This window comes from Engystomops pustulosus, chromosome 6, assembly GCF_040894005.1.
Source record: "Engystomops pustulosus chromosome 6, aEngPut4.maternal, whole genome shotgun sequence".
Classification (NCBI taxonomy): Eukaryota; Metazoa; Chordata; class Amphibia; order Anura; family Leptodactylidae; genus Engystomops; species Engystomops pustulosus.
In genome coordinates, this window is record NC_092416.1 from 115,801,397 (window position 1) to 115,873,485 (window position 72,089).

At 42.3% G+C, this 72,089-nt stretch overlaps 1 protein-coding gene and 1 long non-coding RNA gene across 2 annotated transcripts; one reads left to right on the forward strand and one right to left on the reverse strand.

The window, feature by feature from the left end:
* Nucleotides 1-6,942: 6,942 nt before the first annotated feature.
* ZFP64 (ZFP64 zinc finger protein) lies at nucleotides 6,943-25,789 on the reverse strand. Its single transcript, XM_072110646.1, has 6 exons — nucleotides 25,617-25,789; nucleotides 22,130-22,363; nucleotides 19,587-19,739; nucleotides 18,394-18,456; nucleotides 16,251-16,502; nucleotides 6,943-11,088 (listed from the first exon to the last, which is right to left on the reverse strand). Exons 1-6 carry the CDS (start codon nucleotides 25,657-25,659, stop codon nucleotides 9,854-9,856), a joined length of 1,980 nt encoding a protein of 659 aa, XP_071966747.1. The 5' UTR covers nucleotides 25,660-25,789; the 3' UTR covers nucleotides 6,943-9,853.
* On the forward strand, nucleotides 24,572-45,210 carry LOC140064106 (uncharacterized). The gene is made up of 4 exons (XR_011847705.1): nucleotides 24,572-25,177; nucleotides 25,260-25,396; nucleotides 44,010-44,108; nucleotides 44,691-45,210. It is a non-coding gene; the product is annotated as an uncharacterized lncRNA (long non-coding RNA).
* The last annotated feature ends 26,879 nt before the right edge of the window (nucleotides 45,211-72,089 follow it).

The window sequence follows — 72,089 nt, forward strand, 5'->3', positions numbered from 1 at the left end:
ATGATTGGTGGTGTTAACTGCAGGTGTTTGCTGCCCTCTCCATATGCCCCTTGCCGCCCCCCGGATGTACTATTAAGGCAGTTTGTAGCAATGCGTTAAGCTGATTTACAGCAAACAAAGAGAATGTGTCATGGCTACATATGTTCCAATATTAACTCTTATGATTAATGACATATAGGACATATTTGTATAAATATTCTGATGTGAATGGACTCCAGAGATGTGCACAATAATAGATGCTTCTTTCAGGGATTTGACACGTGTGAAGAATATAGAGTGGACACAAGTTGTCTTTTTGCTGTGCACCTGCAGGTTCGGGTGTCATTGCACACTCCTGAAATAAGACGCTTATGCACACGCTCACAAACAGTGGCGAGCTTCAGCACCCCCAAGTCTGTTCATAGAAGCAGGTCAGAAGGGGTTTCAGCATAAATTAGCTAATCTGACCACTAATCCTTTAAACCTATCACCATCATTAGCTCAGTAACATAGCAGGACTCAGCTGTGCACTCACTGGAACAGATTTATCAATATGTTGCAGCTTTAAGACTAATACAAGAGAGGTCTAATAACTGATGATCAACATATTTATTCTCCTGTCTCCTGCTACTATGACTAGTGGCTGCAGCTTAGCTGTATTGTGCACTGGTGTCTCAACTCCATAATGTCTCATCACTTTAAGCTGTTGTTTCTGACTTCTATTCTTTACACTGCTGCTATGCTTGTTGAAATGGACTACTGTGTAGAAACAAACTGAGAGAAATAGAGATGGCCCTGGTTTTTCAAAAACTGAAATACATGGCAACAGATTTATATATTTATAAAGAAAAAAAAAGTAAATAATAAACATTGCTTAATGATTGGGAATGTATAAATTAATTAAAAACATGTTTTTAATATTTTGGTAGCAAAGTAGGTAACACTGTCCCTTCTGTGCACACAGCGATAGTTTGAAATGAGTTGATCATTCTTGGTCTCTTGCGCCACCTGCCTGCTACATTACTAACAGCAGTCTCTTACATTGAGCTATGGTTCATAGACTTCTTATAGATAATGGATATATATTGTGAACTTGTCAACATGTACCCTGCCGCACAAAACGTAGGAGTCAAAGTGTCAGGATTGCTGAACAGTGTTGGAAGAAATCTCTCTCCAAGGAATGTGCACTCACATCTGCTAAACAGGATTACTTCATTAACCCCTTAACGAATTGGCCATTTTGCACCTGACATGGCCCTTTTATGTTAAATCTGAGATATGTCACTATGAGTGGTTCTATTTTTGGAACGTTTTAACACATCCAATCGATTTTTAAGATTGTACATCATGTTCGTTGAAAAATTTAAGCAATATATGTTTAGTATTTATTTATGAAGAAAACAGAAATTTGGCACAAAATTTTAAAAGAATATTTTCCAAATTCAAAATTTGCAACTTTTTTGAAAGTTAGTCATATCACTAAAATAACTTGATAACAAGAACTTTCCATACAGCTGCTTTAACTTGGCATCATTTTTCATACATCCTTTTCTTTTCACAAGGGTGAAAAATAAATGGAAGTGAAATTACAGAATGCAATATATAACTATATATTCATTGAACACTTAAATTTTACCTTCACAATGGATTAAAAAGGAAATGCATTTTACAATGTTTAGTGTGATTCCTCCTGCGTATGCCAATACCCATTTTGTCACTGTACCCTGCTGTACAGGCACAGGAAGGCACTTGGAAGGGAAAGAGCTTGTTGAGTTTTTGGAGGACAAATATGGCTGAAAAAGTTTTCATGGATGCATTAAGAGAGCAATAGCAGTCCAAAACATGTGACATCATTTTGAAAAGTACACCCATTGAAGAATTTAGCAAAGTGTAATATGTGTATTTGCCCCAACAAGTGTTTGATTCAATTAGGCCCCAAAAAAGTCACTTTTCCCCCTAAAGATGTAATAACCCCCAAAATGTGTAAAACTATTTCTCCTGAATGCAGAAGTACCCCACATGTGTATATAAAATGTTGTATGGGCGCACAGTAGAGGGAAAGAGGGACATTGGCCTTTTAGAAGCCGAATTCGACAGAAATCCTTTACATGTGTCAGAATGCATTTTGAGAGCCGTAGTGGTTTAAAACATAGAAAAACCTGAAAAGTGAGCCTAATTTTGTTTTGTTTTAATATTTTTTTTATTGTTTTTCAACTTAACAGTAGGAATACATATCTTAGCAAACATTACAGATCGAGTAGGCTTGGAGCTTTCCCTGCCCTTGCAGGGGCATCAATTCAAAGACAAACTCTGCAGAGTTAGACATAAACATATTTGTTTAGGGTATCTAGTGGGGGGAGGGAGGTATGTAGGGGTAGGTCTGTTCTGAGTAAACATAATGGGGCACATTTACTTACCCGGTCCAGTCGCGATCCAGCGGCGGGTTCTCCGTGAGCCGATATTCACCAGGTGTCGCTGCTGCGCCGAGGTCCGCCGGAGTTCACCTGCTTTTTTCTGGTGTATGTGAGTGCTTGATCTTGCGACACAAATGGCTTTTTAAATTCCGCGGTTTTTCCGAATCCTTTGGGTTGTCTGGTGGCCACGCCCACCGATTTCTGTCGCGTGAAAGTCGGCGCGATTGCGCCAAAAATCGTTCGCGTGCGCCACAATCCCATGAAATATTCGGGAAAAACCCGACGGATTCGCAGCTGCGGACCCTTAGTAAATGTGCCCCAATGTCTGTTGGGTTTGTTGATAGCTTTTATCCAGGTGATATGTGTCCAACAAATCTTGAGAGTGCATATCTAGAAAGCCTATGCGGCTCCTGGGGGCCTATGGGTTTCCTATAACGTTACACATGACTGCTCCTGTGGTTTACTTCAGATTACATGTTCTATGTGTCACTAATATTGCTTAACCATGGCTTGGGAAGCACTAGTGTTTAAGTGACCCTATTTTTTTTTTTTAACTCACACCCGTTAGAGAATTTTGCAAGGTGTAATATGTGGTGCAGTGTAATACAAGTGGTTTAGTGAACATTCTGAACATAGCGGTAGTTTCCAAATATGATGTGCAATAGATACCCAAGATGGAAATTGCAATTGTTTCTGGAAAGCTTGGTGCCCATTATGTGATGTCCAGTTTATCGGGTCTCTGATTAGGTAGCCATGTTTCCTGAAATGAGAAAACCTAACGAGCGATCCTAAACGCTAGCCAGAAAATACATGACTCCGGAATGATAAAGCACCAGGTGTAATTCAGGCAGCACTTGGAGAATTACACAGAATGTGCTAACAAATCCAGGGACTTGGAGGCGAAATAGAAAACCTAACAAATAAAACCCACAAGGGCCCCTAGTTTAAAAAGCTACATCCCGCAATGAAATAATCAAGGAATATATGGAGCATTTTTACCTAATAGTTGTTACAATGATTCCTTTTACCGAAATGAATTCACAACAGGTTGGGCGTGAATTATGAATGTGTTGCGTATAAGGAGGTGGAATATACCAGGGGACCAACTAAAATTTTGTAACTCTGGAGTTGTCGCAGGTCTCCTAGTAGTATATAGTGTCCATCCTAACTCCTCTTTTGGAACGGACTCTTTTCTGAGACCTTCCTTTAGAAGCAGCGGAATTCACCGGGAAAATGTAGTTCTGGCAAAACACCGGGGACAAACGTAGACAAAGCGTTCCGTTTGGTACCAGCCTAAGGATTGTAAACCAAGCACACTGACATACTGGTATTTGCCCCCTCTGGCAGGACCTGCTCTTTTTTATCTTCTTTTGCTCTTATTTTTTTTTATAAAAAAAGAGATTTTAAAAATTATGCAAATTATCCTGAATGGCTCCAGGCTCCATTAACATCTATGGAATCCGGAGCCCCTCAGGCCAATTTACATGATTTTTAAAACCTTTTCTTGTAAAATCAAGTTCATAAGAAACGTAAAAAAAAACAATGGACCCTGCCAGAGGTGTGCTTGGTTTACAATCCTTCATCCTGGTGGTAGATTTCCTTTAATCAGCACCTCTTAAAAGTGGAGAAATGATATACACATAAGGGTTGTAGATTGCCATTAGTACAATGTACACAGACAGCAATTTGAACCATTGCTTTATGTAAACCATTGTAGTGGTGGTACCTCGTGCAGGGGTGAGGGTGCTGGAATCACCATGAATTGTGGTCAGAACAAGGACATCTCTTTTGTCTTTATACTTGACCAACATCACCAATTGCTGATTGCCTTGATGCCCCCCCTTTCCAAGTGGCCGCCTAACAAGGGATCCAGGGAGGCCTCTCTGATTTTTGCGTACAGTGCTGCATGATACCCCATGGCTGCGACGTAACGCATGTTGTGCCACAAGCCTGAGACAATACTTGTCTCCTGTCCCATCCTATAATTCTGGTATTTTGTATCTGGTGTCTGTGATCCTGGTTTTGGCATTAGGGAGCTCCTTCTCTATGTATTACTTATATTGCATTTGACTTTATATTGATAGGGGTTCCCCATGTTATGACTGTGTGTTCACCCTTGTTTTGCATTTAGCACTTTGCATAATTTTCCAGGAAGGAGAATTCTATTGCATACAGCACTTTGTAACTTACCAGTTGAGATAGTCTTTTACTTGACGTCACTTGTGGTTGTACGTGAACCTTAGTTATTAGGTGGGGTCCACATGTGAATTTTTGATGTGTCTTTTGCACACTTTTAATTGGTTTTACTCCATCTGATGCTTGTCATCTATGTGCATGTATTGTGCTCAATAAACTTGTTTAATAAATTTTTTTCTAAACCTATACACACCGGCCAGGGCCGGTGCTATGGGTAGGCAAAGTGGGCAATTGCCCAGGGCCCCCTGAAAGATGTGAATCTCTTCTTTCAAATGAATCTTGAATTGTGTTTCTAGGTGCCAGGGATCCAGAAATATTCAGGTTTAAAGTGAGAATATCAGGTGCCATTTTTATATATAAAAATCACTCCCGACGGCCGTTTAACAGTTAATATCTCCGCTTTCCTGGCACTTAGAAACACAATTTTAGATTCATATAAAAGAGGAAACTCTCTATTTTCATAGGAAAAAAGAAGTGAGGTTCTATGTGTTACAGAGCCAGAGATACAGCCCCCTGACGTCTCCCCCCCCCCCTCCAGATTCTCAGCCATCAGGCTACAGGGAGAATTTGCTGCACACAGGAGCTGCTGCACCTCACAGATAATGGAAATATTCACCTCATATGTTACTACATTCTGAGAAGGAAAAAAATCAACTAATGTTTTTTTTCAACCCTTCTCTATCCAGAACTATCTAGGAACACACTTGATCACCTATTGCCTTTTATTATATATCTCCTATAATCTGACCATTAATATATGTCACTTTTTCTCTATCTATTTTTCAATCAGTCTTCTATTTCTCTTCTACTGTATTTATCTCTCATATCCATCTCCTGTATATATCATCTACTTTATATTCTGCATCTAGATTTTTATCTTCTATCATAATAATTATAATTAATAATTCTTAATTTATAGAGTGCACATAGATTACGTAGCGGTGCACAGAGCTTGTCACATCAGTCCCTGTCCCCAATGGGGTTCCCAATCTAATCAACCTACCAGTCATTTTTTGGAGTGTGGGAGGAAACTGGAGGACCATTGAGGAAACCCACGCAAACAGTGAGAGAACATACAAACTCTATGCAGATGTCGATCAGTGCTGCAAGGCTGTAGTGCTAACCGCTGAGCCACCGTGCTGCAAGGCTGTAGTGCTAACCACTGAGTCGCGGTGCTGGCCATCATCTCCCTATCATCTACCTATCTCCTATAAAATTCTCACATATTACAGTTTGTCTTACCATACTAAAGGGAGCCTCTTACTGACTGACTGGTCATATTTTGGGGCCCCACTTTTAGTTTTGCCCTGGGCCCCACTTTGTCTTAAACCGACCCTGACACCGGCTTTTGCTCTCTTTTTCTATCATGTATTGTTTATGGTGCGGTGGTTCTACGTGATATTTAGTACCCTAGTGGGATAGCTAGCAAATCTCCAATTCTTTTCATGTTAAATAGAACCATTGCATTTACCATATGTTTATGCTTGTATTATAGGTTTTACGGTACAAATGTAACATGTGCCCTCTACTGGTGAATGGGGTGGAGAAAATATTTTATTAGGCAAAGCTGTAGATACTGAGGAGAGGCTCTATAACAGCACATCAAGAGTATCAGTTTTATGTCAGATATGTATCAGTTTTCTATGGCAACGGAGCTGTAAAAAAGTAGAGAATGAAGTGAATTTTCTACATGCATTTCTGCAAAAGGACATAGAAAATAAAGGGCCAATGAGCGTCCTCAGCATTTGAAAAACGCTAGTATGCAAGTGTCCTTGGAGGTTTTAGAATAAATGACTAATTCACCACACAATTTGCGGCCAAATCACAACCCCCACAGAGGTCTATGCCACGGTGAGGTAAGCACACATTGTTTCACCGCACAGTGACCAAGCAAAGTCGTTTCCAGTGCAAAGTATGGGAAATGTCCTGTATTTTACCATTTTATGGCAGTGGCTTTCTATGGAGAGGGAAGGCACTTTAGTGCCAAAACTTGCAGCATACTTCTGTATGATGTTAGAACATCCATCCCGTGCAGTGTGTTTAGTCCGTGGGTTCGGACCAACATATGGGTTGGTTTCTACAGGTTGAACACGTTCATCTGCATCCGGCCTAAGAATACTTTTTTAAAAAGTTTTTAAAAAAACTTACCGACGTGCTGAGTGTTTCCTGTGGGTATTAACCCTGCAATCGCCGCCAGAAAAATTGCAGATGGCAGTAGGATCAAATCAGACAACCTAGGGTTAAACTACCCTAGAGCGTCTGGAAAATAGTTAAAAAAGAAAAAAAAAACATTAAAATTCTAATCACCCCCTCCCTAGAACTGATATAAAAATAAACAGTAAAAATCATAAACATGCTGGATATCGCCGTGTCCCAAAATCTCTGATCAAAATATAATAAGCGTTTAAGCTTGAAACGGAAAATAGCACCCAACAGTCCAAAACAACACTTTGCAACATCTAAAAAGTGATCAAAAGGTCATACAGTCTTCAAAATGGTACCAATGAAAACATCTCAACTCCCAAAAAAATGACACCTCACAGTTGTGCACACCGAACAATGAAAGTTATTAGCGGGAGAAGATGGCAAAATAAAGAATTTTTTTTCGTACATAATGTTTACATTTTTAAAATTTATTAAAAGACAATAAAACCTATATAAATTTGGTATCCCTGTGAATGTACCGAACCAAATAGAATAAAGGAGATATGTCATTTGTTACGCACAGCAAAAGCTGTAAAAACCAAGTCCACAAGAAAATGGCGCAAATGTGTTTTTTTCACCAATTTTACTGCATTTGGAATTTTTCTCTTACCAGTTTACTCTTATCAGCCAGTTTTCAATCCAATTGCAAATGATTTCTGCCAAACCATCCTTAGTAAACCCATGCTGATGTGATGGACAGGCAGGGGCACAAGTCATAATCAGAGTCATGTGATACTAACGCCTCTTGCACGTGCCTGTCCATCACATGACCATGACCACTGGAAGTAAACATAAAATCTTTCTATAGAATCACAGTAAGCAGAGTTCTAGAAAACCATGAGGAATTGTGAGGAACTGCTTGGGCAGGTCATGAGATCACCACTATGTTTGGCTGTAGCTGGTTGGTTGCAGTGCATCCAGTATGGCCAGTGTTGTGGTGAGACGCCATCTCACTGACATAGTGTGCAGTGATGGCAGTTAACTTCACCTACTTTAGAAAGCCCGTAACATTTTGTGAATCATAAAATCAAACTATCTTTGCTCCATTTTGTGACTAATGACTAGGAGTTTTGTTATATACATTTATTTATAGCATTATAGGTTTTTGTATCAGACGTTCCGGAATATTAACAATATTAGAAAACAAAGAGAAGTATCTGTTCTCTATAGGTTTTCACCTTGTGGTTTAAGTCTCAGAAATAGAATCAGAAAACATGAATGTGTATTGTGCATTACAGAAGTTCAGCTAGATTGTTTGGTTAAGTGATAGTTATCTCATCCTCATGCTAGAGGTTTTTTTTTCCACGGCTAGCACACACCCCCATGTATTTATATGGGGTCATACACTCACAGCTGTGGTTTCCACAGCCACATGTATGAGCCACAAAACTCATGCAGGTCCGATATTTGGACATGTTTGCAGCGTTGCCTTCCCATAGAGGCCTATTGGAACATGAAAAATATGGATGTAACACAGGTGTCATCCGTGTACCTTTGTGTATTTGCGGATCAGTTGCTCGGTAACACAATCATGTGACTCCAAGGAGTTGCCATTAGCTAGTGACATATTTTGCCTACCTTCCATTTTTAGTGTAAGGAACTGTAACCTTCCTGTCCTGTACAAAAGTGGTTTAGGGCTCAACCAGGTTCAACTGTAGGTCTAATTTTTCAGAATTTAACCATTGAAAATTCGGATTCCATTTTTCCTCAGGCTACAAAAAAAGTCATTTTGTCAGCTTATGGCGTTACTACAGATGGCTGAATGTTGTCTGTTTTAAAGCAGCAACTGGCAAAACATAAGAAAAACATGTGATAGTAGATCTATCTAGAGCAGTGATGGAGAACCTTTTAGAGATCGAGTGCCCAAACTACTACCAAACTGACTTATTTAAATGCAAAATGGCAATTTAAGCAGTAACATGTTTGTTTTGTCACAGCTTTTAATTGTATCCGCGTCCTGAGGACAATAATACAGTTAAAAAGAAAAAGGAGAAATTCTGATTATCATTGTTGCTTCCATTGAGGGGTCCCTGAACAGGAAGAATGGCGAGGCCCAGAAAAGGACTTCCAATAATAACGCAGCCTTGTCTGCACCTCCTTGCTCTTCCTGTAGTAATAGGCAGCTAAGGATCACAGCAGCACTGATCACAGCACATCCTGGGTGGCCAGGGACTGCAGGAGGAGGTTTTGAGTCCTGTCTGGAAACTCTGTGCTGGGGTGATGGCCTGGGTGCCCACAGAGAGTGTTAAGTGTGCCACCTCTGGCACCCGTGCCATAGGTTCACCACCACTGATCTAGTGGTAAGTCTCCACCTCTATATGTCTGGTTAGGTCTCAAATGCCAGTATGTCCTTCTAAACACAGAAATACAAAATATATGTGGCACACAACTTACTCAATGTATAACATTTATACAGTACAAACATAGTCTAGACAATCTTGACATTATATACTTAGTACATATTTAGACTGCCTCATCCTAGCCTACCATTAGTTGTCTTATTTTTACCAGAATTAAGGCACAATTTTAACACTCCTGCTTCAATAGGCATAATTTTGCTTGGTAAATTTGCGACTATGTTCATGGTACAATTTTAGCAAAACTTTGACTTTTGTTTTTTAATAACATACCAAAATTTTTGGTACAGCCTAACGATAATTTTGTTTGCATACTAGTAGGATAATTATGCCCATATTGCATCTAGATAGTGTGTTGGTGATCACACATGTATTACACTGGTAAGGAATTGGCATTTTTGTAGTATATATAATACTGTTATCCTTTAGTTTCCAGTTCTTGCATTATGTATATACTTTACCACAGATAAACGCCACCAAGTCTTGGGTGTGTATTATAGCAGAAGTTGACTGAGTAACGGGGAAAATCACATGCATAATAATGACTTGGTTCATTCTACTTTACTGGAATATTGCCCATTTAGTAAAGCAACTTTTGGCTTTAATTAGCAGAACCAACATGTTCCTGACATCATCCTAACTTTTTATGTAGAACATTAAGTGCTAGTGCATGAGGTTATCTAAGAAACACAGTCTCCACCATCAATCAGGTATGGCATCTGCAGGGCACAGGACATCAGGACTTTCATCGTCCTGGATTATGATGTACTTTTCTTTGGGCGAGTCAGGCTGAGGTGAAGGGTATTCCGCAGAAGATGGAGAGTTAGGTGCACCAGAGTCATTATCCCCTACCCTTACCACAGTCACATCATCTGACTCATGAATTAAGACATTGAGACCCTCCAGGTCTGAACAGTTCATGCCTGCAGCATTGATAAAAGTTGGGTTGACCAGGGATCCCTGGCTCTGGTCTGCATCATTCCTAATCAGTTCCTCATTTAAGGGTCCACTATCGGTGTTTGCTGGTAAACCAGGTATAATTATATCTACGTCATTGTTTCGAGATGGTCTTGTCTGAGGAGAGGCCATTAAATTAACATGGCTCAACATCTGGAGCTGGGTGTTAATCACCTTACTCTCATGATTTAAAGCAGTCTCCAAAGAATTCTCAGTATTACTTTTGTCTTGAAGACTTTGCTCAACTATCTTTTTCCCAGTAATAAACACGGTTGTTGGACTGGCCTTGGTCGGTCTCTCCGAAACCTGTTCATTACTCTCTTCCGGAGGTTCGATTGAGAGATGCAGCACTGACAAGGTTTGGGTTTTCTGTATAAGGTACTCATTGTGTTGCTTCTTGTGACTACGAAGAGAGTCCTCTCTAACAAATGAAGCCTCACAGAGGTCACACTGGAAAGTTTTCTTGGCTTCCACTTTGTTATTTTTTCTTGCTGTAGACTGCCTTTGAAAATTGCCTTCTGTCTTCTGTGGATCAGACTTTTCTTTGACTTTATCCCCATGAACCTTCTTGATGTGAGTAGTCAGGTTGCTGCGCTGTTTTGTGTCAAACTTGCAGAAATGACATTTAAATGGTCGGTCATTGGAATGGATCCTCTCATGGACTTTCAGAGCTGCTCTATTAGCACAGGAGTAACTGCACTCTAGGCATTTAACTGGTTGCTCTGGTAAATGGGAGCGTAAATGCTGTCGTAGATCGGCCTTGCTGCCACACCGAAACTCACACTGGTTACACTTATATGTGCTCTCAGCATTATGCTTCATCCGTATGTGTGACTTCAGGTTCCCCTTCATAGCACAAAAGAAATCACAGAACTCACAATGGTATGGCTTCTCTCCTGTGTGAACTCGCATATGTCTCTTCAAGTCCGAGTTGATCTTAAATTTGGAGTTACACAGAATACAGTGGAAAGGCGCATCCCCTGCAATACAAGAAAACAACAAAAGTGAAGGGGAAAAATGTGTATGAGAATCATTGTGTGACATAAGCGGGATTGATGCCCAACACATCACGCCACACTGCTTCTATAGTGAAATGGCATCAACTTTGCCTAAAGAACCAAACATTGGTAAGAGTCACTCTCTAACCCCTCCCTGAAAGGCTACAATAAAATCCTTAAACCTACAATAAAATATATCTAATATCCACGTTACCATTAGATGCCCTAATATTTGTATGTCTAAGTACAGGTAGTCCCCAGGTTATGTCCAAGATTGGTTCTGTAGGTTTGTAACCAGAGCCAACATTTTTTGGTCTTTGTGACAATGACATTTTAAAAATGTTGGGTTGTCATAATAACTAGGATTAACAAAAAACCTTAATTGCAGACACCTTTGATAACTGTTACAGTTGATCATTGTAGCCTAATGATACAGTAAATTACCAACATCCAGAGGTCTGTTTGTAACTAGGGGTCATTTGGTAAGTAGGGTGTTCTTAAGTAGGGGACCGTCTATCTAATTTTTCAAGTACAGAAAATTCTACATTTACTGCAGAGTATTTTCATACCAATACTTCTGAAATACCATTACAATTGTTTTATTTCTTTTTGCTTTTTTTTGCCATTTGTCCTTGTAAGTGATGCTAGAAATGAACTCCAGACAGCCGACACCACAGCCGCTTCTTGCTACCAATCCAAAAGGAGACTTCAGGGCAATGGGGGTTGAGGCTGAAGTGTTCATTTTTGGAGGAGGTGGGGAAATATGGAGAACACCATCTATAAACCTGTCTATACAAAAGGAACCACTTCCAAAGTAAAAAGATTTTGTTAGAAACTGTAAACCTTGAATCCCCACAGTGGCAAGGGGATGACGTGTCCATCTCATGGCCCTCCGATTTGTTAAGAAGTGGAAACCAGATTGAAGTTCTTTTTGCTAAACTCTTAACCTCTCTGCAGGCTCTGCCGCTGTGTGATTGATGGCTGCTCTCAGCCTGTGCTCCCCTCTATATACATCTAAAGTGCATTTAATTACAATATCAGTAGGAGGCCAATTTGCTGTTTTCCTTTATATTTTCACTTTTTTCCCCTCAAATTTATTCATCTAATAATAGAGAATATCTTAGTTCTGTAAACAATGTACTGCAGTCAGGGGGGGATTTGCAGCGGAATTTCACACTTAATCACACTAAAAGCTTTAGTTTGCAGATCAAACCCGCACATAAATATGCATTTAGATTATTATCCTCAGATTGGGGGGCTAGATATAAGTGTACATATGTACCGTCTAAGTGGTTTACTTCCCCTAAAAAAAAATAAAAAGAAAAATTTGGATTAACAGCTACTACAATTGCAATTACAATTTCTTAAAACAGTTTAACGCTTTCCCATCTGAGGCTTTTTAACTTAAAGACTTGTAAAAGACAAATCTTAAGTTCAAAGGATAGGCAGAATAGTTTTACAGTCTGTGAATCTGAAGCATGTAGCTAAATAAGGCATTTATACCCTATTCCCAGGACCAGGCTCCAATGGCTGGGACCATCAGCCATCGCACATGTCCCAATTGGTAGTAAGTATGCCTTGGCCACTGTTCCATTTTCTTTTTTGTGGATACCTTAGAAGCCATCTTAGGCATCCACATTTGCTCACCACCACTGTATTCATATGGGAACCGTTGATTTAGGCAATTAGACATTATTCCGTTATCCTGTGCGTAGAGGATAAATACCATTGGTGGGAAATACATTCTAATGCAATGTCATGTAACAAGCACTTCATGACAATTTTTTAAATATTTATCTTTGTTTGTCTAGAACACTACAAAGGCTGCGAGTGGCAGCTCTTAAAGGGGTATTCCAATGAAGACAATTTTCTTTTGTGTACCAGGATAACAAAATAACACATTCTCTAATTCACTATTATTAACAAAAATGCAGCAATTCACAGATCAATCCGACTCTATCAGTCCTGTTGTACACAATTTCAGTTTCCCCTAGACACGATCCAGTAACTTCTGACTTAGGGTCAGGTGGCGACCATCTTGGATTTCTGTGTGAGATTGTGGAGACGAGTTTATGTCTCTCTCTGCTGTGAGGCTGTAGCCACGCCCCCTGCACGGAGCTCAGAGACACTCACTGATCACATCCTGCCAGGAGATCGTGAGCAGAGAGAGAGGTTGCAAACTACAAGCTACAAGGAGATAAGTGATCCGGGGGAAGGGAGAGAAAGGCACATGTCAGCGAGATGTAGCAGAGCTGGGTGTCTAATAGGCATCTAATGGATCTCATGATCTGTGAGATGTAGCAGAGCTGTGTGAGCAATAGGCATCTCATCATCTCTGATCTGTCTCATCTCTCTTTCTAGGTGTCAATTCATTGTCACCACAAAGAACTAGATGGATAATACAGTAATGTGTCTGCTTAGTGAGGCCCGCCATACCCTGGGATTTTACACTGAGCAGCCGAGGGAGTTATAGGAGCTAAAACAGCACCGGTACATAAAAAGGATGCCCTGGAGCTGGAGAGGGTTCAACGTAGAGCCACAAAAATGATAAGGGGTATGGAGGGTCTCAGTTATGAGGAAAGATTAAAACAACTAGATTTATTTAGTCTGGAAAAGAGACGACTACGAGGGGACATGATTAATTTATTTAAATATATGAATGGTCCATACAAAAAATATGGTGGGAAGTTGTTTCAGATTAGATCAAATCAAAAGACGAGGGGGCACTGTCTCCGTTTGGAGAAATCAAGGTTTAATCACCGGAGGCGACAGGGCTTTTTTACTATGAGAACGGTCAATCTGTGGAATAGCCTGCCTCAGGCGCTGGTCACAGCAGGGACAGCGGATAGCTTCAAGAAGGGTCTAGATGCCTTTTTACACCTAAATAACATAGATGGTTATGTTATATAGAATTGTTTCCCCTAAATCCCTTCCTCATCCAATCCCTTCCCTTCCTTGGTTGAACTTGATGGACAAGTGTCTTTTTTCAACCGTAGAAACTATGAAACTATGAAATTAAACTGAGTAAATTGTAAAGTAGGGGTTAAAATTATCTTTATTGTGTTAAGGGGAAAACTCCATTAACCCCTTAATGACCGCCCTATCGGGTTTTTACGGCGGTCATTAAGGGTACTTCTTCTGATGCGACGCCTTTCTACGGCGGCGCATCAGAAGAAGTTTTCGGGACACCGGGTCTCGCTGGTGCTGGTGTCGGGCTGTAATATCACAGCCCAGACCCGGCACTAACACACGGGATCGGAAAAACTCCGATCCCGGGTGTTTAACCCCTTGCACGCCGCGGTCAAGCATGAATGAATGAATGAATGAATGAATGTATTTCCAAAAAAATTCTAGTTTCTAAATCGCAGGTCCATATTTTTTAACCCATGTGAAACACTTAAAGGGTTATTGGACTTAATAGAAGTTGTTTTACATATGTTGAGGGGTGAACTTTCTATAGTGGGGTAATTTATGGGGTTTTACTATTATTTCGGCCTCTCAAAGTCACTTGCCAAAACTCACATTTTGCGGGATGCAAAATGTGAGTTTTGGCAATTTTCATGAAAATAAGAAAAATCGCACCTAAAGTTCTGCACCTCATAACATCCTAGAAAAATGACCGGAAGCATAAAATATCATCCCAACATAAAGCAGATATCCTGTAAATGTTAATTATCAAACTTTTTGGGTAGTTTTACTTCCTGTCTTGAAACCAGAACATTTCAAACTTGGAAAATGAAGAATTTTTACAAACTTTTGCCAAATTTTCACTTTTTTTCAGAACGAAACGCAAAACTTATCACTTAAATTTTATAACTAACATGAAGTACAATGTGTCACGAGAAAACATTCTCAAAATCACCGGGATATGTTAAAGCGTTCCGAAGTTATAACCAATTATCGTGAGACATGTCAGATTTGAAAAATCGAGTCTGGTCATTGAGCTGAAAACTAGTGTCGGTGATAAGGGGTTAAAGGGAACAATGGCTGCTTACTTTATTCTTATATGTTGAATAATTTTTCCAAAACTGTTTTATTCTGCCTCCTTTTTTTACTTCAAAAATGAAGTCAAGGAGGCGAGGGAGCTCAACCATGCAGTCAAGCTTCTCATGAACACTAGCGTTCAGATTAATGCCCCTCAGTGGTGACGTCAATCTCTCTGTAGGTATTCCTGCTCATGCACTTCACTGCATAGGGCCAAAAAAACAGAAGCACTGCACATGAAAGGCACTGAAGCACTGAAAAAAGGAGAGAGAAACGACAGCACACTGCTGAGTGGTCATGAGGGAACAAGAGGGGGCAGAAGAATAGTACAATGTAAAAAAATACCATAAGAAGCAAACAGACACCTTCAAAGTAAGAAAAACTGTGAGGTGACAAGTTACTGCCAAGCTACATATAAAGGAACTATTTTAGGTATTGGGTAGAAAATCATCTACAAGTAGAGGAAATAGTATCCTGATGTGGGATACCTCAGATACTTTAGCATCTATTAAAATCTGCTCCATATATTCATATATGCAAACAGCGGTCAAGGAACTGACATTAAAGAGTAACTAAGCTTTGAAGTTATTTTTCAGAAATAAATAGTGCAGGTCGTAATAGTAACTGCTGTAATATACATCAAGTAAATCAGCTTCTCTGTGTCTTGTTCAGCTCTTTATCCTGCAATGAGAAGTCTATCTGAAGGCTTTTATATGTCTGCCCTCCTTCAGGGACATAACAAATCTAATGATTAACACCACCAGCCAATCTACAATGATTATTCAGCTATCTGGGGTGCCTGGACTATCCAGAGACTGTATCTAAAGAGTTTATTCATTAAACACTTTATCAGGCTTCTTTATCACTAGCTTTCATTGGTGTACAGAGAGATGGTGCTGATTTACACAAACTGCCTAAACAAGGAAGAAAGGCAGGGGGAAAAGAATTTTTTGTTGAAAGTTTAGTTACCTAATGTCTAACAGGAGAAATCATTGCAAGCACAGCTGCACACTGTAGTGCTCAAACAGACCCATGTGTCTGAGCACAGAGCAGTGTACAAGAGTGCTGTCATCATAGGCAACGCTGTAATAGTTGTACGGTTGCACTCGTGCTATAATTAACACAAAAGTGAATTGAAACAGGTTACAGGAGGCTCATACCTGTGTGCGACCGCAGATGCACCGTCAGCTGGCTGGAATTGCGACTTGCATACGGGCAGATCTGACACTTGAAGGGGCGCTCATCTGTGTGTATGCGTTGGTGTTTGCAGAGGCTGCTGCTGTCGGCTGCACTGTAGTCGCACTCCTTACACTTATATGGCTTCTCTCCCGTGTGGGAGCGCATGTGCGTTTTTAGCTTATCCTTGCGGCTGAAACACTTCCCGCATGCCTCACACTTGTGGGGTTTGTCTCCTGAGGGTGAATGAGAAAAACAGTGGAATAAATGGAGATTCAGTTTAGACATGTGTTTAACTGGATGGTTTGTGCCATTTAGGTAACACTGTGAAGGTTTTCTTTTACTTAGGGTGGTGACACACGTGGCGTTTTTAGGCCGTTTTTAGTGGTGCGTTTTCAGATACGCAGATTTTAAGTGCAGTATACCATAAAACATTGTGTGTGACCGTTTATAGGAGATATATATATATAATCGGATACACTTTAAAAGATAGATGAGACCAAGCCAGTCTGTCAAACCTGCGTAGTGTGGAGCTGGAATATTGTGTCATCAATTATCATATGCAGACAGATGACACTTCAAGCTGTCAGTAATGTTGAACATAGTTGCAGATACCTCCATGGTCTACAAAAAAAGTATAGCCACATGGAATATTTCAGGCTATACGGTATTGACAAGTCAGTACAACTTCCCAGTAACTGCTAGTAATGGTGGTACCATATTATTAACCAGTTGCTAAATTGTGTAACAGGATATACTAGTAAGTCTATAAATTCTGCCTCAATGTTGTATGTACATTTTGCTTATATCAAGTTTGTTGCCCTAATTTTCACAAAATAGCAGCAGTAGACAGCACCTTTCCGTAAATATGCGGTAAAGAATGTGAAAAGCAAACACAACACCTGAAGACATCACTATTCTAAAACATGTCTACTGAAAAATATAATTTTATGGAAAATAGTTAAAGTGCCATCAACATACAATTCTCACAAAATGTTGGGAACAACCCATCCAATCCACCCTGGCAAGGAAACAAAGCCATAGGTGTCCATAAATTAAGTTAAAAGATGTGCAATAGGATAGACTAAATCTAGCACCTTCCACTTCTTTGAACTGTGACATAATTGCTTTAAAGTTAAGTCAGTGTAACAAGGAGGAATAACACAGGAAAAAAAATATTGAATCCATTAAGAAAGAGAGGTGCAAAAAGCTATTAAAGGAAATCTACCATTTGATTTCATACATAAAAACAATTATAAAATTCAGGATAATGAGACTCTGTCGCTCCTTTACCTGGTTCAGGTGCTTCTCCTCTTGCACTGCTTCAGAGAATGATGTAATCACTGTGTTGTGCCTGATAGGCAGAAGTAATCATCCACCAGCTTCTGTGTATCAGTGATCCAGCTCAGATTGATTAGTCCAATCTGGACAGTTCAGGAAGTTCTGTGTAATGTGTTTATGAACGGCAGGCTGAATGCAATCCAGCTTTTCCAAGGTCCTGAATGTCATAATTGTTTTTTTCAGAAGAACCACTCAACTCAGGGATTAACCAAGATATGATCCTGTATCAGTGTATCAACAGCATTCTCAAGGTATGTTTGGTTCATAATGCAGCAAATCATATGACAGATTTGCAGCCGCATGGCGGCATGGTGCGACACATGCTCTATCTTTTCCCGAATGTGCAGCCATGCGCCGCTGTTTCCTATGGAGGGACCACCTCCTCCTCCTCTCCATAGAAATATGTTCTACCTAAAACACTTGATGATTGTATCAGAATGGTAATAAAAAAAACCCTTTGTTAGTACTTTATCACTTTAACATGCCCCATCTATGAGCGAGTTGAAGCTAGGGAAACTAAGGAGTCAGAGAAGGAGGGAAACAGAGCCCTGTCCAGCTTAACTGCCAAAAGCAGTTTTTTTTATTTCTCATAATTACACCTTAACTTCAGTTATAAAATCTATGGATTGATTTCTTTGCCAGTGTGGATTGGATGGGCTGATCTGGTGACAATTTTAACCTCAATAGAGTCTCTAGAAATACAGTATATTTACTCAGAAAACTGGTGAAGTGTTCAACACTTAGTTATGAATGAATTGTATATGAATGCGGATCTTACACAAATACCTGTATGAGTCCTCAGATGACGTTCCATGTCTTTCATTCCATAAGCAGTCTTGAACTGGCAGCCTGGATTCAATGAAATAAGAAATTTACTGTAAAGTTTAACCTCTTTTAGGGGTTTTCTGGATTCTAATTATTTATAATATTATATTTCCTGTTCTAAAATAACTCCTTTTATATTTTTAGTATCCACCACTTATGTCACCCCTTCATCCTCATAGGGCACATTCACATGGCCGTCTGCGGGGACGTACATGTGGCCGCATGTACGTCCCCATAGACGGCAATAGCGGCGCGGCACAGATACGGTGCCACACATGTGTGGCACCGATCCGGCCTGCACACCGCAAAAAGATAGAGCATGCTCTATCTTTCAGCGTGTGTGCGGCCGTGCGCCGCTATTCTCTATGGAGGGAGGAGGGGCCTCCTCCTCCTTCTCTCCAGCACACGGCGGTATGCCCGCACGGCGGGCATACCGCTGTGTGAATGTACCCATAGACTGTAAGCTATTGTGAGCAGGGCCCTCACTCCTACTGTTCCATGACTGTTTGATATATGTACCCTATGATTTGTATAGCGCTACAGAATATCATGATGCTATATAAATAAAGATTATTATTATGTAATGAATGCAGCCTTACCCCGCTTTTTCCTATTTGTTCACATATGCTCTACCGGTTTTTTATCCAGCTTGGGCTCAGACGCTGCAACAATTTCTCCACACACATTCTTTTTGAAGTGTTTGTGCACAAACATAAGCGCCTAAAACATTTTTCTCTTACCACAATTTCATTTCATCTATAACCTTGTTGATTAAAACAAGCAGTTTCATGACCTCCTGATACACCAGCAAATCCGTTGAATGCCTCTTTACTGCATGCACAGCACAGCATTGGACATTTTAGTCCAATATACTTGAATGTGTGTAAACAATATAGAACACCACAAACACTGCATTTACCAGATCTGCAGGGCCATTAGGAGCTAAAATCCCAAAGATCTAATATTGTATTATTACTGTGATAAAGATCAATAAAAAAAACACTGCTTCATTTTAAGGCACTGGATTTCTTGCATTCACTATTATATCCAATATAAAAGTTCCCATAGAGGCTACAGCAGAGAGAACTTTTCATAATTAACCCAGATAAGTGGTTACTGATGTAAAAACAGCCCTGTGAATATAAGCCAGTCACCTGGGTAGTGGCAGCTTTGCTTCTTCTGGGATAATAAAGCAGAGACTTTCCTGGAGCGACATTTTGTGGCTATTGTGACACTCTGGGATGTTGGTCCTTCATTTGGCAAAAAGGTTTGATATCCGTGTTCAAAGACAAATTCAGGAGCAGACACTAAAAGAATAAAACCATGCAAGTTATAGGGCGCTACTGTACTACTTGTCCCATCTAGCCCTGCATCTCCTCTTTTCTCACCATAGGGGTCTTCTTCTGTGGAACTATGCCGATTTATCATTTATAACTACTAAAAACATTATTTCGTATATATGTTAAAGGTGTTTACATTGTAAATAAAAAATATACAAAAAGATTACTGGCGCTGGTTCTCCCTAAAATACAATTTGGTGCGGCTGGTTAACCTGTACCTCCCTATCTGGTCACAACAATAATGCATAAAATAAACAACCAACTTGTGCCAGAATTAGAAAAAATAAAGGAAGAAGTAGCAAGGATACCGAGAAAGAACACACAAAAAAATATTATAAATCATACAGCTGATGTGAACACCTTTAAAAGAATTATAAGAAGTCACTGGGACATTCTGAAACAAAATAAAATAATAGGAGAACACATCCTAGAAAATCCTGCCTTTATATTTAGAAAAGCAAAAAAAATGTCGGGGATTGGGTGGTGCCAACAGCAAAAGTAATTAGAAAACTGTTTCTTCCCATGCAAAAACTGCCAAGTGTGCAGAACATTCAAACCAAAAAATCCCACCTTTGCTATAAACACAAGGGCATGCGAAGAAACATTTACGATTAGAGATCATATGAGCTGTGAAAGGGGCGATTTACGGTCTAAAATGTCCTTGCGATAAAATCTATGTGGGCAGAACAAAACAAACATTGGCATGTAGAATAGAGGAACACCTAAGGAACATCGATAAGAAAGTAAAGGGACATCCATTGTCCAAGCACTTTTTGAAAAAACATGCAGGTGTGGTAACAGGTTCAACTGTCTCCGGTATACAAAGAGTTAAACCGGATTGGAGAGGGGGAGATTTTATTAAAAAAATATCCCAAATGGAGAGTTAATGGATTTATAATTTGAACAGATTAATCCCCAACGGACTCAATAGTGAGATTGAGGCTTTTGCGTTTAGATAAACTTACTGCCAGAGAGGTATAGCGTTTTAATCCATCCAAAGCTATATAAGGAACCAACGGGACAGGAGACGGCATCCCTGACGAAGGAAGATTATCTTCTTATGAAACGCGCTGGATGTTTTTCGTCCTAGAAGGTGATCCCTAGCTGAGTAGGTGACGTCACCGCTAGCGGATTTAGCACCACTATACATAACTTTTTTTTTTGTCAGTACCCGGAAGTAGCTACCGGCCGGGGCTACACCGGGACGAAAACGCAGAAGGAGCTCGCTTGGAGTTCGGAGTGAAAACCACTGAATTACCATCATACCAGTCACCAAAAGGAGAAAAACTTCAGGTATTTCAATTTTTATTGCTTGGACTTTTATTGTTGAGATCTCCGTTTGTAAGGAGCGCGGTTAGTTGGTTGTTATTTTATGTGTTTACATTGTGTTTAGAAACGCAATTCAAAGGCTGTGGGGAGCTGTTTTACCTTATTGCATTGCGTTAACAGCATGTTTACTTAAGCATGCTGTCAACCTAATGTAAATGAATTTCAGTATCATTACATTTTCATAATCTTCTTATATTTGTTATCCATGGTATCCTTCCTTCTAAAGTCAATTTTTAAAATTATGCTAAGGAGCCTGAGGGGCAATACCAGAGCCCCTTTGTGCTCTGGCTTCACAGGCTGTTATACTGTCTCACCCTCCTCACTAACTATCCCACCACTTCCCTACAACTTGCCTGTTGTAAACTTATGGTGGTAGAGGAAGTTTCATCACACAGTGGGAAGAGGGAGTGCTCCTGTACAATCGTAAAAACCTGTAAAGCTGCAGCAAGGCGGGCTCCGGCAATACCCCCCGGAGACATTCTGTGTCATTAGCATAATTTTAAAAATTGATTTTAGAAGGGAGGAGGCAATATATAACAAATATAGATTTACACGGTCACAGTGTCAGGATATATGAGTTAGTGTCCCTTGGTTTATATTGATGGATTTTGATGATAGATTTCCTTTAATGCAATGCAATTATGCAAGTCTCCTCCCCACAGCCTTTGAATTTGCATAGGCCTTTATTGATGGGGTGCAGCAGAGAGGTAAGTTTAGGCTTGTTTTTAATGCTTGCCACAACAGCAATTTCCTGGTCAGCTTTTGTCTGCTCTAAGTAAATGGGAACATTTAAATGTATATTTAGAAGCTGAAAACCTTTCCTGGCCTTTATAACTATTGCAACAATCTTGCGAAACCCATGAAATGTATCTGGAGACTGTTCAATTTACCTAAAAAAAATCTATACACATTACACCCCATGAGCCACATGAGTAGGATAAGCTCCGGGAGGCTGAATGGCAATTGTGATCTCTGTTTTGTATCAGTTAGTCACAGGTCTAGGAGGGCTCAGTATACAGAAGTCTTACCAGTGATAGTCTGTGTCTCAGAAGTAATTGTCCGTGATGCCGTCTGCGATGGAGTCACCGCTTCTGTAGCTACAAACTGCACAGCATTCCCTCCTCCTGTGGTGGCGCTGGAAAGATGGCATCCACTTTGCTTATGAGCCACAAAGGAATCCAAATTATTAAACTGGGTCTTACAGAGGCCACATATGTGTATGTCGGCTGTGAGCTCCACCAGCACTGTGGCTCCTCCTGAAACTAGACACGAAAAAAGTCAATGAACACGCACATTTGTTGTGTATACTGCAGTTTGGCCAAGGTATGCTTGATTTGCCTTGATGTTTATGTGGTGTTGTATTGCACATTGATATTTATTTGATGTGCAATAGAGTGATGGGAGCTTATTGAAGGGAAGTGAGAAAATAACAAATCACTGATACCATAATGTGTCAATGATTACACAAGTATGTATGTAATAATGTATGTAAACATTTCCCTTATCCCTGAATGGTTCCTTTCCGAGGCTGCAATGTTACAAAATAAATATGTACATTCATATGCAAATCACATGGTGTGAGTCCAATGATAGTAATGTGTCCGGTGTATGCAATGTTCACTGCACTGCCCTGCTTCCTTGTTTCTGAATGACAGGACTAAATGCTATAATGTTGTTACTGTGTGGAACATTAAGAGAAAGCTGTAACATCTTTGTGCTCTTCATGGCAAACGACCAGGATGATGTCAACTAAGGCAGCAATTCCTTAAAGGAAACCTACCATTTAGAATGGCAGGGGTAAGCTGTAAGTACCGAGCACCAGCTCAGGGTGAGCTGGTGCCGGTACTTACTTTCGTTAGTGTTATAAACCGCGGTATCGCGGTTTTAACACTTTTTAAACTCTAGACCAGAACAGGCTTCGGCGCTGCGTGCGCGCGCCTACATAGGAAATAGTGGAGATGTTGCGCGCAGCGCCGAAGCCTCTCCTGCTCTAAAGTTTAAAAAGAGCGCGTGCGCGCGCCTACATAGGAAATAGTGGAGATGTTGCGCGCAGCGCCGAAGCCTGTTCTGGTCTAGAGTTTAAAAAGTGTTAAAACCGCGATACCGCGGTTTATAACACTAACGAAAGTAAGTACCGGCACCAGCTCACCCTGAGCTGTTGCTCGGTACTTAGAGCTTACCCGTACCATTCTAAATGGTAGGTTTCCTTTAACCCCTTAAAGGGGTATTCCGGGAATATGAACGTCTGACACAAAAACCCTTGATGATATAAATAAATGAATACAACAATACTAAAATAATATGATTTTATGATTTACAAAATGTATGGCCTCTCTAAAGTAGGTGGAGTTATCACTAAGATGGCCGCCACAGGAAACTACAAGTTCCATGATCCTTTAGTTCTCAGTAACTCCTCCTACCACTTATGCTCTGCTAACAGTAACAGGTTTTCTTGCTCTGTTACCATAGTAATAATATGCAACTGCCATCACCACAACACTGACCATACTGGATGCACTGCAACCAACCGACTACAGCCAAACTAGTGGTGATCACATGACCTGCCCAGGCAGGTACAGGACATGTGATGTGGACATGTGACCAGCGGCCATCTTCTGTTCTGCGATGGACCGCGCGGAGGAAATTAACGGACTGATTAAAGGGCCGGTAGCATTTTAATTCTTCATTACAGTCTATGTCACCAGCATTTTCTGCTAAGGGGAGCAAAATTTTAAATAACAATAATTACACATTAGCTTATATTTTGAGTGTCCACTTGTATATGAATTATGCGGATTCCTGGAATACCCCTTTAACGCTCTGCGCCGTAGCTCTACGGCGCAGAGGTATAAGGGATGTATGAAGAGGGCTCACGGGCTGAGTCCTCTTCATACAGAGCCGGGGGTTGTTGCATATTGCAGCAAACCCCCACCGCTAATAACCGCAGTCGGTGCTTGCACCGATTGCGGCTATTAACCCTTTCAATGCCGCCGCCAAAGTCGCGGGCGCCGCCATCTTTATTACGATCGCCGCGCCCCCGAACGTCATCGGGGGGTGGCGATCAGTTGCCATGGTAGCCTCGGGTCTTCGTTTGAACGGATATAAAACATAATAAACAGTAAAAATCACAAACATATTAGGTATCGCTGCGTCCCAAAATGCCCAATCTATCAAAATATAAAAACGGTTACGGGCGGCGGTGACCTCCGAGGCGGGAAATGGCGCCCAAATGTCCGAAATGCGACTTTTACACCTTTTTACATAACATAAAAAATGAAATAAAAAATGATCAAAATGTCGCACAGTCCTCAAAGTGGTAGAAATGAAAACGTTGCCTCATTTCGCAAAAAATTACCCCTCACACATCTCCGTGCGCCAAAGTATGAAAAAGTTATTAGCGTCAGAATATGGCAACATTTTTTTTTTCTTTTTTGTACACATTCGTTTAATTTTTGAAAATGTATTAAAACACAATAAAACCTGTATAAATTTGGTATCACCGCGATCGCACCGAACCAAAGAATAAAGTAGGCGTCTTATTTGGAACGAAGAGTGAAAGTCGTAAAAACTGAGCCCACAAGAACGTGACGTTTTTTTTAAATGTTTCCACATTTGGAATTTTTTTTCAGCTTCGCAGTACACGGCATGTTAAAATAAATAACATTACGGGAAAGTAAAATTTGTTACGCACAAAATAAGCCCTCACACAGGTCTGTACACGTAAAAATGAAAAAGTTAGGGATTTTTGAAGTTGGAGAGCGAGAAATGAGCCGAAAAACCCTGCGTCCTTAAGGGGTTAATATACTTTGTATATAGTGTGATATTTTAGTATGGGACTTGCCAGCATGAGGCTACAGGCTCACAAACATTGCAAAAAATGGACTGTGAAAAATTGAACGCAACTTGACGTCAGGACCTGGAGCGGGTGCACAGCGGTGGCCTAGAGTTTTCTGATCATTGGTGAAAGCATTGGTGCTGGGCAATGATAATATAACCTGGGCCCTGCCAACTTCTCCCATTGCAGAAATAGGACACATCAGAAGTCCTGCCACAGTAAGCTCCTGCAGCGCAGTCAGGTGAGTATTGTGTGTTATGGAGCTATATATCATATATTTTACAGTTATAGTAAAGCATTTATTTTTTTTTTAAATGATACAGCCGGCAATGCGTCCAAGTGAGGATGTGATATCATACACTGGAATGCACAGAGCAGAGGTGACTGGCAGCAGGGCCACCGAGACTGTGACCCTGGACACCACACATCGTCCCAAGTATAAGGAATGCTGGGATTGTAGGTATATAATATATTTCTTTTCCTATCCCGCGTAGAAGTGGTGACGTAGGGGGACATTCTATAATGTGTACAGGCCCCTATACACAGGAGTGGCGGCGGCAGCCAGCACCTGGTGCGCACTATCACTATAGAGCAGACACGTTCCGGGGTTACCCGCTTATATAGCACCAGTGTCTGCCCTGCGCGGCGCCCCGGAACCTGCACGCTGTCCCAGTACTCACACTGCACGGCGGGAAATCCCTCGGCGGCTGTGCTGGAGTTCATGGCCGCCCCCGGGGCTCCCTGCTACTGACTCGGGGTATTAAATGGGGGACTTAGGGAGCTCCATTGCCACTGATAGATCTTATTGATACGGAGATGCTGGATCCGAGTAGGATACAGGACCTTCGGTGACGTCAAGATCATGTGATCGGTCACATTAAGTAGGCGGAGTCTGGTCTGTGTCGCGCTGCTGGTGGTACAAGTGTAGACCGGGACCAGCAGATCGCAGAAAATAATTGGGCTGGTTATAATGTAAGGAGCTGCTTATAATAGAGCGGTGCTGACTGTGCCATCCTGTATAGCAGAGCTGTGTGTGGGAGAGCATGCAGCAGTTCTGAGTGTGCCATCCTGTATAGCAGGGCTGTGTGTGTGAGAGAGCATGCAGCAGTGCTGAGTGTGCCATCCTGTATAGCAGAGCTGTGTGTGTGAGAGCATGCAGCAGTGCTGAGTGTGCCATCCTGTATAGCAGAGCTGTGTGTGAGAGAGAACACGCAGCAGTGCTGGGTTTATCGTCCTTTATAGCAGTGCTGATTGTGTCATCCTATATAGCAGAGCTGTGTGTGAGGGAGAGCATGCAACAGTGCTGAGTGTGAGGGAGAGCATGCAGAAGTGCTGAGTATATCATCCTGTATAGCAGATCTGTGTGTGAGAGAGAGTATGCAGCATTGCTGAGTGTGTCATCCTGTATACATAGCTGTGTGTTAGAGAGAGAATGCAGCAGTGCTGAGTGTGTCATCCTGTATAGCAGAGCTGTGTGTGAGGGAGAGCATGCAACAGTGCTGAGTATATCATCCTGTATAGCAGAGCTGTGTGTGAGTGAGAGCATGCAGCAGTGCGGAGTGCATCATCCTGTATAGCAGTGCTATGTGTGAGAGCATGCAGTAGTGCTGATTGTGTCATCCTGTACAGCAGAGCTGTGTGTGAGAGAAAGCATGCAGCAGTGCTGAGTATATCATCCTGTATAGCAGAGCTGTGTGTGAGAGAGAGCATGCAGCAGTGCTGATTGTGTCATCCTGTATAGCAGATTTTTGTGAGAGAGAGCATGCAGCAGTGCTGAGTATATCATCCTGTATAGCAAAGCTGTGTGTGAGGTAGAGCATGCAGCAGTTCAGAGTGTATCATCCTGTATAGCAGAGCTGTGTGTGAGAGAGAGCATGCAGAAGTGCTGAGTATATCATCCTGTATAGCAGATTTGTGTGTGAGGGAGAGCATGCAGCAGTGCTGATTGTGTCATCCTGTATAGCAGATTTTTGTGAGAGAGAGCATGCAGCAGTGCTGATTGTGTCATCCTGCATAGCAGAGCTGTGTCATCCTGTATAGAGAGAGCATGCAGCAGTGCAGAGTATATCATCCTGTATAGCAGAGCTGTGTGTGAGAGAGAGCATGCAGCAGTGCTGAGTATATCATCCTGTATAGCAGTGCTGTGTGTGAGAGAGAACATGCAGCAGTGCTGAGTGTGTCATACTGTATAGCAGAGCTGTGTGTGAGGGAGAGCATGCAGAAGTGCTGAGTATATCATCCTGTATAGCAGATCTGTGTGTGAGGGAGAGCATGCAGCAGTGCGGAGTGAATCATCCTGTATAGCAGAGCTGTGTGTGAGGGAGAGCATGCAACAGTGCTGAGTGTGTCATCCTGTATAGCAGAGCTGTGTGTGAGAGAGAACATGCAGCAGTGCTGAGTGTGTCATCCTGTATAGCAGAGCTGCGTGTGAGGGAGAGCATGCAGAAGTGCTGAGTATATCATCCTGTATAGCAGATCTGTGTGTGAGAGAGAGTATGCAGCAGTGCTGAGTGTGTCATCCTGTATAGCAGAGCTGTGTGTGAGAGAGAGCATGCAGCAGTGCTGATTGTGTCATCCTGTACAGCAGAGCTGTGTGTGAGAGAGAGAATGCAGCAGGGCTGAGTGTGTCATCCTGTATAGCAGTGCTATGTGTGAGAGCATGCAGTAGTGCTGATTGTGTCATACTGTATAGCAGGGCTGTGTGTGAGTGAGAGCATGCAGCAGTGCGGAGTGCATCATCCTGTATAGCAGTGCTATGTGTGAGAGCATGCACTAGTGCTGATTGTGTCATACTGTATAGCAGAGCTGTGTGTGAGAGAAAGCATGCAGCAGTGCTGAGTATATCATCCTGTATAGCAGAGCTGTGTGTGAGAGAGAGCATGCAGCAGTGCTGATTGTGTCATCCTGTATAGCAGATTTTTGTGAGAGAGAGCATGCAGCAGTGCTGAGTATATCATCCTGTATAGCAGAGCTGTGTGTGAGGTAGAGCATGCAGCAGTTCAGAGTGTATCATCCTGTATAGCAGATCTGTGTGTGAGGGAGAGCATGCAGAAGTGCTGATTGTGTCATCCTGTATAGCAGATTTTTGTGAGAGAGAGCATGCAGCAGTGCTGATTGTGTCATCCTGCATAGCAGAGCTGTGTCATCCTGTATAGAGAGAGCATGCAGCAGTGCAGAGTATATCATCCTGTATAGCAGAGCTGTGTGTAAGAGAGAGCATGCAGCAGTGCTGAGTGTATCATCCTGTATAGCAGTGCTGTGTGTGAGAGAGAACATGCAGCAGTGCTGAGTGTGTCATACTGTATAGCAGAGCTGTGTGTGAGGGAGAGCATGCAGAAGTGCTGAGTATATCATCCTGTATAGCAGATCTGTGTGTGAGGGAGAGCATGCAGCAGTGCGGAGTGCATCATCCTGTATAGCAGAGCTGTGTGTGAGGGAGAGCATGCAACAGTGCTGCGTGTGTCATCCTGTATAGCAGAGCTGTGTGTGAGAGAGAACATGCAGCAGTGCTGAGTGTGTCATCCTGTATAGCAGAGCTGCATGTGAGGGAGAGCATGCAGAAGTGCTGAGTATATCATCCTGTATAGCAGATCTGTGTGTGAGAGAGAGTATGCAGCAGTGCTGAGTGTGTCATCCTGTATAGCAGAGCTGTGTGTGAGAGAGAGCATGCAGCAGTGCTGAGTGTGTCATCCTGTATAGCAGAGCTGTGTGTGAGAGAGAACACGCAGCAGTGCTGAGCGTATCATCCTGTATAGCAGAGCTGTGTGTGAGGGAGAGCATGCAGCAATGCAGAGTGTATCATCCTGTATAGCAGAGCTGTGTGTGAGAGAACACGCAGCAGTGCAGAGTATATCATCCTGTATAGCAGAGCTGTGTGTGAGGGAGAGCATGCAGCAGTGCAGAGTGTATCATCCTGTATAGCAGAGCTGTGTGTGAGGGAGAGCATGCAGCAGTGCAGAGTGTATCATCCTGTATAGCAGAGCTGTGTGTGAGGGAGAGCATGCAGCAGTGCAGAGTGTATCATCCTGTATAGCAGAGCTGTGTGTGAGAGAGAGCATGCAGCACCCCTACCTTTGCCAAAACCTTTTTTTCTGTAGTGAGAAGTGCTATGGGCTTACTGTTCCTAATACAAAAATTGCTCCTTACCCTTTGAAAGGATGATCACAGCAGATCTCCTCTTTGACTTTAGCGACCCTACGGAAAGACTCATTGTACATTTATCACTCCTAATGCTTTTCTTTTTTGTGCAAATCTTTGTGAGACTTTCACAGTTTGAGACTTTTGCAGAATCAAGCAGTGTAACAAAGTTAGCTGTTTCAAAGATTTAATGCAGTTGCCGTATTCATCTTTGTAGCCCAGATGTTTGTTCAACATGTGTATCTTTTGGGCTCTATATTTGTCCCATTGTTGCACCCAAGTCCCAAAACAGAGCGTGCTAGACCCAGACTTGCTTTTGGGAGCTACTGTTCGGGACTAAAAATCACAAAAGGTTGCAAAAGTGAGACTAAACAGGTGACTTACCACATGTATCACAAAGGGAAAAACTAAAGATACATTGCAAAGATTAAGTAGGTCAACTTCAGGAAGCTTGAAAAGTTGGCAGCCGAAAAACTATGATACATGTGCCCCATTGAATACCTCATTCCAAAGTGGAATCAAGGCGCCCTTAAAGTCTTATAAAACTTGGTTCACCCTGTATAGCATAGCTATTTGAGATAACATGGAGCAGAGTGCATCATCTTGTGAAGAGCTGTGTGAGACTGCATGCAGTGTTGCTGAGCATGTCACCATATATAGTATAACTATGTTAGATAACATGGGGCACAGTGCATCACCCTGTATAGTTGAAGTGTGTAAGTGAGACTACATGCAGTGTTGCTGAGCATGTCACCATATATTAGTATGGCTATGTTAGATAACATGGAGCAAAGTGCATCACCCTGTATAGTTGAGCTGTGTAAGTGAGACTACATGCAGTGTTGCTGAGCATGTCACCATATATTAGTATGGCTATGTTAGATAACATGGAGCACAGTGCATCACCCTCTATAGTTGGCCTGTGTAAGAAAGACTACATACAGTGGTGCTGGGCATGTCACTATGTATAGCATAGCTATGTGAGATAACATGGAGCACAATGCGTCACCATGTAAAGCTTGTCTTCTATAGTTATGTATGATAACATGGAGCAGTGCATGTGCAACATCCACCCATTGGGGCCTGGCATAATGGCTTGGGGACAGCTAGATTCCCTGGTATCTGAGTGGCTGGTTTTAGCGCGGCCTAGTGCTGACTTGGTCACAGCGGCTTGGTCCAGGTGGAGCAGGCCTTCTCCATGCGGGGCAGATCCGCAGGCGGAAGAAGAGGGAGAAGCTGCGGTAAGGTGGAAGTAGTTCTCCCTTGTGCACTCCCGGTGTATGCGTGTGTTAGGGATCCACAGGTAGATGGTAGAGGGGAGATCTGTGATGTTATGCGGCAACCAGGGATCACACGTAGACAAGATGAACAATAACTTACAGTTTTTCTTATTCTAGAGCTTGAACACAGAAATGGCAAAAGTTAGAGGTAGAAGTCCAATCTGTCTAGGTCCAAGGTAGCTGGATGCATAATGTCTGGCAAAGGATGCTCACAGCCCACTCTCGGTAGCTTTGGGCTGGAGAAGTTAGGATCTGCTTTATCAGCAATCCTAGGCCGTACCAGGGAGTCTTATATAATATAAACCACCTGGGGGTAGAGAGTTCAGACATCCAACCAGGGACCCTGTGACATGATTGGATTGACATAATTCATATGTCACATAACATTGGTCAATGTAAACTTTCCCTTCTCAAGCAGATATTGTACAGCTGTAATATTAATTAGGGTCAGTAGCTAGCATCCATACTAAGGAATTAATAGATTATTACATGCAATGGACATATTATTTAAGGTATCTTCATTTAGAAACCACTGAGTGTAGGATTTAGTTGCTTATGCTTCACCTACATCTTAGGCTACATTCACACGATGTATGCCCACCATACCGTAGTACAGCGGGCATACATCGGCGCTGGGGAGAGGAGCAGGATATGAGGGCTGCTCACCCCCGTCCAAAGGAAACCTATTTACAAGCAAGATATTAAAGTCATAGAATCGCCAATTTGTGGCTTTCCATTACAGGAATGTCAGAAATATACCCAAAGATACATATAATTTCCAAACAAGACACTGTAGTGTAATAAACAGCATTAACAAGTTCTAGCACTTCAAACCAGCAGTTGACGACAATTCCACATGAAGTGTACTAAGCCCACAACAGATTCCGGACATATCGGATATTTGTCATCTGCCCAACAGCCCATTTTAAAAAACCTAATAGGAGTGAAGTATACCCTGTGCCGGAGGTACAAGTTAGAGACACGACGGGGCAGATTTACTTACCTGGTCCTGTTGCGATCCCCGAGGTGCGTTCTGCGACAAGGATTAAGTCCGGCGCGATTCTTCAAGATCGTGCTTCCATTTTCCTGCATCTGTCGTTTCCCCGCTGAGGTCTGCCGGAGTTCACATTCTTCTTCCCGGTGTATTTGAGTGCATTGTCTTGCGACACAATTTGAATTGTAAATCCCACGCTTAGAATGGATCAGTCGGGTTGTCTGTTGGCCACACCCCCCGATTTGTGTTGCATGCAAGTCGGCGCGATTGTGCCAAAATCCGATTGCGTGTGCCAAAACTCCACTTAATTGCGACGCAAAACGGAAATAGTCGGGAAACCAAACGAAAATGCGCCGCGCATACCCTTAGTAAATGTGTCCCGATGTGCCTCGCAGAACAAGTCCTTAGGTATGGATTACAGTATGTCCCACCACTGGTCATCTGAGATCATTTCCAAAGCTAACTCCCTCTCTAAATTACTTAAAGGGGAATTCCCACAAAGACAAGTTCTTAAATGTACTCAGGATAACAAAATAACACATTCTTTCATTCAATATTATTAACAAAAATACAGCATTTTACAGATATAAGTCCAACCTGTCTGTATCAGTCCTGGTGTACACAATTTCAGTTGCCTCAGACACGACCCTGTAACTTCTGACTTAGGCCCCTTCTCCACTGGCGTTTTTCACGCGCGAGTTCTGCGCGTGCATTTGACGCTCAGAACTCGCATTGCACTCTGTCCCATTGTATTCAATGGGTCTTTCTTCATTTGCGTTGTTTTGCACGCGCGTGCTTGCGTTCGTTTGCACGCGCGTCAAAATCACAGCATGCTCTATTTTTGCGATTCACGCGCATTTTTCACGCCCCATTCAAGTCTATGGGGACGTATCAAAAACGCATTGCACTCGCAAACATTGCAAGTGCAATGCGAGTGCAATGCGTTTTAAACGTAAGGGTTGCTAGGTGACCAGTATAACAGTATTTCCCCTGCTCGCGAACGATCATTTAATTAAAAAAACACAATGAAGAACAGTGAAGAATAGAATAAAAACAGTGAACACAGTGAACACAGGATCATTTAAGATAAAAACACAGTGCAGAACACAGTGCAGAATAGATTACAGATGTTCGGCACATCTGCTTACTTGTCGGGAGATACGCGCGGAGCGGTGCGAACAAAATAGCATGTGAAGAACAATATATATGTGTGAAGAAGACATTGCAGATGTATGGAAACATCTGCAATGTGTTCTTTACACACATATATATTGTTCTTCACATGCTATTTTGTTCGCACCGCTCCGCGCGTATCTCCCGACAAGTAAGCAGATGTGCCGAACATCTGTAATCTATTCTGCACTGTGTTCTGCACTGTGTTTTTATCTTAAATGATCCTGTGTTCACTGTGTTCACTGTTTTTATTCTATTCTTCACTGTTCTTCACATCTGCTAACTTGTCGGGAGATAATATACGCGCGCGGAACAGTGAAGAATAGATCGCAGATGTTTGCAACTTATCAGAAGACATTATTTTTCAATTAAATAAAACATTTTATTCCCGAACCTTGGTCCCTTTGAAAAAGTCCCATTGACTTAAAAAAACGCGCGTGAAAAACGCACCGAAAACGCAAAAAAACGCGAACAAAAATGAAACAAAAACGCAGCAAAAACGTCAGTTTTTCACGCATTGCACCCTGACGTGAAACGCAACGCTAGTGTGCAAGAGGCCTTAGGGTCGGGAAAGCCATCTTGGATTTCTGTGTGATGGCCGTCCAGCTGAGATTTCTGTATCTCTCTGCTCCCTGCACTCTAGCCCAGCCCCCCTGGAGTCCAGGACGTAGCTCACAGACACATTCACTGACATCCTGACGGAAGCAGCATGAGGAGAACTGCAAACTACAGACAGATAAGTTCTTTCTCAGGCACAGCAGATCTAATGTAGCAAAAATTTTAAAAAGTTTCAAAAATGTAAAAATATAAATAAAAAATAAATAATATTTCAAATAACCCCCTCTAAAACTGATATAAAACTAAATAAACAGTAAACATCACAAACATATTACCTATCGCTGCGCCCCAAAATGGCTGCTCTAACAAAATATAAAAACGGTTATTGCTGAACCCAAAATAGCGCCCAATAACCAGCCACTCCAGTATTCTGGGCCCCAGCTGCCTCCAGGCCCCAAGAAAAGGCTAGGCCCCTGTGGGGGATGTTGCATATGCTTTCCTTGAGCAACAGTTCGATGGCTAAAGGCTCTACAGCAGAGAATTGGGGTGAATAATATAATTTCTGTGATTCCGATATATTATATTATGTTATAAATATTATTTATAATAATATTTCAATAACTCTGACAACCTCAGGTTTGCAGAGATGAGTGTAGTATTTTGTAATAAACAGTACCCTGCAGATCATTTAGGCCGCGGTCACACGTACCGCTAGGCGTCCGTTCATAACGCGACACAGGGAGCGGCTTATCAATCGCATGCGTTTCCCTGGAAACGCATATGCGTTCGGGCTGAGGACCTCCGCCTGTGCGCTAGCGTCGCGTTATGACGGACGCCTAGCGGTACGTGTGACCGCGGCTTTATAGTGAACAGTTGAAATTTCTGCACATTATTGTTGGAAACATGAGAAGATGCTTCATTAAAAGTGCAACATTCAAGTATTAACCTATACATCGCAGTGATTGTGAAAAAAGATGCTACCTAATGTTTCTGGTTCAACAAAAAAAAAAAAAATTATGGAAAAATAATGCAACATCCTTTCCAGGGGCTGACACGTTGTGGGACAGATGTTATTCCCAGGAGATGAGTGGCTGGCTGGTGGCGGCCTAGCACTGGGTGTGAGTCCATTAACTAGTCAGTGTCTAACAACTTAAAATTTCAACAGAAAGGCTCCATCAGGAAGAGACAGGGAGCAAGAGGATCAGCTGCAGATTTGTGTAACATACTTCTACCCTAAACACTAAAGCGCAGCATTCTCGTATTAATAAATTATAGATTCCTCGCCTGAGAAGGAAATTGCTGTTGCTAAACCTCAGTTCTGTTTTCTGAATTCTTTCCCTTGTGGAGCTAAACCAAAAAAAAACCTCATCACTCAATGACTCGTTAGTTTGATAAACTGTCATAAGTGAGCTGCTACAATGGGAACCACTAACACAGCAGCATTTATGGGGCTCCAGGGAGATCTGCAAACACAAGACATCTTTAGGAGCTGAAACACAGCCAGGAACGTAGAGGCAGAAATGTCACTGCAGAGAAATGGAGCCCTGTGTTCCCTGCAGGTTCCTATTCGTCGCAGTGCATCCTAGAGTTAGTAGAGTGGAATAAACTTTGTATGTAATGTATTGTCATTGCGTGGTCCCTTAGTCGGCCCCATTTACATCTTCCCTGGAAAGCAGGTGATGCTCGGAGAGTGATCTATTATTTACAAGCAGGAGCACAAACATGCTGTATTTGAATGGGAAAACTGAACTTCAAAGCCACACAACGTGCTTCAACAAGGAGTGACAAGGTGCGCAGCTCACCACTGCTTCACCAAGACGGGAGGCAAATGTTTGTCGTATTAAATAAGCAAATTCCCCAAATCAGATCATGAGTGGGATGGAAGCCAAAGGGGCAGAAGCACCTGGAGGGGCTAAACCAAATGCTGCAGTTGATCTATGGGACCATTAAAATATATAAGCACAGAGAGGGTCATGTATCATGACTGTGTATTGTTCTGTTGGGTTTTTTCCTTGATTTCTCCTCACCTAATTCATGGTCGGTATTTGTATTAAATGTTTGTGTAGTGCTTCTGGTCTCGACATTGTTGCTTTGTGTTTTTTTTTTTTAACTTTCTGAAAATTGCCGCTTCTCACTTTGAAAAGGCCACACAATGGGGCTTAATTACCAAGGGTCGCAGATCGCACTTTCGTTGGACTGCTCATGGTTTTCGGGATTTGCGCCACTGGGACAGGTATTTAACAGGGGATTGTTTCGCACACAATCAAATTTTTGCGCAGCAGCGCTGGCTTCCATGCGACAAGAATCGGGGGGGGGGGTGTAGGACTGAGCGTGGGATTTAACTTTCAATTTGTGTCACAAGACAATGCACTTTGATGCACCAGGAAACGGACCTGAGGGGGGAAGCGACAATTGCAGGATATCGGGTGCACGATCTTAGTGAATCACGGCATGATCGTCGGAACAAAGCACCTTGGAAGAAATCTTCGCACGGTTAAGTTAATGTGCCCCAATGTGACCATTATTTCTACTGGAGTGGTTTTGCGCACAATTTGCTCAAAAATTTATAATCTGCATCCAATCTATTTTACACAACATAACAACAACCAGCACCTGAATTAAAGGAAATCTACTACCAGGATAAAGGATTGTAAACTGAGCACACTGACATACTGCAGGATCTGCTCTTTTTTAGCTTCTTAAGCACTTTTTTTTACATAAAAAGGTTTAAAAAACAATGCAAATGGGCCTGAGGGTCTCTGGGCTCCATATAAATCAATATCCTCATAGAGTGTAAGCTCTTGTGAGCAGGGCCCTCACTCCTATTGTTCCATATGAATGGTTGTACTCTGTAATGTAATATTATATTTGTATGTGTCCCCTTTGAACATTCCGCTATGGAGTTTGATGGCGCTTTATAAATAAAGATTATTATTATTATTAGAGCCTGGAGCTCCTCAAGTTCATTTGCATAATTTTAAAACCTTTTTTTCATGAAAACAAATGTCTAAGAAGCTAAAAAATTTGCAGATCCTGCCAGAGGGGACACACTCCAGCATGTCAGTGTGCTTGGTTTATAATCCTTCAGCCTGGTGGTAGATGTCCTTTAACCCCTACCCGACGCACGCCTTAATAGTACGGCGCGTGTTGGTGCATGGAGAGGGGTCTCTATCCATAGCCGGTAAGTCTTTGCTGCTAGCACTGATTGGGGGTGTCATCCCGCTAATCGCCACCGGCATGGGCGGCACCATCTTACCGAGGATCGTCGCTCCCCGTGATGATATCGGGGAGCGGCGATCCGTTGCTAAGACAGCCTCTGGTCTTCTGAAGACCCAAGTCTGTCTCATTTTAACCCATTCATTACAATGTGTTACAGGATTATATCCCCATACAATTACAAAATTATATCCCCATATACTGCCATACTGTAGTATGGCAGTATATGTTAGGATCGACTAGAAAAGGGTTAAAGTTCACTAGGGGGTCTGATAAATAGTAAAAATAAAAAAAAAAGGTTAAAAATAATTGTAATAAAAAAATTTAACATTTAAATCATTCCCCTTTCCCTAGAAGTCATATAAATATAAATAAACACTAAAAATTTTAGACACATTAGGTATTGCCACGTCTGAAAATGCCCGATCTATTGAAATATAATAACGGCTTTTCACTGCGTTTAACCCCGTAATGGAAATCATTATAAAACCTATACAAATTTGATAATCCCGTAAGTAGACATGACATTTGTGGCGCACATTGAAAGCCGTAAAATCCAAGGCCCAAGAAAATGGCGCAAATGCAGTTTTTCACCATTGTCACTGCATTTGGAATTTTTTCCTGCCTCCCAGTCCACGTCATTGAATATTAAAGACCATCATTATGTAGTGCAATTTGTTATGCAGAAAACAAGCCATTACATAGCTCTTTACGTGTAAAAATAAAAAAGTTATAGATTTTTAAAGGTGGAGAGTGAAAAATGGAAATGAAAAAACCAAATAGGGCCAGGTCGTTAAGGGGTTAAACCTAGACCATGTGTATGTGTCAGTGGTAGCTTTTTAGTATAAGTAAATAAAATGCAAAAACTTGAAAAATCCAAAGTACGCCTTAATTGCTAAAAAACAAAGCAACAAACATGCCATGAAACAATTAATATCTTTCTGGGTTTTGGATCTTTGTTTTGCATAATTTTTGTTTTGGAGTAAAATATTTTTACTTACTGTTGCAGATTTACATTTTTGCACCTGGTTGAGACTGAGTTAAATCTTATCCACTTTGCTGCTACTATACATCACTGTGATTTACTTGTCCCAATGGGAAGCAAGTTCTTCCCATGCAAACCCACTTTTTTTGTTTGCGTGCAACATCTATATAACTTGCACCTATTTATGAGCTATAGAACTAGGTCTTTTTTGTTTTGCTTTTTTCATTATAACCATTTTGAGACTATTTTCACATTTATTTCACTATTAAAGTTTAAAGCAGGTAATGACGTGGTTAAAAATGTGTTCTGAGGCTTGAGGGAGTTGAACAAAAACAAGTCTAGTACACTAAGAGCTGATGCCTTAATATTTACACAGTCATCAGTAGATATCACTGCAGTCTGCTCCTTTTCTTTCCCGTGTAATGCAATATTTAATTGTGGCCACTAGAGGTCCCCTGTGTATAAGTGTTATTAAAGGGATTCATCTGCGAGAAATGCCTCTTCCTGAGTGTTTTATATTGACTATAGGCATTAGGTCATTGTCTGCAGATGCCACATTTTGTAGGATCTGCCATTGATATGATACTTCCTGTAAGATCCTTTGTTTCCACTACGATAAGTGGAGCTTAAAAGAAAATATGTGTTAAAGGCATACTCAAATGGATGGGATTTTGTTTTTAAGAAAAGTCCTGTTTCCTTAGGAGTATGTATATATATGTATACATATATATATGTATGTATAATTTCTGATAAAAATATCTTTCTACTGTACCACCCTAAGGATCTATTCTTCCTCTTGCCCAGATTTTTCACATGATGTCTTTAAGTGTACACCTTTTGGACCTTTTGGAATGGTTTGGTTGGGTATTTACATGATGGTACCGTATCCTATAGTGTATCCTGAGTCTTTACCTTCCACAAACCTTGTCTGCCTGTCTACTGGAGCCTTAATCCAAACTCGCAGCCGCCAGTGAGTGCCAAGTGAGTGACATCAGCGTTGTGATTTATGTCACCGGTGTTGGGAGTTATGATTAATTCCACTTTTATGATGCCGATAACATCTTCGTTATTAGCACTTAGCGCATATTACAACTTGTTTTACACTTTTCCATTAACCTCTCACCTTTCGTGGATATCCTGTTCCTGGCTGCACTGATGAATGTTCGCTTTGCAGTTTACCCCCAGTCCATCAATCCATGGAACAAACAAGTGCAACCGAATGGAGTCAGCAGTACTACAGAAAATAGTATCAGCTAAGATAGTTCAGTCTATTTAGATAGGAACTAAAACAATCTGCTCTTGTCATTCATGAGAAGCACAAAATTATGCATCTACTATGTCACGTCCGTCTTCAGGTAAGGTTATGACCAGTATGACTGTATATACTTTATCAGCTGCAGATTTTAAAGGTGTTAAGCTGCTCATGGACATTAGATATTTGTTGGTATATCCAGACAAAGTTTGATGCAGTGACTAGCCCAAGCTCTTGTGTCTGATATCATGTCTATTACTGCAGTATTTCCTCATGTGGCAGATTTGCTGCTGAAATTACACTGACTATCCCACTCATTCAGATGTGTATCATTCTCCAACAATAACCCCATTAGCATCTTTTGGGTTTTTCCAAACACATGTTCCCGTCAGTCAATAAAACCCCAAACTTTTCTTTGATAAAATTGTCAAAGTGGGAAAACAAATCTGCAGCCTCATTGCTCTTCATTGTCGCGGATGCTCCTGCAACCCATCTCCTAGGTCGCAGGCACACCGTGCCACTCTCTATTGCTCCGGGTCCTCGGTAATCCACTCACCTCGCCACGATACAGCGATGACTCCGGCAGCGCAGCGCCTGGATATGAAGACAGTTAGTAGGAAGCAGTTCTTCCTTGTCGACTGGAAAAGGTTCGGGCCAGAGGAAAGATCCTGGGAGCCAGAGGATAACATCTTGGACCATGGTCTTCTGCAAAAATTCCTCCAGTTCAAGGAGAGGGGAAGGCCGAAGGGGGGTACTGTCACGGGTGCTGCTGCATTTCATCTCCAGGGTCGCAGGCGCATCCGTGCCCCTCTCCGCTGCTTTGGGTACCTGGTGATCCACTCGCCTCACCACAATCCAGCGATGGCTCCAGCAGAGCAGCATGCGAGTCCCTGCCTCCGAGGGCACGTGCACTGCAGCTTCAAGAAATTTAAAGGGCCAGCGCGCCCACAATTGGCGCTGGCCGGCCAGCCATTCTGTTTAAATTCCAGCCTCTTCCTGTGTCCCCTGCCGGATCTTTGTGCCTCACAGCCTTAGAAAAATCTCCCCAGCGATATTCCTGTGTCTCCTGCGTTCCTGTGTCTCCTGCATTCCTGTGTCTCCTGCATTCCTGTATGTTCCTTTGTATCCTGCGTTCCTGCTCCTGAGTTCCCGTGTCCTGCATTCCTGTGTGCCTGAGTTCCCGTTCCCATCTGTCTGGACCTCCTGTTGCTGATCCCAGATGGGATTTGACGTTGCATTTCTGCCGCCTGCCCTGACCCTGTGCCTGGACCCGACCACGAGACTGTCTTCCATTAAGGTACCTCGACCTCGGCTGCCGCGGCGGGCTAGTTATACCCGTGGAACAAACTGGTGGTACCTTGCCACAGCTGCGGCGGGCTCTGGTGAAGACCAGGTGCCACTTAGACTCCGGTACCAGGTGTCGGCTAGTGGTCCAGTGGATCCACGCATCCCAAATCCTGACAGTAAGATCCGGCCATGGATTCCGCCGAGGTTCTGCTACCTGAAATGGCTCACCTTACCACCTTCGTGGAACGGCAGTCGCAACAGATTGTCGAACAAGGACAGCAACTTGCACAACTCACTGCCACCTTGCAGCAGGTGATGGCTACCCAGCATCTGCGTTCAGTACCTGCAGTAACTTCTGTTTCTATGACTGCATCATCTACCGCTGAACCCAGAATGCATCTATCCATGCCCTCCAAATATGCCCTCCAAGTTGTGCAGGGGATTTGTTACTCAGTGCTCCCTATATATCAAGCTAATGCCTTCACAGTTTGCCACAGAATGGGCAAAGGTGGCTTTAGTGATCAGCCTTCACTCTGGGAAAGCCCTGGCATGGGCTACTCCCCTCTGGGACAGAAAGGACCCGGTTACAGCTGACATCACCTCTTTCTTTGCTGAGTTCTGGCCTGTCTTTGAGGAATCTACTTGAGCATCTTTAGCTGAGGCGTCCCTAGGTGAGAACAAAGCTTCTTACTCAGCTCCAGGATGGGTAAACCATGTCCAGCCTCTGTCTTCCTGAATTCCGGTTCGGCAGGAAATTTCGTGGATGCTGCCTTGGTCTTTCACTACCGTCTTCCTGTGGTCCGTCTCGAGTAGCCGCTGGTCATCTCACCAGTCACTTGGCAGATTCTCCAAGATCCGATCCTGTATGGCACTGAACCCCTATGCCTACAAGTGGGGGTCTTGCACAAAGAGAGACTTTCCTTTTACGTACTAACTCAATGCCCAGTTCTTCTGGGCCTTCCATGGTTGCAGAGCACCTGTACTTGACTGGCAAACGGGTGAAGTTCTTCACTGGGGTAAAGAAAAAAACTGCCTTGGCCCGTTTCCGCTGTCTTGCTTCTGAAGTCTTCCAAGCCTCTGGTGGGTCTCCCTGCTCCATATGTGGACTTTGCTGATGTCTTTTCAGAGAACAAGCTGTAGCGCTGCTGCCACACCAACCCTATGGCTGTCCAATATATCCCCTATATGTTCCTGAAACCATGGCCATGACGGCTTATGTGAAGGAGAACCTTCAGAAGGGCTTTTTACGCAAGTCCCCTGCCAGTGCGAGATTCTTCTTCATGGCCAAGAAGGATGCTTCTCTCCGTCCGTGCATCGATTACCGCTCTCTCAATAAGGTCACGGTGAAAAAATGCTACCCACTACCCCTAATAACAGAAATGTTTGATCGTCTTCGTGGTTCCAAGGTTTTCACCAAGTTGGACCTGCGAGGGGCATATAACCTCATCCGCATACGAGAAGGTGATGAATGGAAGACTGCCTTCAATACTCGAGATGGCCACTTCGAGGACCTTGTTTTGCTCTTTGGACTCTGTAATGCACCTGCATATTCAGGGACTTGCTTTATACCTGTGTCGTAGTCTATCTAGACGATATCCTGGTGTTCTCCGCAGACATTGAGTCACATCGAGTTTTCAGTCGCTTAAGGGCCAATCGCTTGTATGCCAAGCTCAAGAAGTGCCAGTTCCATCAGAGGAGTCTCCCATTCCTAGGCTATATGATCTTGGACAAGGGACTACAGATGGATCCTGCAAAGTTGTCTGCAGTACTTCAGTGGCCACGTCCAATGGGGCTCCGAGCTATCTTTGGTTTTGCCAATTACTACTGGCAGTGTATCCCACCTTTCTCCTCTCTGGTATCTCCCATTGGGGCGCTGAAGAAGCTTCACTAGGCCTCAGGCGGCTGAAGAAGCTTTCACTAAGTTGAAGTCTGTCTTTTCGTCTGCTCCCATTCTCACCAGGCCTGATACTGAGAAAGCTCCTGCTAGAGGTCGATGCCTCATCCGTTGGTGCTGGAGCCGTTCTTCCCCAGTAGCCCAAAGGCCGAACTCTGACCTGTGGGTTCTTCTCTAAGACCTTTTCTGCCGCAGAAAGGAACTACTCTATTGGTGATCGGGAGCTCCTAGCTTGCTTTGGAGGAATTGCGTTATCTTCTGGAGGGAGCTTGTCAGCCAGTCAGTATTTATACTGATCACAAAAACCTCCTGTACCTGCAGACTGCCCAGTGTCTCAATCCAAGACAGGCTCTTTGGTCTCTCTTCTTCTCCTGTTTCGATTTTCTAATAAATTTCCATCGTGCAGAGAAGAATATTAAGGCCGATGCTCTCTCTCGTGCCTCGGATTTTGTTGCGGAGGATCCTGCTCCTACACATATCATTCCTCCTGAACGACTAGTTCTTGCTGCTCCAGTGGACCTTCGTCAACTTCCTCCTGGTAAGACTTATGTCCGACCTGCCCTTCGGAAAAGGATAATAACTTGGGAACATTGTTCTCGTGTGGATGGGAACCCTGGGGTGCAAAACTTTGTCGCCTTCATTTCCAGGTTTCTACTTATGGCCGAATCTGGTCAAGGATGTACAGGATTTTGTGGGCTCCTGCACTTCCTGTGCCTGAAACAAGCCATCTCATCTTAAACCTGCTGTTCTTCTTCTGCTGTTACCGATACCCAGCTCCCCGTGTACTTATGTGGCAATGGACTTTATCACCAATCTTCCATCTTCCTAGGGTAATACTATATGGGTGGTAACCAATCATTTCTCAAAGATGTCTCGCTTTGTCCCTCTGCCAGGTCTGCCCTCAGCTCCACACCTTGCCAGCCTGTTCTCCCTGCATATCTTCTGGCTTCATGGACTCCCCTTGCACATTGTCTCGGACCATGGGGTCCAGTTTGTTTCCCGTTTCTGGCGATCCCTGTGCAGTCAACTACAAGTGAAGCTGCACTTGTCCTCAGCGTATCATCTGCAGTCCAATGGACAAGTTGAAAGAGTTAGTCAGATGCTGGACTACTATCTCCGGCATTTTGTCTCCGCCCGACAGGACGACTGGTTCACCCTGCTACAACTCGCTGGACTCTGAATCTGCCGGCTCCGCTCCATTTTTTCTTGTATATGGACTACACCCTCGTCCTCCTCTCCCACTTGCTGAGAAGTCTGATGTTCCTGCCATGGAGGAATAGGTCTAAGATCTCAGATCCATCTGGGATCAAACACGTCAATCTTTGCTTCAGGCATCCATCTGGACCAAAACGCAGATGGACAAGAAGCGCAGAACTCCTCCAGTCTTCTGTCCAGGGGACAAAGTACGGTTGTTTTACTGGTATGTCAGTTTGAAGATACCTAGCTATAAGCTTGGCCCTCTTTTCCTGGGTCCATTTGAGGTTCTGAAGCACTTCAATCCTGTGACGTATAAGCTGCACCTTCCTCCCTCCATGTGCATCCCGAATTCCTTCCATGTCTCTCTCTTGAAACCAAAGAAATAGAAGGGTAGGACTGCAATCCTTTTCTTTTTAGAAGAGGTTGTGATGGTGCCCGCGGCCAAAGTTTCTGATGCAGGAAACCAGGAATCAGCAGTCTTCAAGGAGGGAGCCACAGCACCAAAGGTTAAATTCCAGAAAGTTTATTTACAAGTGCATCCAAACATGATAAGCACAACGTTTCGATTCGCAATGAATCTTTATCAAGCATAAAAATGGCGATCGCCAGTACATGTATATACAAAAAATGCTCAGTGACATCATTTCCCTTATGACGTGTTCAGTGATTAAATATACATATAATTCATAAAAAATTGGTGTTAAAAGGGAGTTGTATACTCCATGGTGTTTAGAACACGCAAAACTGATTTACCCCTTCTAGACCATTTCACAAAAAATCATCACCATATTTCACAACTCCTATTCCGCATTATTGATGGGGTCCGTTTTTGGAGGGGAAGTGATAGGGAAAGAGCACTAAAACGTCTTGAACTCCAATGGATCTACGAACTCAATACTCTGGAACCCAAAGGGCTGAACAGAGAATTCAAAATGGGCGGTGTCATCTAGGTCCCCAACTGATACGTCTGCACCTACTGTCTGTATTGTACTATGATCTCTAAGTTTTGTACCCAGTGACCTTGGTTTACTGTGCTCTCCGTTATGGAGATAAATCTATGTTGAGTTCTGTTTAATAACTTTCTCACATTTTTTTCACAGATTGTGATTTTGTCACTTCACTCTGTATATGTTTTATTCCCCTGGGGTGAATGTCTCCCTCTCGATTATGAGGATCTGTTTCCCCCTCCGTGTTGGCAGGTATGATTATACTATATCTATCTGGATGCCCTCCTTCCCCCCCCCCTCTCTTTTTCTGTAGCTTGGAGGTGTATGTGTGTACCTGCATGACCCTACTTGTTATCTATATATTAATATGCGCTTTCCCATATATGGGACATTGTAATAATCAGCAATATCTATAGCATTTATTGGACAAATACGTGGGTAACACTACTGGTGTGCAGAATCAGTCTGTATATATGGACATATGCCACCAGATACAACCCAATGCGTTCAGTCCTATATGGCCCATTTTACAGGTATCAAAATTGGGTCTTTTCTGTGCTGGTCGTGACACGGTCCTGTTAGGACATGCATGGTCCGTCCTAGCCAGCCCCAGGCACCATAGGAGGCTTGTTATGTATGCTTTAGATGACTGCATGACCCCCAAATATAATTGTGTTTTTTATGATCCCCCTTTTTGTATATAGGGTGTCCACTTAGATATTCTTAATTATACTGGTGCCACATCGACAGAGGCATTTCCAGTGCCGCTTACTGTTTAATCCGATGAAGATGCAACATTGTTACTAATAATGCCGTTTATATCATTATCATTAGTACGCTTCTTTACTTACCGCATCTACTTCTTGCACGCTGCATGAACGAGATACATCACATGATTGGAATAAACACCATGGAGCCCATACAGATCAGATGACCAAAATCACCATGAAAACCTTGCTAACTACGCATGCGCAGTTGAAGCGCACCCGGAGGATATCCATGGAGACGCATCCCATCAACAAAGGACACATGATGGGGATACACACCTGTATTAATCACTGTTGGACAGTAATCATTGTTTATTTTAATGGATTGTGATGTTTACAGTATATGCTGTTATTAATACTCACTTGTGGAGTATACAACTCCCTTTTAACACCATTTTTTTATGAATTATATGTATATTTAATCACCGATCACGTCATAAGGGAAATGATGTCACTGAGCATTTTTTGTATATATATGTACTGGCGATCGCCATTTCTATGCTTGATAAAGATTCATTGCGAATCGAAACGTTGCGCTTATCATGTTTGGATGCACATGTAAATAAACTTTCTGGAATTTAACCTTTGGTGCTGTGGCTCCCTCCTTGAAGACTCTCTCTTGGAACCAGTCATCCTGAACTGCTTCCTCCTGCTCCTGAGGCTGATTCCGGGAGGTCCCAGATATGAAGACAGTTTGAGGAAGCCGGTCTTCCTTGTCGACTGGAAGGGGTTTAGGCCAGAGGAAAGATCCTGGTAGCCAGAGGACAACATCTTGGACCGTGGTCTTCTGCAAAAATTCCTACAGTCCAAGAAGAGGGAAAGGCCGGGGGGGTAATGTCACGTGTGCTCCTGCATCCCATCACTCGGGTCGCGGGCGCACCCATGCCCCTTTCCGCTGCTCCGGGTCCCCGGTGATCCACTCACCTAGCCGCAATCCACCGATGACTCTGGACGCGCGAGTCCCCGTCTCCTAGGGTGGGCGCGGCAGCTGCAAGAAATTTCAAGGGCCAACATGGCGATAATTGGTGCTGGCCAGCCAGCCATTCTGCTTAAATTCCAGCCCCTTCCTGTATCCCCTGCCGGATCTTTGTGCCTCGCAGCCTTAGAAAATGTCTAGGTGTTCCTCTGTGTTCCCGTGTATCCTGTGTTCCTTCTCCTGTGTGTTCCTGCTCCTGAGTTCCCATGTCCTGCGTTTCTGTGTGCCTATGTTTCCGTACCCATTGGGTATGGACTAAGGACTGTCCCCGTGAGTACCAAAAATCTCTGGTTGGAAAGGTACTGCACCTTTTTTCCTAAATGTGGAGTGGATGAACGTAGAGGCGGAGGATTAATCAATTTTGTACTAACATTTACTGGTTATTTTTTTGGATCTTTTTAACCTGTATCCTCCTTGCGCCGTTTTTTTTTTTTTTTCGTTCTTCTACCCGTTCCCATCTGCCTGGACCTCCCGTTGCTGACCCCGGATTGGACTTGACATTGCATCTCTGCTGCTTGCCCAGACCCTGCGCCAGTGCCTGAACTTGACCCAGAATGTCTCCTGCTGAGGTATCTCGACCTTGGCTGCCAACGCGGGCTAGTCGCACCTGTGGAACGACCTGGTGGTACCCTGCCGTAGCAAGTCCATCCCGCTTTGTGGTGGGCTCTAGGAAAGACCAAGTGCCACTTAGACTCTGGTCCCAGGTGTCGACTCCAGGGGTGATCCACTAGATCCACTCATCCCGAGTCCTGACATTCATCTTTTTATTTTAATAATAATAATTCCTGTATTTATACAGTGCACACAGATTACGTAGCACTGCACAGAGCTTTGCCAAATCAATCTCTGCCCCAATGTGGCTCATAATCTAATCAACCTACCAGTATGTTTTGGAGTTTTAGAAAGTGAAGAATATGAATAAAGGGACATAGAAGTGTGCTCACAGGTCTAAGACCATTTCCACTGGCTAAAGAAAGTTTTTAAGGCAGTGATGGTGAAACTTTTTAGAGGCAGAGTTCCCAAACTAGAACCCCAAACCTACCTATTTCTTGTAAAGTGCCAACAAAGCAATTTCAATAGTAGCTTATAACTCCTTGCTCTGTCACTTCTTTCTATTGTATTGGCATCATGAGGATACCAATACAGTAGAAAGCAGCAGGAGAAATTATTGTAACTTTCCTCTATGGTCCCCTGAACTGAGAGATGGTCCACCTCTGTCCACACCTCCTCACTCCTCCTGCAGTACCAAGAAGCCCAGGATGTGTCCCTTTAAAATATCATGATGTGTGGCATGTTCCTGGCAGCCTCAGACTGCAGGAAGATGTTTTGAGCCCTGTTTAGTAAATGCTGTGATCTCATGATTGCCTGGACGCTCACAGAGATGGTTCCTAGTGCCACATCTGGCACCCATGCCATAAGTTCTCCACCAAGGTTTTAAGGCACTCCAAGTAACCGATAACACAACTGACTATAACTTTGATTGCCTTAACTCCTTTCCGATGCGCTCCGTAATAGTACAGACCTGAGTGAAGTTGCCCCCCCCCCCCACCTTGTCCAAATCAAACAAAATTGGTGTCAAACGTTTGTGCTGGTTTGTGCAGCAGAAATTTTCGTTTGTGTCACTATCGTTTTTAAGATATTCATGAAAGTTTCCAGAGGTCATCAGAGGTCAACCAGCCCCCCCACATTGCCCGAACCAAACTGGTGCTGAACAATTCTGCTACGTTTGTGCTGGTTTGTGCTGCTCAATTTTTTGTTTGTGCTGCTTTTGTTTTGAATAAATGAACAAAAAATGAAGGGTCAAAAGTTCAACTTGCCCCCCCACATTAACCGAATCAAACAAAACTGGTGTCAAACGTTAGTGCTACGTTTGTGCTGGTTTGTGCAGCAAATATTTCCATTTGTGCCGCTATCATCTAGTGACACTTCCCTGTTTGATCACCAGGGGGAGCTAGAAAACACATTGTACTTTGGAAGAAATGAACTCTGATGACCTCTGGAAAAAAGTATGAATATATTAAAAATGATAGCGGCACAAACGAAAATTTTTGCTTCACAAACCAGCACAAACGTAGCACTAACGTTTGACACCAGTTTTGTTCGATTTGGTTAATGTGGGGGGGCTGCTTGAACTTTTCACCTTTTATTTTTTGTTCACATATTCAAAACAAAAGCAGCACAAACAAAAATTTGAGCAGCACAAACCAGCACAAATGTAGCAGAATTGATTGGCACCAGTTTTGTTTGGTTTGGGCAATGTGGGGAGGCTGGTTGACCTCTTATGACCTCTGGAAACTTTCAATAAAATCTTAAAAATGATAGTGGCACAAACGAAAATTTTTGCTGCACAAACATAGCACAAACGTTTGACACCAATTTTGTTTGATTTGAACAAGGTGGGGGGGCCAACTTCACTCAGGTATAGTACAGGGTGTGTCGGGAGGATAGAGAGGGCTCACGAGCACTCTCCATACCAGGTGGGTGTTTGCTGCATTTTGCAGCAAACACCCATTGGTAACACCGTCAGTCGGTGCTGGCATAAATCGTGGGGGTTTCATAGTTTATATGGTTGAGAAAAGACACTTGTCCATCAAGTTCAACCAAGGAAGGGAAGGGATTGGATGAGGAAGGGATTTACGGGAAACAATTCTATATAACATAACCATCAATGTTATTTAGGTTTAAAAAGGCATCTAGACCCTTCTTGAAGCTCTCTGCTGTCCCTGCTGTGACCAGCGCCTGAGGCAGGCTATTCCACAGATTGACCGTTCTCATAGTAAAAAAGCCCTTTCGCCTCCGGCGATTAAACCTTGATTTCTCTAAACGGAGACAGTGCCCCCTCGTCTTTTGATTGGATTTAATCTGAAACAACTTACCACCATATTTTTTGTATGGACCATTCATATATTTAAATAAATTAATCATGTCCCCTCGTAGTCGTCTCTTTTCCAGACTAAATAAATCTAGTTGTTTTAATCTTTCCTCATAACTAAGACCCTCCATACCCCTTATCATTTTTGTGGCTCTACGTTGAACCCTCTCCAGCTCCAGGGCATCCTTTTTATGGACCGGTGCCCAGAACTGGACAGCATATTCCAGGTGAGGCCGAACCAATGCCTTGTATAGTGGTAATATTACATCCCTATGACGAGAGTCCATACCACTTTTTTTTTTTAAATCAATTTTATTTTATTGATTTTTATAAACTTTTATAGAAACATACAACAATTATCTATTACAGATGGTCAGATGTACATTGTAAGGAAATACATACTAAATTGGCCAAGCATGGCCTATATTATCCCACAATCCTGGAGTACAATAGACCTAAGGATATCTGCCATATCATGAATTTCAAGTGAACAACATATTGTAACATTGAAAGAAACACAACAACAGAAAATAATATCCCCCCCCCCTTCCAACCCCCCCAGAGTCATCTCCCAAGGGTAGGGCATATATGCCCAAAAGTGATAATGCTCCCTATCTTTACCAATGCATCCAAATTACCAACTTATGCAGCTAGGGAGAGCTGGTATTGTAAACTTGACCTAATTTGTAACAGCTGTGGCGATGGCAGACCCGCCATATCCATCCATTTCCCCCAAATTTTTTCAAATTTAGCTATGGAGTTCCTTTTCAAGTAAGAGCCATATTCCAGAATGATCACATTATTGACCCTATTTATATATTCCCGCACAGTTGGGGGCCGTGGCCTAATCCAGTGTGCCGCCACTAACTTCCTCATTTGGTATAATGACCGCTGTATTCCCACAGTTTGAAATTTCAGTAAATTATCTATATCCAAAATTCCAAACAAACAGGAGAGAGGTACAGCTGGTATAGTAACCGAGAACACCCTGCCTAAGATTTCTAGCACTTCTTTCCAAAGGCTTTCCAGTTCCCCACATTCCCACATCATGTGTAGGATACCAGCCTCCTCACAGCCACATCTAGGGCAGTTCGAGTCTCCACGGACCCCAATTTGATATAACAACTGTGGCGATCTATATGCCCTATGCAGCATGAAGAGGTGGGACATTCTATGAGCCTCGCTAGGGGATAAGGTAGGCACCATCTCTAGGCAGTCTGACCATTGTTCATCAGTTATAGGACCTATATCTCTTTCCCATTTAACGCGACTCTTTACCTGTGCGTCTCCTAATGAGTCGTTCAATAAGACAACATTATAAAAGGAGATTAGTCCCTTAGTTGTGGTAGATGTCAATACTCTATTCAAGGCCCCGCAAGGTCCCACTGTAATCTGGCTTGTACGATTCTGAGTGTCGTATGCATGTCGCAGCTGGAGGTATTGGTAGAACCATGCCTGTGGTAGCTGATGTGTATTTCTCAGCTCTTCAAACGTCTTACATATTCCATTAGAGCATAGATCCTCTAAAGTGATAACGCCTTTACCTTCCCATGGGGAAAAACCTTCTAACCGGAAAATTTCAGGTAAAGCAGGGTTCCTCCATAAGGGGCTAAAAGTGGTATACTTGGAGACTCCCATTATGGCTTTCGCCTTAGTCCATACTTTCCCCATCAATGTCATAGTAGGTTTCTTGCTTATCTGACCGCCTCCAAAGCTAGCTTCTAAGGCATGCACTGGGGTAGGAAACCTAGTCCAGGACGTAATTAGTCTGCCCGCTGAATTAAGCCCTTCTTCCTTTCCCCACCCTGCAAAATGCTGAATCTGAGAGGCTAGAAAGTACATCCATGGATTAGGAATAGCAAGTCCACCATCTGTTTTACTCCGCTGAAGTGTGTCTAAACTGATACGTGCCTGCTGTCCCTTCCAGAGCAGTGTGCGAAACAGCCCTTGGATTTTGTGAAAATAAGTCTGCGTTATCCAGACTGGGGAATTATGTAGAATATACAAAAGCTTCGGCATGAGGACCATTTTGATTAAGTTACCCCTTCCTATTGGGGAAAGAGGCAGTTTGCACCACATCTTAATTTTGGTCGAGAAACTAGAAAGTAGCGGTTCTAGATTATCCTTTATATAATCCTTAGGCTGTTTAGTTACTATCACTCCCAAATATTTTATCTTGGATTTCACCTGTATAAGACCCAAGTTATGGGGGTCCCCCGGAATCGGATCAAGGGGAAGTAAATCTGACTTATTCCAGTTGATACTAAATCCTGAATATGATCCAAAGTTGCTAATTACCTCCATCGCTGCCGTAAGGGATCTATCCGTGTCCCCAAGATAAATCAACAGGTCATCAGCGTAAAGGGAAACACAATCTTCCCTATCTCCACCTTCAAATCCCTTTAGTTCCAAACTGCTTCTAAGTAGGGCCGCTAAGGGTTCTATTGTGAGCGCAAACAGAAAGGGAGAGAGAGGACAGCCCTGTCGCGTCCCCCTCTCCAGTTCAAATGCGTCCGAGACCAGGCCATTCACCTTGATTCTTGCTTTCGGACAGTTGTATAACAACTGGACATTTTTGATGAATTTCGTCGCAGAACGGCCCATAAAAAATCCCACTCGACACTGTCAAAGGCTTTGGCAGCGTCGAGTGAGAGGACCGCTCTACCAGTCCTTCCATGTCCCTCCGCCTGTATGTTAAGGTATAGACGCCTTATATTAACCGCTGTGGACCTATCCGGCATGAATCCCGATTGGTCCGTATGCACAAGTGAGGTAATTACATTAATGAGACGATTGGCCAGGGCTTTAGCTAATATTTTAATATCTACAGGGAGTAAGGATATTGGACGATATGAGTCCAGGTTCTGTGGATCCTTTCCTGGTTTTGGCACTAGCACTACTATCGCCTCTCTCATTGATGGTGGAAGGGTGCCATGCTCTTCTGAGTCTCCAAATACCTGCAATAGCCTAGGTAGTAGTATCTCCTGATGTTTTTTGAAAAATTCCCCTGGCAATCCATCTATACCCGGGGCCTTGTCGTTAGGAAGAGATGTCAATGCGGCCTCTAACTCTTCGAGAGTCAGGGGGGATTCCAAACCTTCAACCTGTTCCCGTGTTAAACTAGGCAGGTCTATGACCTCCAAATATTCCTGTATTTCATGTGTACTATGACCAAGTCTGGATTTATAAAAATCACGGTATGTTGTATGAAAAACCTCCAATATTTCTTTATCACCCGTTATTATGGAGGAGTCTGGGGCCTGTATCTCCTTCACCTGTATAGTGCCTTTCTGAGCAGAAATTATAGTTGAGAGTAAGTGACCCACCGCTTCTCCTTGGACAAAATATTTTTGTTTAAGGAAGAATCTTTTGTCCTCAGCTACCTTCAATGTGTGTTCTTTCAAGAGGGTCTGGGCCTCCTTCCAATTAGTTTCTGTCTCTGGTATCGGATTCTGCATATATTCCCGTTCAGTAGAAAGAACCCTCTGCTGTAAGTGTACAGTGAGTTCACGGGACCTAGCCTTATGTCTATTAATCTGTTTTCTATAGATCCCCCTAATGTACATCTTCATTGCATCCCATACCAAGCCAACCGCGGCTGAATTATCATTATCCTGAAAAAAGGTTTCTATTTCCCTGTTAAACAGATCCCCTTTATCCACCAATTGTATCCAAAAAGGGTTTATCGGCCAGCTTCCTACCTGGCGTGGCACTACAGAGGGGACAGCAACTGCGACTCGGACTGGAGAGTGGTCTGAAACACTTCGGGGCAGATATTCCACCTCCCGAATATATCTATGCATGGACGGTGATATTATAGCCATGTCTATCCTAGAAAGGGTGTTATGTGAGCTGGAATAACATGAGTACTGCTGTTCATCAGGATGTGTGACCCTCCAATAATCATACCATCCAATCTCATCTAACATTCTAGCCAATACAGTAGAGCTTTCAGAACCCACTTGTGTCGCCCCCCCAAATATATCACGTCCTACAGAAAGGACCATGTTATAATCCCCCACCATCAAAATCGGAACCTGTGGCAGTCCATTAACGAACTTAAGTACTTTTTTAAGAACCTCACATGTGAACGGCGGAGGGATATATAGTGCTACTAGTATTTGAGGTACCTTGTAAATGGAGCAATGTAGGCACACAAATCTCCCTTCTGGATCTATCAACGTTGAGAAACATTCAAATGGAATTGTATAAGGGACCAAAATACTAACCCCTCTAGAATGTGTTGAGAATGTAGAATGATAAGTATGTCATAGCCATTTTCTTTGCAAGTATTGCGTGTTTTCTTTCGTTAAATGTGTTTCACATAAACAGAATATAGCCGGTTTATATTGCTGTATTGTAGAAAAGACTGCCATTCTTTTTGTAGCGTCTCCTAAACCTCTTGTGTTCCATAAAATTACATTATATTCCTTAGCCATTACATCTTAGGTTCACAAGATAGGTTAAAGGCATCACCTTATTATTTTCATTAATTTCCCCCAGGAGATGACTCTTCCCTCCCCCCAAACAAAAATTCCCCAAACAAATATTCCCTCCCTCAACACTTAAACTCACAATAATGACATTCTCCCAGTTGCGGGAGATAGGGGCAATACATTTGCTTTCCCATACCATCGTAAAGTGCCAAACCAACATTTGTAACCTATTCATATAGAACATTTAGTGTATGTGCTATACAATTCTAGCATTGCTTAGCTGAGCTCCTGCCCTTGCTAAGGTCTAACTTACTCATATTAGCAGATTATTATTCAAAACATAAGTAATTAACTAAACATTTCACCCCCTCTATCTTCCCCCAAGACCATATTAGACAGAAGAAGAGTCAGATGATTACAAAAGTAAAAACAAATCATTTCTCACGACTCCTCTCGAACCACGTCACGAAGCCGTCTTTCATTTACATCCAACCATTTTGTAGCTTCCGTTGCCAGATCAAAGAAATGAGTCGTGTCGAATGCCACAACTCTCAGCTTTGCAGGGTATAGCATGGAGTATGGGACCTGTAGTGCCCTCAGCCTTCGTTTCACTTCCACAAATTTCACCCTCCTTTTTTGGATCTCAGCAGAAAAGTCCGGATAGACAGATATTTTCTGTCCATTGATGGTTAAATCCGCGTGGTCTCTTGCCGCTCTTAGAATGGAATCACGATCCTTATAATGCAGAACCTTCATAATAAGTGATCTAGGTGCTGCTCCTGGTGGTAAAGGCCGAGATGGGACCCTATGGGCTCTTTCTATTGCAAACATCGGGGACAGCACATCATTCCCCATTTTTTCCTTTATCCAGGTTTCCATAAACGCCACAGGATCCTTGCCTTCCGCTTTCTCAGGAATACCAACGATTCGCAGATTGTTTCGGCGTAAACGGTTCTCTAGATCATCCGATTTCGATATAAGCAAGGACACGTTGTGTGATAAACGCTTCAACTCTTTGTGAACAGGGGGCAGTTGGTCTTCAATATCACTAACTCTGTCCTCCACCGCATGGACTCTCTCATTTGCTCTACGGAGGTCTTGACGGATTAAGTTGACATCTTCCTTTAGGCCTCCAATGTGATTATTCATAGCCAACAGTGCTGAGCCGCAGTGTGCCACAGCCAAAAATACATCTTTAATAGTAGGTTCATCAGGAACTTGCAGAGAGGCTTCAAGATCCGCTGCGGGACCAGGTTGTAACGGTCCTTTGGGGCCCCTTTTTGAACGCTGGGGTAAAGGATTGTCCTCCACATCCCCATCAGAAAGTGCCGACTCAGACCCCATCAGTGAAGCTGACCCTTTAGCCGTGGATGTTCCTGCCCCCTCCCGCGCAAAACGTTCCAAGCGTGCAGCTATATCATGGAACTGTGCTGTGGAGGCATCTCTCGGTTGCTTTGCTGGGGTGTTAGGGCCGCAATCTTTCCCCTCCTTTTTCCTGGCCCCCGAGCGTGACATTGTCCTGGTTGTAGGTCCTTTATCGTAGGACAAGATAAATATATGTAGAATAGACCAGGTATTCCTTAAAATGGAGCCCCCTTTGTGTTAACCTTAATTAGGTACTGATATGTCCACCACTCCTCTGTACTGGAGCTCAGGGATACTAGAAGTTGTGCCTTAACAGCAGGAAGCAGTAGGGAATGGCAGTTATATGCAGCTTCTACCTTCTGATACTGGGCCTCCACTCACCCTGTAGTTCGGAGGACTAGCCGACTTCACTCTGCCTGAAAACGGCCCTCTGGTACTTGGGGTTTTAGGGTTTGAGCGTCCGGAGCGGAGTTCTGAGCCAGCCTTCTCACCCTCTGATGCCCGTTGTTACTCCTCACTGCTGCACTGCGCCACACGGTTTTCACATGGGCAAGATGGCCACCGGAGCTCTGGATCTCACTCCGCACAGGGGAGCAGCCGCGCACTGATCGCTGTCTCTCCGTTCCGGTCCTCGGGTAAGGAGAAACTACGGGAGCGTACCTCTGTGCTTTCCCCTGGTGAGTGGGCACAGATTGCCAATATGCAGGATGTCTATACAGGATGGATGGCAGGAGCTCTGCTTCATGCGACTTACTCCATCGCTGGTTAGGACACGCCCCCCGTCCATACCACTTTTGATACATGACAAGATCCTACTAGCTTTAGAGGCAGCTGCTTGACATTGCATGCTGTTACTCAATTTATGATCTACTAGTACCCCCAGGTCCTTCTCAACAAGGGACTCTCCCAGATTTACTCCCCCAAGTACATATTTTGCCTTTGGATTATTGGCCCCCAGGTGCATAACCATACATTTATCCACATTAAACCTCATTTGCCAAGTGGATGACCAAACATTCAGTTTGTCCAAGTCACCCTGCAGCCTGTGAACATCCTCCATAGACTGTATTACACTACACAGTTTGGTGTCATCTGCAAAAATAGACACAGTGCTATTAATTCCTACCTCTATATCATTAATAAATATATTAAATAGTAGTGGGCCAAGCACAGAACCCTGGGGTACACCACTCATAACTGGTGACCATTCCGAGTAGGAATCATTGACCACAACTCTCTGGATACGATCCTTTAGCCAGTTTGCAATCCAATTGCAAATGATTTCTGCCAAACCAATAGCCCTAATTTTACCCATCAGGCGTCTATGAGGGACAGTGTCAAATGCCTTTGCAAAGTCCAAGAACACAATATCCACAGCTGCTCCTCTATCAAGGCACCTGCTCACCTCTTCATAGAAGCAGATAAGGTTAGTTTGACAACTTCTATTCTTAGTAAACCCATGCTGGCTGTCACTTATTATACTATTTGATGTCACATACTCCAGTATATAGTCTTTTACTAACCCTTCCAGTATTTTCCCCACAATGGAAGTTAAGCTTACAGGCCTGTAATTGCCTGGCGAAGTTCTAGAGCCCTTTTTATATATTGGCACCACATTTGCCTTGCGCCAGTCACTTGGCACCACACCAGACATTACGGAATCCCTGAAGATGTTAGACAGCGGTAGAGCAATAACAGAACTGAGTTCTTTAAGAACTCTGGGGTGTAACCCATCTGGTCCAGGAGCTTTGTACACATTGATTTTATTGAGCTTAGATTGGATCATGTCTACATTAAGCCAGTCTAGTATATCACAGGATCCATGACCCGCACTGGCACCACCCACGTCAGAAGTTCTTTCTTCTATCGTATAAACGGAGCTAAAAAACCTATTAAGTAACTCTGCCTTCTCTTGGTCTCCAGTCACTGATGCCCCATTTTCAGAAAAAAGGGGTCCAATCTGTTCTGACCCATTTTTTTTTTGCGTTGATATACCTAAAAAAATTCTTGGGATTTGTTTTACTATCTTTAGCCACATGTCTTTCATTTTGTATTTTGGCTGATTTGATTTCTTTTTTACAGATTTTGGTAAGTTTTTTGTAAGTATTGAAAGCCTCAGGTGACCCGTCAGATTGCACTTTTAACTGTAGCTGTAAGCCACGCAGGGTGTAATCTAGCCCGTCTATACTTGTTACCTATTGGAATAAATTTAGAAGTATAAAAACCCAGGATAGATTTGAATTTCTCCCATTTAACATTTGTATCTTCATTTGACAGAATCTGATCCCAGTCTATATCCTGTATTGCAGCCCTGAATTTCTGGAAATTAGCCCGCTTAAAATTCAAAGTTTTCGATTTTCCCACCTGTTTCTGTTTTTTAAAGTTTAAGAGGAACATAATTATATTATGATCGCTGTTCCCAAGGGGTTCCCGGACACTGACATTTTGGATAATCTCCTCATTGTTAGAAATCACAAGGTCCAACAATGCGTCACCTCTTGTGGGATCTTCTACAACTGCAACATAAAATTATCCTGCAGAAAGTTGATAAAATGTCTCCCCTTCACAGATGAAGAAGAGCCCTGACCCCAGTGAATATTTGGAAAGTTAAAGTCTCCCATTATCACAACGGTCCCCCCCTGTGCAGTCCGCTCCATCTGTTTATATAGGTGACCCTCTATTTCCTCAGAGATGTTAGGGGGTCTATATATTACACCAAAAATAATTTTCTCAAAGCTCTCTTGCCTTGAATTTCAACCCACAAAGTTTCAGCCTCCTCACACTCTTCTGAGACCACTGACTCATTCACAATCGCTTTTAAGTCTCTTCTGACATACAGACATACACCACCTCCCCTCCTATTTGCCCTGTCTTTCCGAAAGAGTGTAAAACCTTGAATATTAACACCCCAAGCATGCGATGCATCGAGCCATGTCTCTGCTACACCAACAACATCTAACTGTTCCTCTAATATCAGGGCCTCAAGCTCGCCCATTTTGCCTGTGATACTTCTGGCATTTGTGAACATACAATTTAATTTTCCACAGTTATTTATCTGATTTAAAGTAAATTTACTGGTACATATATCCTCACCACCGTTCTGTAACTTGTGGATCTCCTTATCCACTGCCTTGGTCCCACATACACCTCCCACCTCACCACCCACCAACATAACCTGCCCTCTCTGACCTGTCTACCCCTTCAGTGTCTTCCTTTTCCTCCTCCCCCGATCCTAGTTTAAATACTCCGCCACCCCTGCTAGGATCTTCTCCCCCAGCACAGCAGCCCCCCTTCCATTTAGGTGCAAGTTGTCTGCGGAAAACAGCTTGTACCCCAATGAAAAGTCAGCCCAGTGCTCTAGGAACCCAAATCCCTCTGCTCTACACCAGGATCTGAGCCATGAATTTAACTCCCTGAGCTCCCGCTGTCTGCTCTGTGTAGCGCATGGCACAGGTAGGATTCCGGAGAATACTACCTTGGAGGTCCTTTCCTTAAGCTTTGAACCTAGTTCTTTAAAATTATTCTTCAGGCTCCTCCACCTACCATCTATTCTGTCATTGGTACCAACATGGACCACGACAGCTGGGTCATTTCCAGCCCCTCCCAGTAATTTATCCACCCTTTCCACCACATGCCGAACCCTGGCACCAGGGAGACAGCAAACCATTCGGTTGAGGCGGTCTTGGCGACAAATTATTCTATCTGTCTTCCTGATTATAGAGTCCCCTACAACCACTAGCTGCCTTGGCTTACCTGCACTCCCATCCACCCTACTACTAGCTGGTCTGCTCCCCCGGCTGTGAGGGAGAGCAGGATCCGCTAGGGCTGCCATTTCTGACACTGACGTCCTTACATCATTGCACAATTTAGCAATTTTGCTTGGATGTTCAGAGTCAGAGTTGGCCTTCCTTTTCTTTGACCCCTTCCTACCCCCTCTATTTACAGTAACCCAGCTACCCACCTGGCCCTGCTGGCTTTCCTCTCCACCCTCCACTTCTACCCCGCTTATTGCTTGCTCAGTGAGCAGCATACTCCTCTCAAGATTGTCAATTGCTCGCAGCCGTGCAATATCTTCCTCCAGATCTCTAACACGAGCTTCTAGTAGAAAAATATGGGCACATCTGTCACAGCGGTATTCACCCTCGAACTCTTGCTCCAGCAGTGTATACATGCGACAGAGTGTGCACTGGAGCATACCACCAATCTTGCTAGCCATATCCTAGTAACAAAACAGTGATAAGTATATAAATCAAGAGACATGTAGATTACTTACAGTTCTGTGGACTTCTCTTTTTCAAACTCCGCTTTTTTCAACTCCACTTAAACTCACTAGCCACTTGAAATCACAAGCCAAAACTGAGCGAGCTCAAAAGTGAGTTGCTAGACCTTAATTTATCAGGTGTGAACACTAATCCCTCCTCCCAATTAGCAGACCAGGCAAAGAAAGGAAAAAAAAAATCTATTTAAATTGTGACACTAGTTAACCATGTAAATGCAATTCAAAACCCAGCGCATGAGAGCCGCCATATTGGATAAGAGGTCATCGGAGGGTGGTCATACAAAAACCCAAGGCTGTCTCGTTTTAACCCATCTTTTACAATGTGCGATTTGCACATTGTAATAGATGATGTGAAAAATACCCATATACTGCCATACTGTAGTATGGTAGTGTATGGTAGGATCAATCAATCAGACAACCTAGCGTTTAAGTACCCTAGGGGGTCTGAAAATAGTAAAAACAATAACATATATTTTTTTAAACTAAATAAAAAAAATATAAAAATTCAAATCACCATCCTTTCCATAGAACTGATATAAATAAACAGTAAAAATCATAACCATGTTAGGTATCACTGCGTCTCAAAAGATCCCAGGTATCAAAATATAATAATGGTTATTCAGGGCGTTTAACTCAATAGGGGAAAATGACACTCAAAGTAAAAAATGCCACTTTTTTACCATTTTGCAAAATATAAAAAATTCGGTAAAATGTGATCAAAAGGACTTGCAGTCCTCAAAACAGTGGCAAAGAAAACATTATTGAAAGTTGCAAAAATTACATCACCAACAGCTCAGTACACTGAAGTATGAAAAAGCTGTTAGCGCCAGAAGATGGCAAAATTAAACATTTTTTTGTGCAGGAGGTCTTAATATTTGGAAATGTATGAAAACATTATAAAACCTCGATAAATTTGGTATCCCCGTGATTGTACCAACCCAAAGAATAAAGGAGACATCTCATTACAGGCACACAGTGAAAGCCAAGCACACAATGTCGCAAATCCATTTTTTTACCAATTTCACTACATTTGGATTTTTCCCATTCCCGGTACACAGCATGAAATATTAAATACCTTCACTATGAAGTGCAGAAAACAAGCTCCCACATAGCTTTGTACATAGAAAAATAAAAAATGTATAGATTTCTGAAGGTGGGGAGCAGAAAATGGAAACACAAAAATGAAAAAGAGCGAAGTCGTTAAGGGGTTAAAGTCTTACACTACCCAGTAGAAATAGTCTTAGACCTGCACCACTATGAGATTTTTTTATATTTTTCACTCCCGTACTTTTTGGACAACTTCAACAGTGACCATCAATGGAATTTGCAGCAAACGGTAGAGATCTTTACCTGTATGTATATACCTTTAGCTTACCAGCCATAAGTTTGCACATTTCCACCAGCATACTTGCACCAATATACATGTAAAATCTGATCTGCACCATGAGGCACTGTCATGTTTCTATTTGCCAGTGGTATATTTTTCCTTCATGATTCTTGATAGTAGGCTGTGGTTGAGACTTTTTTGTCATTCCAAACTTAACACTTTATGAACCTAGAAAACAGATATATGCAATTGTCTAAACCACTGTGATTAATTAGATGTACAAAATACACCAAAAGAGCATCAAATACTCCAAAAAGCTATTGCAAGATGCATACTGTATGATAAATCCTCCACTGTGTTTCTACATCTCTGTTATATGGCATTACTGGTACAGTACTCTGCTGGGAAATAAGTGTCTTATAGCTTTAGCATTAGTTTTTGCTGGCATTGCCCTGGTGACTTGTGTTTTACACTGCAGTTTGTTCTATATTGCAACCCTGGAGGTCAGTATCCCACTTATGATGAAGACTTTGTGTGAAGAGCCACCTTTCTCATTGTCTTATGTCTTGGATTTCTATTCCAGTCACATATGTATAAGTATAGATATAAATGCTGTCCATTTCTTCTGGTGTTGCATTAATTGGCTATTTCCTGGCAGCTAATTTACCATCAACTCGTTAGCTGCTTGGAAATGCCTTGTGTACTTGGATTTATGGATGTAGTCAGATTGTCTGTTGTAGAACATTATACAGATGTCTGGTTCCCAGTAATATTTTAATAAATCCACAACTCTCAAGTTATCAACCGAAGTCATTGACCACTATGTATGCTTCAGAGGGTGCAATTTGGAACCTAAATCACATTTATGTTCCCAAAATATAAAAGGTTAAAAAAATTAAGTCCATATAGTTATTGGTGTAATGCTGTTGAAAAGGATAGAAAATTAACTCTAACAACTATAAACCAATTCATTCCTGACTCTAAGGCCCCTTGCAGACGAATGGGAAATTTAGGTACGGGTAGAATACAGCCACACAGTACCGTACGGTCGTCAAGGAAAAAGATAGAGCTTGCTCTATCTTTTCCCATATGGATGCCTGCTATGCTTTCCCCTTTATGGGGGGAGGGGGCAGGGCGTAGAATACATTGGGGCAGATTTATCAAGTGTCTGAATGTCAGAATATTCCTAGTTGCCCATGGCAACCAATCACAGCTCCCCTTTAAAATATTCATAAGCACTGGTAAAAATTAAAGCTGAGCTGTAATTGGTTGCCATGGGCAACTAGAAATATTCTGACTTTCAGACACTTGATAAATCTGCCCCATTGTGTGCGTAAAGCCTAAGGGCTCTTTCACGTTGCTTATGGACACATACAGATTAGTTTTCTCTTCCTGGCTTCAGTGATTTTTACTAATGCCATACTGACCCATTCTTTTCAAAGGGCTTTTTCACACACCAGTTTATTTCCACTGATCCAATGTTGTTGGTGAACACATAAAGGACAGGTTCTAAATGTTTTTCCACTTACCACTGGAAAAAAAACTGAAGTATGTAAAAGCACATTGGAAAGAATGGTTCAGTAAGGCATCAGTAAAAAATTTGTGAAGCCAGGAAAAAAAAGGAAGTCAGTATGTGCCCATAAGCCGCAATGGCTTCAGTGAATAAATTATACACAATGAATAAATTATACTTTCCCAATACTAGTGAAACGTATCTAGTAAATTTATATGGCCCCATGTTAGAGATCCTGACGCCTTTAAAAATAATTTCTACTATCCCCTTAAAACAGACAACACAATAATAGATATTGATATATATTTCCCTATTTTGCTTCCTGCATAATAAACCTAGGTGGATAATAAAATAATAAAATGACTTACCCTGGCTCCAGGTGCTCCCATATTCTCCTGTTGGTGTAGTAATGACTGTCCTTAAACCATGACTAAGCCAGTGGTCAGTACACAGCAGTCTTAAAGGCAGCACAATTATTTTCACTTTATTATTTTCACATGTTTAGTTCTCTTCTGTTTCTGTGTCGTGTTTTGGCTGCAAATAATTGATATTGTTTGTTTAAGTAAAAGTTATACAATTTTCCAATATACTTTCTATATCAATTCATCAGTTTTCTAGATATCTGCTTGCTTATCTGCTATAGAAAGCTTCAGTGTTTATTTCCAGTGGATAAAAATCTGTCCATGGTCTTGTGATGTCACACAGGTGCATGAGCCGGTATTATCAAAGAGAGTAATCAGAGCCATGTGATACGGCTTGTGCACCTGCGTGTCTATCACATGACCATAGACAGTTCTCTGTCCACTGAAGAAAACATAGAAGCTTTCTATAGAAGTACAGTAGGAGAATGGAGGAGGCAATTGAAACTCTTGTACATGTTTATAATGTGTTCAAAATGCACCAGTTTTCCCGAATGATGAAGGCAATATTTTGACTGTATGCAGTGTAGGTGGAAACCATAGGGATACGGAAATTGTCTTTCTTAGTTGATGTTTTAGAGAGTAACGTCATTTGTTCTAGAGCTTGTACCCCCTCTATATGTTCTCCTATCAGTGATTTAGGGTACCCCCTGTTGACAATTTTTTTACCCATTGTATATAACTCAGCCAGCTGTGAGTCCTCATCATCCACACTTCTTTTAACCCTCAAAAAATGACTACAGGGCAGGGTGTTGACTGTCATACCTGAGAAGTGTATTACAATCTGTTGGTTAAACATATAAATCTGTTTTTGAACAATTGTCCACCACGACTTTAGTGTCAAGAAATTGTAAAAATGACTTTGAAACCACCATCGTAAATTTGATGTCTGGATTGACACCATTTAAGAAGTCCATAAATCGATCAAGAGTAGAGATGAGCGAGCACTAAAATGCTCGGGTACTCGTTATTCGAGACAAACTTTTCCCGATGCTCGAGTGCTCGTCTCGAATAACGAGCCCCATTGAAGTCAATGGGAGACTCGAGCATTTTTCAAGGGGACCAAGGCTCTGCACAGGGAAGCTTGGCCAAAAACCTGGGAACCTCAGAAAAGGATGGAAACACCACGGAAATGGACAGGAAACAGCAGGGGCAGCATGCATGGATGCCTCTGAGGCTGCTTAATCGTACCATTATGCCAAAATTATGGGCAACAGCATGGCCATGACAGAGTGACCGAATGAGGCTAGAAAGCATCTAAAACATGCAATAATTGACCCTGACACTATAGGGGACAGCATGCAGAGGCAGCGGCAGCAGTGGCAGGCTAGAGAGTGTCATGGCGACATACCCTAAATGGACTCAGGCTTCACCAAAGGAGGTGAGCAAGAAGCACTGAAATGATTTCCTATGTGAACAAAAGGTTGACGGTATATTTAGTCGATAACACAGCATGGTGGCGACATAGTGACCAAGTTCCATAACGTATCTGGTGAAACACCCGAAAAAGGAGCCTGACACAGCTCTTTTGATAAGGGGACGACATGTGGAGGCAGCCATGGAGACGACTTCCATGATTCAGAGCGACAGTATGGGGCATTCATATTGCGCTGCTATGATTGCAACTTCAGGTCTCCAGCATGGCGGCGACAGATGGGCCAAGTTCCACTATGTATCTGGTGAAACACCTGAAAATTCTGTCTGACACAGCTCGTTTGATAAGGGGATGATGTGCTGCATATCCTCTCGTGCTCCAGCGTCTGGGGTATAGAGAGTTGAAATGAGACATTGGTGGACGCTGTGGAGGATTGTGGAGGCAAAATGGACAGGAAACAGCAGGGGCAGCATGCATGGATGCCTCTGAGGCTGCCTAATCTTGGGATGGAGCTGGCGGTCCACTGCCAGGCGAGCTTTCACCTGTCCAAGCCCCTGTCTCTCGGCTCCTCTCCACCCAAAATGGGCCTGGGGGCCAGAAGCCAGGACCACGGCCTCTGACCCCTGCAGTAGTTGGACGCCCACGCCCTCATCCTCTACCCCTAGCCCTCGGGTTAAACATTTTCCAAATTAAAGTGTAAACTTTAAAATTTTTTTTTTGTGTTTATTTATTTTTATTTTTTTTTTTTTACCCAAAACGATGCTATCCTATTGCTATGGCTAGTTTCTAACCTACACTGACAGCACACAACTGGATTTTGTGCTGTGCCTGATGACTTTGAGTTATAAAAAGAAATAAACGTAAAAAAAAATAAATCAGAAGACTGTGCCTAATTCAAATCAAACCCCTAATAAATTGTCCCACTTCGGTGTTTGAGGTGGATATGTGTGTCACTAAGAGCTAAACACAACGGTCGCAAGTCTCCCAGCAAATTCCTCACAATATGGTACTAGCTGCACTACTAATGGCAGCAAGCCCAGCCACAAGCAAACCAAAAAAAAGGAAAATATAACGCTATTGTAGGCCTTAATAAGCCGTTGGGCTTCTTCTATGGCTATTTTCTAGCCTACACTGAAAGCACACTGCTTTGGCAGATTACTTTGAGTTATAAAAAGAAATAAACGTAAAAAAAATAATAAATCAGCAGACCGTGCCTAATTCAAATCAAACCCCTAATAAATTGTCCCACTTCGGTGTTTGAGGTGGATATGTGTGTCACTAAGAGCTAAACACAACGGTCGCAAGTCTCCCAGCAAATTCCTCACAATATGGTACTAGGTACACTACTAGTGGCAGCAAGCCCAGCCACAAGCAAACAAAAAAAAGTAAAATATAACGCTATTGTAGGCCTAAGAAGGGCTTTTGGCTTTCCCTGACCAGCAGCAGCTCTCTCCCTAGCGGCATCCAGACAGAGAATGATGCGAGCAGCGCGGGCAGGGGCTAGTCTATTCCAGGGTCACCTGATCAGGCCAGCCAACCACTGCTATCGACGTGTAAGGGTACCACGTCATGCTGGGTGGAGTGCAGAGTCTCCTGGCTTGTGATTGGCTCTGTTTCTGGCCACCAAAAATCACAACGGCGGGAGATGCCATTTTCTCGAGCGGGCGAAGTATTCGTCCGAGCAACGAGCAGTTTCGAGTATGCTAATGCTCGAACGAGCATCAAGCTCGGTCGAGTATGTTCGCTCATCTCTAATCAAGAGATGGTGGTCCCCTAGCCAAATAGAGAAGACATCGTCAATGTATCTCTACCACATCAATACAAGATCGAAGACGCACAAAATACATTAGACGCACGTCTCCTCCAAATCTGCTTTCACAATATTGGCATTGGCTGGGGCCACATTGGACCCCATAGCCGTGCCTATTAATTGTACATAGAATTCATCATTAAACATGAAGTTGTTACAAGTGAGAATTGTTTCCAACAAACCCAAAATAAAATCTTTGCTCTCATTGGTAAAATTTTACCTAGATAGTACCCTGCCAACACTAGCAATACCTTGGTCATGGTTAATTGATGTATGTAGACTTGTAACATCAAAGAAAACAAGGAGAGCACATGTTCGGACAAAAATAGTGGAAATTTTATTCAAAAAATCTGTTGTTCCTTGATAAAGGATTTGGCACTGACCTCGAAAGATCTAAGAATAATATCTAAAAAATTGGCTGCGGGACTAAATAGCGAATCACGACCTGATACTATTCTACTAGGTGGAGAAGATATACACTTGTGTATTCTGGGTAGACAATACAGTAGGGTAATTTTAGGAAATTTAGGTATGAGGAAATCATGTAAATCTCGGTCAATAGCATCCACGGCAAAGGTGTGATCAACAAGTATCCTGAGTTTTTTAGTAAAAGTTTGGGTAGGATGCATGCCAACTTTTTTGTACACCAGGTGCTCACCTGGTTGTCTGTTTACCTCATCCATGTATTTAGAACGGTCCATAATGACAATCCCACTCCTTATCCGCGGGTTTGATGGTGAGATCGTCATTATGGACCAGTCCTTCGAGTGCCTTTCTCTCAGCAGTAGTCAAATTATTCCTGATAGTCATGTTAGATAAACCCTCTTTATACAAATCAATATCTCTAAGTACAGCGGTGATAAAAGATTCCACCGCATGGAGAATTAGTGGGTGGACAGAAGTTCCTTTTCGAAAAAAAAACACATTCCTTTAAACTGAAATCATAAGTTGCATTTTTAGCAGTGATATTATCCCCAAAAGCGTGAGGCTTATCCAAAAACCATGTTTTGAGTTTAATTGACCTAAAAAAAGCGTTAAGTTCAATATCAAGATTTAACCAGTCCATAGGTGTAACCGGACAATAAAAGAGTCCTTTGCCTAAGACCCTTTAGTTCATTATTAGACAAAGTATAGGAAGAGATATTTAGGAGGGAGGTCCTAAAAAAATCCCTAGTTGTAGAAATATATATGTGATCATTAGTTTTCTTCTGAGTATCTCATTTGTTCCTTCTAGTATATGGCAAATTGTCTTGTTTCCATGTGTAGATCCTCCCTGTCGCGTAATCTCCTTTATCTCTTGTCCATTTCTGTCGTTTAACCTCTTCCTGTTATTTTTGATATTTTGAAAAAATGTAAAGTTTGAAAGTTTTTTCTTTATAATTATTGAATTTAGTGGCAACCATTAGTTCTCAAAGATCTGTTTCTAAATCATTTAGTTTTGTTTGGCGTGTTGTCAAATCCTGCTGTATGAATTTGATGTTTAACAAAATAATGTCAAGTGCATACTTATTTGAAAGTCCCTCAAATCTGTAATAATAATAATAATGATAGTAATGAACACATATTATAAACGTGTACAAGAGTTTCAATTGCCTCCCTTATTCTCCTACAGGAGAAATAGGAATCTAAGAGATATGCTCATTAAAACTGATATAATAACCACCAGGAAGGATAAAATAATCCGTAAAGGCTGTTTCCCATGTATGGCGTGTGACAACTGCGTACTAATGTTGAAGGGCGAAACATTCACCCATCCCATTTTGAAAAAAGTGTTTAAAATTAATTCTTTTTAATAGGCTTAAATCTTTGAATCCCCATTGTATCAATAGAGAACCTCCTCATAATGTGTTTTTTTTTAAATATATCTTTCGATATATGCACCTGACAAATGGAACCTGATGCCACTCTGTCCTCTTTTCCGAGTGAGGTGACAAGACCTGTAATTTCCCCTTTTTTTGATATATACTTTGGGTTTATCGTACCATTTTCTGTCATACATGGTGTTCATCTATGTAACAAACCCACACTTGCTTTTCTTGCTAATATGTCCTTTTATTCTTTTACTCTTATAGCAACCTCTGGACATAGATGTGGACATGAATGACCCTCCTGAATACGGTGACTATTGGGTGATCGGGGTAATCTGGATCCTGTGGACCCATATGAGGAGGCAGCAATCCCGGAGGGGACATGTTCTACAGGCAAGATTTCTTCAGCCTTGCGCCGATAATTTGAGGTCTGAGCCTGGTAGTTTCTGCTTACCTGTGGACCATTTGTTATCCTCCCGTATATCCTTTTCAACTGTCCTGTTTGGAGCGTTTGAGTCCAGTCACCAGGTTTTGGTTGCTTTGAGCCTGAATTATGGACTTTCCCTTAAGCAAGATGGCTACGATGTGGTCACTTACCATTGTACGCATGCCCGTACTCATGAATCCGATTGCTCAAGGAGGACTGATAGACACATATTGATAATTCTTACGGACTGTTTTTTTCTATCGATAGCACACCATTGTATGCCTTTGTTTTTAACTGCACTTGGCACTTGGGATATACAGATAGTCCTGGGGTTACGTACAAGATAGGTTCTGTAGGTTTGTTCTTAAGTTGAATTTGTATGTAGGTCGAAACTGTATAGTTTATAATTGTAGCTCCAGACAAATTTATTTTGGTCTCTGTGACAATTGGATTTTAAAAATGTTGGATTGTCATAAGAACCAGGATTAACAATAAAGCTTCAGACACCTTTAATAACCATTATAGCTGTTTATTGTAGCTTAGGGTTAAAGAACAGTAAATTATCAATTAGCAGAGGTCCGTTTGTAACTCGGGGTCGTCTGTAAGTCAGGTGATCTTAAGTATAGGACCGCCTGTACACACCGAGACGCTAAGTTCTTTCTTCCGTCTGTTATTACACAGAGATTCATGTTGGTAACCATGGAGATGCGCGGGTAACCCACTAAAGACATATATTCTATGATTCACATAATTAACAAAGTGATTATGACCCTTTTCCTACAAAGCTGTACATGCACATAATGTTTTCATGTCCTGCAGCAAGCATGTGCATTTCAGCATGTTCCAGTAAAGTGAATAGGATAGCCACAGCAATAGTAGCAACAAATCTGCTGTGTGTGACTATGTGTGTGGATGACTGTATAAGCTTACTCAATTCTCCAATATAGTTGTAACTCTAAATATTAACTAATACACTTTTAGGAAATCCTAACACTATGGGTTGGTGATGTGACCTTAGTTCAGTAACTCAGTAGGGGTTGGGCATTACAACTGAGTTTATTTGCCAACTATGTGAACCTGGATATAATGTTGAGCTGCACTTCCTCTAATACACCACTAGACGGGGTTGTGTCTCTAAGCAATGTTAGTTATTCCCTAAAACAATTGATGGTCCATGTAAGATCTTGTAGAACTATCATTCCAGTGCATTGTTTCCTATTATAGACCAGGGATATGTTGACAAATGCTGAGTTTTTCTAGAGCTCACAGTATTATTAGTACTTAGCAAGAAGTACAGGGACAGGACCTGAAGATGTTGCATGGAATGACTTTGTCATCCCTTCTTAAGTGCTTAATATAATAACAAAATAATGGTTAACAATCACAATAATTAATAAAATATACAAAAAAAATTCCATCCACATTTGCAACATTTTCAATGATGAATATCTTTATTGTTAGTACATAGTTATTAAAACTGTACTTTCCAGCTCAGTTTTGTGGCATATGTAATTCATTCCTAGATGACAGAAATCTGTAACTAATAAGCTACAACTTGGTAATTCCCTGTGTTAGGCTACATTCACACACATGTATGGGGGACGTATATACGGCCGCCGTATATACGGCCGATATGCGTCCCCCATACACTCCTACGGGCTCACGGCCCTGTACGGGAGCGGTACGGTGCAGCACAAGTGCGGCACCGTACCACTCCGTAGCCCGGGAAAAGATAGGACATGTCCCATCTTTTCCCGTGATACGGCGCCGTGTGCTGTATCTCCCTATGGAGAGGGGCGGGGGTGAGCTGCACTCATCCCCTGCTCCTCTCCGCAGCGCTGATGTATGCCCGCCGTAATACGGTACGGTGGGCATACATCGTGTGAATGTAGCCTTACAAACAGAATTAAACATCCACCTATATTTTAGGTCCTAAAAATATATTGAATATATATTTTTATTTAATGTAAATCTACCATCAAAATGAAACATGGATAAACCAGAGACACTCATAGACACTGTGACTGTCGTAATCATTTTATATTTGTTATCCATGGCCTACTTTGTACTAAAATAACGTTTTAAAATTATGCTAATGAGTCCAGGGGTTCTGGCGTTTTTTTCCAGAGCCCCTCAGTGCTGCAGTGTCACAGGCTGTTACAATAAGAACATGTCTCCCTCCCCCTGCTCTCTCCCCACTCCCTCTGCCTGTGTAATCTAGCAGCAGCACTAAGGGAAGGGGAGACCTGCTCTGCTCATTGTAATTACCAATCAAAATACATCACCAATGGGCTATGAAAACACCCAGAGTCCTTTAGGCTTATTAGCATAGTTTTAAAAGTTTATTTTAGAAGACATTAGAACAAATATAAGAAGATTACCACAATCACTGTGTCTCTGTCTATAAGTATCACTGGTTTATCATGATGAATTTTGTTGGTAGATGTTCTTTAACCCCTTCCTGACATTTGACGTAATAATACTGCATGGCGGGAGGTGCGTTCTCACAAAATGCAGTACTATTATGTCAAGATTCGGGCCCTGGCTCCTGAACGGAGCCGGGGCCAGAAGCTGCGGGTGTCGGTTATATATTATAGCTGACACCTGCCTCTAACACCCGCGATCAGAGATTTCTCCGATCACGGTGTTAACCCCTAACACGCCGTGGTCTCGCTGACCGCGGCATGTTAGGGGCATTTCACAAGAATCGGACCCCCCCGCGCGGCGCTTACCTTCTGGCAGGACCCAGCTGTAACACACTGAGCATGCACATGTGTTACATTACACAGTGTAATACATCTGTAGCTTGAACAAGCGATCAGTGGATACCTGTAAATTCTTACCTGTAAAAGTGATAAAAAAAGAGTTAAAAACATTTAATAAAAACATTTTTTAATAAAAAGAATTAATTAAATAAAGTTAAAGTCCCCTAAACACAAACATTCCCTATACACATGCAATAAAGTGAAAAAAACCACAAAATCGCCAAACCCCCCCACATATTTGGTATTGTTGCGTCCGTAACAATCCGTACAATAACTCGCCAAAAATGTAATCGTAGTGACCTATAGAATAAAGATAATATGGTATTTTTAGTGTACGGTGTATGACCCCCAAAAAATACAAAAAAAGGAAACCAAAATTGACAATTTTCTTTTCACCCATACATTCAAGAGTTAATAAAATCTCATCAATAAACTAATGACCCACTAAAATGAAGTATTTGTAAAGGGCATCTCATGTCGCAAACAATAAGCCCTTATATGTCCAAATTTCCAAAAAAATAAAGATTGTATAGCCAATAAAAAGTGACAATGCATAATCTGCTCTGGCGCAGCTTCCCTTTGATGCCCTGGCATGTGCCCATACAGCAGGTTACCACCACATATGGGGTATTGTTATACGCGGGAGGGATTGGGTATCAAATTTTGTGGAGCGTTTTGGTATTTTATCCATTGAGAATTTGTACATTTTTTGAAAAACACATTAATTTAGCCAAAAAAAGTCCTTTCAAAATTGTATCTGATTTTGTTTTAACCCCTGTAAAACAATTAAAGGGTTAACAAACTTCATAAAAGTTGTTTTACGTACGTTGAGGGGTGTAGTTTCTATAATGGGGTAATTTATGGGGTTTTACTTTTATTTAGGCCTCTCGAAGTGATTTGAAACCTGAGCAGGTCCCTCAATAGCAGAATTTTGCGGTTTTAATGAAAATGTGAAAAATCGCACCTAACGTTCAAAGGCCCATAACATCCTACAAAAATAAGAGTATGCATAAAAAACCATGTCCACATAAGACATTCGGTTAATGTTAGTTATTAAGTTTTTTTGCTGTTATGGCTATGTGTGGAAAAAGTAGAACATTTTGAAGTTCGAAAATCGAGAATTTTTCAAAATTTTCACCAAATATCTGATTTTTTCATAAATAAATGCAAAACATACCACCAAAATTTTTCAACTAACATGAAGTACAATGTGTCACGAGAAAACAATTTTAAAATCACTTGGCTATGTTAAAGCGTTTCAAAGTTATAACCATTTATAGTGACACAGGGCAGATTTTAAAAAATGGGCCGTGTCAGGAAGATGAAAAGTGGCTTCGGCGTTAAGGGGTTAAAATCTCCTCATTTGGACCTAAATTATGTAGATTATGGACTAGGGTTTTTTCATTTGTGGATAAAAGAAGGTTCCACATTTAAAAAATTATGATTGACAGCCCTCCATGTACCGTATTTGTTGGGCCATTTGGCGCACCGGAATATAAGGCGCAACAGTCCGATGCGCCTTATATATGTAATAATTCCATATATAAGGCGCATCGGACTATAAGGCGCAGGGTCGGGGGCGTGGCTGAGGTCCGGGGGCGGAGCGGAGACGCGACGGGACGCGACGCCGAGAAGAGACGCGGAACGCGGGGAAGGTGAGCGGGGAAGATGAGGGGAAGGTGGAGAATAGCATACTTACATAGGTCCCCGCTACCGGAGACAGCAGATCTCCAGCGGGAACTGCAGACCATGCGGCAGAAGTTGTTCGTGCCGCATGGTCTGCAGTTCCCACTGGAGATCTGCTGTCTCCGGTAGCGGGACCTATGTAAGTAGGGTCCGCTGCCCTCATATAGGGCGCACCGGACTATAAGGCGCACTTTGGATTTCCAAGGAAATCCAAGGCTTTTATGTGCGCCTTATAGTCCGGAAAATACGGTATGACTTGCACAGAAAGATTTATTTTACTCAGAAAGTGAGATTCATGATTAATGTGCTACATTAAGACTAAAATTGTCTAAAATTAGACAAGGAAGGTAGAAATATACATTTCATACATTGGTGCATGCTGTATGATCAATTTATGCAATTTATCTA

What these genes read in the sequence shown, in the direction of transcription:
- ZFP64 (XM_072110646.1), bottom strand. Translation starts at nt 25,659, where the DNA reads ATGAACTCCAGCACAGCCGCCGAGGGATTTCCCGCCGTGCAGT. An exon ending in GGGATTTCCCGCCGTGCAGT is followed by an intron (nt 22,364 to 25,616) that starts GTGAGTACTGGG and finishes TTTCGTGTCTAG; the next exon opens with TTTCAGGAGGAGCCACAGTG. An exon ending in TCATCTGAGGACTCATACAG is followed by an intron (nt 16,503 to 18,393) that starts GTATTTGTGTAA and finishes ATTCACCCTCAG; the next exon opens with GAGACAAACCCCACAAGTGT.